The sequence below is a fragment of the Rana temporaria genome, chromosome 3 (assembly GCF_905171775.1).
Source record: "Rana temporaria chromosome 3, aRanTem1.1, whole genome shotgun sequence".
In the NCBI taxonomy this organism is placed as follows: domain Eukaryota; kingdom Metazoa; phylum Chordata; class Amphibia; order Anura; family Ranidae; genus Rana; species Rana temporaria.
Window position 1 is genome coordinate 444,171,966 of NC_053491.1, and position 72,089 is coordinate 444,244,054.

The 72,089-nt window shown below is 47.4% G+C and overlaps 1 protein-coding gene across 1 annotated transcript; it reads right to left on the reverse strand.

Annotated features, from left to right (window-relative positions):
* Positions 1-27,591: 27,591 nt before the first annotated feature.
* LOC120930551 (TLC domain-containing protein 4-like) lies at positions 27,592-59,573 on the reverse strand. Its single transcript, XM_040341727.1, has 5 exons — positions 59,470-59,573; positions 51,892-51,962; positions 38,310-38,640; positions 31,739-31,831; positions 27,592-28,222 (listed from the first exon to the last, which is right to left on the reverse strand). Exons 3-5 carry the CDS (start codon positions 38,462-38,464, stop codon positions 27,868-27,870), a joined length of 603 nt encoding a protein of 200 aa, XP_040197661.1. The 5' UTR covers positions 38,465-38,640; positions 51,892-51,962; positions 59,470-59,573; the 3' UTR covers positions 27,592-27,867.
* Between the last annotated feature and the right edge of the window lie 12,516 nt (positions 59,574-72,089).

A 72,089-nucleotide genomic window follows, 5' to 3' on the forward strand; every position in this document is an offset into this window, starting at 1 on the left:
GGCCTGGAGTGTGCTGCCGTTGTGTATCCTGTGCTAATCCGAGGAACCAGAGCAGGAGAAATCTGCACTCAAGCTGCTGTGTGCAGGCCAGAGGAAAAAGAGTGGGCTGAGCTGCCAAGAGCCCACGCGATGGAGGTGAGCTGCACATAGGGATGTAGGGAGGGGGGGAGGTGCTGAAGGCTGCTGCTGATTGCACAAGGCTCTGTGCTGGCAACCTGCCCACATGCTCCTGTGCCGTGGTGCATGCAGGGAACTGCAAGAGAGAGAGCCTGGAGGCTACTGCTGTGCTGAGAACCAAGCTGCAAGGAACTTCAGTGGCAGAGAAATCTAGGTCAGAGCCACAAGGAGAGGATCACCAAGGAGTGCAAGCTTGGGACAGAGGCCTTTGACCTGACTTCACCCAGAAGCCGTGGTCTACACTTCATCTTGATCAGCACTGCAGGCTATAGCCTGCAACGCTGATCAGAGTATTCTCATAGTAGGGTAGGTCTCCTTGCTGTCGGAATTAAATGACACACTTGAATGTGTGGATGGAGGAATTGGGACAATTTTCTTTGTTCAGCCCGCTGGTTGAATAAACAAAACTGACTCATCTCTGGCTAGCTTAAGACGTTTCAGTCAAACACCACTGCATTGCACAATTCTCTCGGAGCCATGTCAGATGGGAAATTAAGCCTTTTTTTTTTTTAACCAATTTCTTGAGAAACAAATCATTATTTTCTGTGGAATTGCTAATTTTATAGGAATCTGTTGCACACTAGTTTGGCAATTGAGTTTATGCAGCCTTTGATGTCAGTGACAAGCTTACTAGCGGCGATCACCCTTCATTCCTCTCTATAGCTACAGATCACTGAAGAAGGCCAATTTGTTCAGGGATTTCCAGCGTAATGATGTAGAACTAGTTTGACCCGTAGAACAAATTGCTCCTAAGCGACAACTCACCAACAACTATAGTGATTAACCACTTAAGCCCGGGACCATTTGGCTGGCCAAAGACCAGGCCACTTTTTGCAATTCGGCACTGCGTCGCTTTAACTGACAATTGCGTGGTCGTGCGACGTGGCTCCCAAACAAAATTAACGTCCTTTTTTCCCCACAAATAGAGCTTTCTTTTGGTGGTATTTGATCACCTCTGTGGTTTTTATTTTTTGCGCTATATATAAAAATAGAGCGACAATTTTGAAAAAAAAACAATACTTTTAAATTTTTGCTATAATAAATATCCCTCCTCTGACATCATCCCCAGGCTCCAGCACCATTGTGTTCCCTAAACACTCACAGCACAAGTTGGCTGTTATCTTGTGGACTTTCCTGGAAGCTTTATCATCAGACTGGGACTGCCCTGACACTGGAACATCTTCTGGACACACTTAGCCTTCAATTTTTCTGGTGTTGGGTCCTTTGAAGATTGCTTTTTCCTCTGTCTTCACCTGCAGACTTCTTACATTGGATTATCACCGTTTCCATCACTTCTATTGGAGGGGGCTAATAACCCCTAGTCTTTCTTTTGTGGACTATACATTTATACTTTGAGGACTTGCACTGTATGCACTGCAATACTAATAATTTAAATTGACTTATCAATATTACAGGTCAACCTATTTATCACTTGTGGTATAGAGTTTATATTATACCAGTGGACATTTGTTTTATTTTTGTGCACTGAGTCACTACTTATTTTGCACATTTACTTATGTTTTAGTTTTATATTTGTTTACTACTTTATATTTATGTATAGGGTATTTTTTTGTTCAGCGCTGCACTGTTTTTCTCACAATAAATATCCCCTAAAAATATATAAATCCGTGATAGTAAAAGACGATTCACGCTTTCCTGTCCGTGATGAATGTGCTTACTCCATTATGAACGGTAGTTTTACCAGAACGAGTGCTCCCGTCTCATAACTTGCTTCTGAGTATGCGCGGGTTTTTATTTGGTAAAAAAATCGCAATAGGCGTTTATTGGGCCAGATTCTCAAAAACGCGCCTATCTATAGGCGGGCGTAGCGTATCTCAGATACACTACGCCGCCATAACTTAGTGAGGCAGGTCCCGTATTCTCAAAGAACTTGCGGCCAAAGTTACGGCGGCGTAGTGTAACTGTGCCGGCGTAAGCCCACGTAATTCAAAGTAGGCTAGTGTGGGCGTGTTTTATGTTAATGTATCGTGACCCGATGTGATTGACGTTTTTAACGAACGGTGCATGCGCCGTCCGTGAACGTATCCCAGTGCGCATGCTCAAAATTACGCCGCAGTCAATGCTTTCGGCCTGAACGTAAATTACGTCCATTACGTCCATTTACGGAAGACTTACGCAAACAACGTAAAACACGACGCTGTTTGTACGTTTCCGACGTCCATACCTAACATGACTTACCCCTGCTTTATGAGGGGTAACTTTATGCAGGCGTATGTCTAACGTAAACAATGTATGTTGCTACGCCGGGCGCACGTACGTTCGTGAATCGGCGTATCTAGCTCATTAGCATATTCAACACGTAAATCTACGGAAGCGCCACCTAGCGGCCAGCGTAAATATGCAACTAAGATACGACGACGTAAGAGACTTACGCCGCTCGTATCTTAGCCGAATTTATGCGTAACTGTTTCTAAGAATCAGCCGCATAGATACGACGGCTCTCATTCGGACTTACGACGGGGTACATGGCGCTACGCCGTCGTAAGTCCTTTGAGAATCTGGGCCATTGAGTGTACAATAAGCGTCTACAAAATGCCATTTTTATTATTATTATTTTTTTTTACTAGTAATGGTGGCGATCTGCGATTTTTTTTATCCTGACTGCAACTTTATGGCGGACACATAAGACACTTTTGACACTATTTTGGGACCATTGCCATTTTTACAGTGAACAGTGCTATAAATATGCACTTATTACTGTAAAAATTACACTGGAAGTGAAGGGGTTAACCAGGAGGGGGTGCTGAAGGGGTTAAGTGTGTCCTAGGGAGTGCTTCTAACTGTAGGGGGGGTGGGCTGTGTGTGACACAACACTGATCACCGCTCCCGATTACAGGGAGCGGTGATCAGTGTCCTGTCACTAGGAAGAATGGGGAAATTCTTGTTTACATCAGCATTTGCCTGTTCTTCCTCTCTATAAAACAATTGCGGGTATCCCCGCGGACGGACTCACGGCAGACGCACGCGCGCCCACAATGCCGCTTTTAAAGGGCCAAGGTATATATATAAATACATTGATCTGCCCAGCCATGCCATTCTGCCGACGTGTATGGATGTGACACGGTCCTTAAGCTGTTAAATAGCTAGCTACACAATGCTGGTATAAGTGATTTGTACCCGCTGCCGCAAAAACGCCCATTTGATATGGCCCTTAACCACTTAAGACCCGGACCTTTAGGCAGCTAAAGGACCTGGCCAGTTTTTGTGATTCGGCACTGCGTCGCTTTTACTGACAATTGCGCGGTCGTGCAACGTGGCTCCCAAACAAAATTGACGTCCTTTTTTTCCCACAAATAGAGCTTTCTTTTGGTGGTATTTGATCACCTCTGCGGTTTTTATTTTTTGCGCTATAAACAAAAATAGAGCGACAATTTTGAAAAAAATGCAATATTTTTTACTTTTTGCTATAATAAATATCACCCAAAAATATATATATAAAAAAATGTTTTCCTCAGTTTAGGCCGATACGTATTCTTCTACATATTTTTGGTAAAAAAAATCACAATAAGCGTTTATCGATTGGTTTGCGCAAAATTTATAGCGTTTACAAAATAGGGTATAGTTTTATGGCATTTTTATAATTTTTTTTATTTTTTACTACTAATGGCGGCGATCAGCGATTTTTTTCATGACTGCGACATTATGGCGGACACATCGGACAATTTTGACACATTTTTGGGACCATTGTTATTTTCACAGCAAAAAATGCATTAAAAATGCATTGTTTACTGTAAAAATGACAATTGCAGTTTGGGAGTTAACCACAAGGGGGCGCTAAAGGGGTTAAGTGTGACCTCATCTGTGTTTCTAACTGTAGGGGGGTGTGGCTGTAGGTGTGACGTCATTGATTGTGTTTCCCTATAAAAGGGATCACACGTTCAATAACGGCGAAACAGTGAAGAACAGGGAAGCTGTGTTTACACACAGCTCTCCCCGTTCTTCAGCTCCGGGGACCGATCGCGGGACTCCAGCGGCGATCAGGTCCGCGAGTGCCGCGGCCACGGTCACGGAGCTTCGGACCGGGTCGCGTGTGCGCGACCCCCCCGGCTGGGCTTAAAGAGCCACGTACAGGTACGTGGATGTGCCCAGCCGAGCCATTCTGCCGCCGTATATCGGCGTGAAGGGGTCCTTAAGTGGTTAAAGTGGTTGTAAACCCTTAGGCCGGGTACTCACGACCAAACATGTATGGTGAAAGCGGTCCGTCGGACCGTTTCCACCATACATGTCTGCCAGAGGGCTTCTGTACGATGGTTGTACACACCATCGTACAGAAGTCCGCGCGTAAACAATACGCGGGGCGTGTCCGCGGTGTCGCCGCGTCGATGACGCGGTGTCGCCGCGACAATGACGCGGCGACGTGGGCGGCCCGCCTTTAAAATGCTTCCACGCATGCGTCGAAGTCATTCGACGCATGCGAGGGACGGCGGGCGCCTGGACATGTACGGTAGGTCTGTACTGACGACCGTACATGTCCGAGCGGGCAGAATTCCAGCGGACTGTTTTAAAACAAGTCCAGGAATATTTGTCTGCTGGGAAAAGGCCCGGCGGGCAAATGTTTGCTGGAATTCGGCCCGCTCGCGCCCACACACGACCAAACATGTCTGCTGAAACTGGCCTGCGGGCCAGTTTCAGCAGACATGTTTGCTCGTGAGTATGGGGCCTAACAATGCACTTTTTGCTACAGATAAGCCTATATAGGCTTACCTGTAGCTACCCCGGATATCTCCTAAACCTGCACGGTTTGGGAGATATCCCCTGTATCTGCATGTGCCAAGTTGTCGGCACATGAGCACTGAAGCCATGGCACGTATGTGCCGTTACTGGCGGCTCCCACGCGTATGCACGGAAGTGACGTCATTGCACCTCTGGCCAATCGCAGCGTTAGAGCCGCGATACCCAGAAGTAACTCCAGGAGCGATGTCGCCGGCCAGTGCTGTGTACGGGCACTGCAGCGGGGGCTTCGATCTGAGGTGAGTATTACATAATGAGCTAGTATGCTATGCATACTAGCTCATTATGCCTTTGTCTTGCATATCTTTTTTTTTCTTTTCCTATGTGGGTTTACAACCACTTTAAAGTGGAACTACACTGCATCTGAGCATTTTTCACGTCCTTGGAATCCATCTGCCCTTGGCTCAGGCATGCAAGCAGGAGGGTGTGCTTAGCTCCCCTCCTGACAACTTCTGAGATGTGTGACATCATTTGCCTAGGCCTGGAAAAAAGTAAGTAACTGAATAAATGTAAAAAACAAACAAAACAGTAAAACAAGTAAATATATTATACCTACTGTATCTATTTACTAATGCTAGCAGCATTGGGCCCCTTCCACACGGGGACGGATCAGTTGCAGCTGGTGACAGGTCCCTCTCTGTTCACTGAGGGGGAAGGGCTTGTCGAGCGCCGCTGGCTATGGAGAGATCGGACGAAAAGGGACAGGACGGATGGCAAAATATTGCCTTTAGCGGATCTAATCGGATGTCAGCGGACATGGTCACCGCTGACATCCGACGCTCCATAGAGTTGTATGGAGCGCCCGTTAACCACTTAAGGACCGCCTAACACCGATATACGTCGCAGAATGGCACGGCTGGGCACAATCACGTACCTGTACGTGATTGTATAATGCCCACTCGCGGGCGCGCACCCGCGACCCTGTCCGAAGCTCTGTGACCGCGGGACTCGCGGACCCGATTGCCGCTGGAGTCCCGCGATCGGTCCTCGGAGCTGAAGAACGGGGAGAGCCGTATGTAAACACAGCTTCCCCGCTCTTCACTGTGGCGCTGTCATTGATCGTGTGTTCCCTGATATAGGGAGACACAATCGATGACGTCAGACCTACAGCCACACCCCCCTACAGTTGTGAACACACATGAGGTCACACATAACCCAATCAGCGCCCCCTAGTGGTTAACTCTCAAACTGCAATTGTCATTTTCACAGTGAACAATGCATTTTAAATGCATTTTTTGCTGTGAAAATGACAATGGTCCCAAAAATGTGTCAAAATTGTCCGAAGTGTCCGCCATAATGTCGCAGTCACAAAAAAAATCGATGATCGCCGCTATTAGTAGTAAAAAAAAAAATTTATAAAAATGCAATAAAACTATCCCCTATTTTGTAAATGCTATAAATTTTGTGCAAACCAATCAATAAACGCCTATTGCGATTTTTTTTACCAAAAATAGGTAGAAGAATACGTATCGGCCTAAACTGATGAAAAAATTGTTTTTTTATATATTTTTGGGGGATATTTATTACAGCAACAAGTAAAAAATATTGCATGTTTTTCAAAATTGTCGCTCTATTTTTGTTTATAGCGCAAAAAATAAAAACCACAGAAGTAATCAAATACCACCAAAAGAAAGCTCTATTTGTGGGAAAAAAAGGACGCCAATTTTGTTTGCCACGTCGCACGACCGCGCAATTGTCAGTTAAAGCGACGCAGTGCCGAATCGCAAAAAGGGGCAAGCTGCATTTTGGTCCGGGTCTTAAGTGGTTAAGGTCTGCCGAAAAAATGCACTGCAGCTGGATGGCTCTGTGTGTATAAGGGGGCCAAGTGAACACCTTTCTCAGAGCCAATTACATTCTCATTTTCTATATTCTTATTTATATATTGGCCTTCTCTGTATACTTTCAAGTTGTGGGACATCATTTTTTAGTTAGCATAATGTATTTAGGTTGTCAGGTTTATTAGTAGGGGAGTGTGGGGGGTCCTCTGTTAAGGAAAGTAGAGTTTACTGTTGATGAGCACACATCTTGAGTCATTAGGGGAGAGGGTGAGAGAGAGAGAGAGAGAGAGAGAGGAGAGGGAGAGAGAGAAAGAGGAAAGGGAGAGAGAGAGAGAGAGAGAGAGAGAGGAGAGGGAGAAAGAGAGAGGAGAGGGAGAGAGAGAGGAGAGAGGGAGAGAGAGAGAGAGAGAGAGAGAGGAGAGGGAGAGAGAGAGAGGAGAGGGAGAGAGAGAAAGAGAGAGGAGATGGAGAGAGAAAGAAAGAGGAGAGGGAGAGAGAGAAAGAGAGAGGAGATGGAGAGAGAGAGAAAGAAAGAGGAGAGGGAGAGAGAGAAAGAGAGAGGAGATGGAGAGAGAGAAAGAGAGAGGAGAGGGAGAGAGAGAGAAAGAAAGAGGAGAGGGAGAGAGAGAAAGAGAGAGGAGATGGAGAGAGAGAGAAATAAAGAGGAGAGGGAGAGAGAGAGAGAGAGAGAGAGAGAGAGAGAGAGAGAGAGAGAGAGAGAGAGAGAGAGAAAGAAAGAGGAGAGGGAGAGAGAGAAAGAGAGAGGAGATGGAGAGAGAGAGAAAGAAAGAGGAGAGGGAGAGAGAGAAAGAGAGAGGAGATGGAGAGAGAGAAAGAGAGAGGAGAGGGAGAGAGAGAGAAAGAAAGAGGAGAGGGAGAGAGAGAAAGAGAAAGAGAGAGGAGATGGAGAGAGAGAGAAATAAAGAGGAGAGGGAGAGAGAGAAAGAGAGAGGAGATGGAGAGAGAGAAAGAGAGAGGAGAGGGAGAGAGAGGAGAGGGAGAGAGAGAAGAGAGAGGGAGAGAGAGGAGAGGGAGAGAGAGAAAGAGAGAGGAGAGGGAGAGAGAGAAAGAGAGAGGGAGAGAGAGGAGAGGGAGAGAGAGAAAGAGAGAGGGAGGGAGAGGAGAGGGAGAGAGAGAAAGAGAGGAGAGGGAGAGAGAGAGAAAGAAAGAGGAGAGGGAGAGAGAGAAAGAGAGAGGAGATGGAGAGAGAGAAAGAGAGAGGAGAGGGAGAGAGAGAAAGAGAGAGGGAGAGAGAGAGGAGAGGGAGAGAGAGAAGAGAGAGAGAGGAGAGGGAGAGAGAGAAAGAGAGAGGAGAGGGAGAGAGAGAAAGAGAGAGGGAGAGAGAGAAAGAGAGAGGGAGAGAGAGAACGAGAGAGGGAGAGAGAGGAGAGGGAGAGAGAGAAAGAGAGAGGAGAGGGAGAAAGAGGAGAGGAGAGGGAGAGAGAGAAAGAGAGAGGAGAGGGGGGAGAGAAAGAGAGAGGAGAGGGAGAGAGAGAGAAAGAGGAGAGGGAGAGAGAGAAAGAGAGAGGAGAGGGAGAGAGAGAGAGAAAGAGAGAGGAGAGGGAGAGAGAGAAAGAGAGAGGAGAGGGAGAGAGAGAAAGACAGAGGGAAAATAGAGGAGAGGGAGAGAGAGAAAGAGGAGAGGGAGAGAGAGGAGAGAGAGAAAGAGGAGAGGGAAAGAGAGAAGAGGGAGAGAGAAAAAGAGGAGAGGGAGAAAGAGAGAGGAGAGGGAGAGAGAGAAAGAGAAAGAGAGAGGAGAGGGAGAGAGAGAAAGAGAGAGGAGAGGGAGAGAGAGAAAGAGGAGAGGGAGAGAGAGAAAAAGAGAGGAGAGGGAGAGAGAGAAAGAGGAGAGGGAGAGAGAGAGAAAGAGAGAGGAGAGGGAGAGAGAGAAAGAGGAGAGGGAGAGAGAGAGAAAGAGAGAGAAAGAGAGAGGAGAGGGAGAGAGAGAAAGAGGAGAGGGAGAGAGAGAAAGAGAGAGGAGAGGGAGAGAGAGAGGAGAGGGAGCGAGAGAAAGAGGAGAGGGAGAGAGAGAAAGAGGAGAGGGAGAGAGAGAAAGAGAGAGGAGATGGAGAGAGAGAGAAAGAGGAGAGGGAGAGAGAGAAAGAGAAAGAGAGAGGAGAGGGAGAGAGAGAAAGAGAGAGGAGAGGGAGAGAGAGAAAGAGGAGAGGGAGAGAGAGAAAAAGAGAGGAGAGGGAGAGAGAGAAAGAGGAGAGGGAGAGAGAGAGAAAGAGAGAGGAGAGGGAGAGAGAGAAAGAGGAGAGGGAGAGAGAGAGAAAGAGAGAGAAAGAGAGAGGAGAGGGAGAGAGAGAAAGAGGAGAGGGAGAGAGAGAAAGAGGAGAGGGAGAGAGAGAAAGAGGAGAGGGAGAGAGAGAAAGAGGAGAGAGAGGAGAGGGAGAGAGAGAAAGAGAGAGGAGAGGGAGAGAGAGAGGAGAGGGAGCGAGAGAAAGAGGAGAGGGAGAGAGAGAAAGAGGAGAGGGAGAGAGAGAAAGAGAGAGGAGAGGGAGAGAGAGAGAGAAAGAGGAGAGGGAGAGAGAGAAAGAGAGAGGAGATGGAGAGAGAGAGAAAGAGGAGAGGGAGAGAGAGGAGAGGGAGAGAGAGAAAGAGAGAGGAGAGGGAGAGAGAGAAAGAGGAGAGGGAGAGAGAAAGAGAGAGGAGAGGGGGAGAGAAAGAGAGAGGAGAGGGAGAGAGAAAAGGAGAGAGGAGAGGGAGAGAGAGAGAGAGGAGAGGGAGAGAGAGGAGAGAGAGAGAGAGAGAGAGAGAGAGAGGAGAGGGAGAGAGAGAGAAAAAGGAGATGGAGAGAGAGAAAGAAAAACAAAGAAAGGGGTAAGAGAAAGATGGAAGAAGAGAGAGAAAGTCAGAGGCTACTCAGCATAGTCTCAGTGGTACATCTACAGCAAACACAATCATTTTCTCTTTGACAAAAAGTACAACAGTGACCTCTACAGACCAGTATGTGGAAAGACACCTTAAAAAAAAAAAAAGCCCCATAGTAAAACCGGCCAGTTACATTTTATTTCATAATATCTCTAATATCATGTACTTATTTATGTCGTATTGCATAGCATACAAAACATATGTGCATGTATAATTGAAATCTTGTGAGATTGTAAATACAGTGCATCCGGAAAGTATTCACAGCGCTTCACTTTTTCCACATTTTGTTATGTTACAGCCTTATTCCAAAATGGATTAAATTCATTATTTTCCTCAAAAATCTACAAACAATTCCCCATAATGACAATGTGAAATAAGTTGGTATGAAATCTTAAAAAAAAAAAAAAATGTAAATACATATACAGTAAAACCTTGGACTGCGAGCATAATTCGTTCCGGAAACATGCTTGTAATCCAAAGCACTTTTATATCAAAGCGAATTTCGCCATAAGAAATAATGGAAACTCAGATGATTCGTTCCACAACCATTTATTCATAAGTCCTTCAGTTTATAGTCCATATAAAAAGATTATAGCAATGTGATAGGTTGTGTAACCATAAAATGTCCATCCACAAATGGAAGCCTCCACAAGGGGATTAGAAGCAAAATCCAGCAGGAGCTACAGAGTATAAAAGAGAAGAGAGGCGCCTCTAAGTGTAACAATATGTTGCTAAATGTTGTACCTTCATTAAATGTAACCATATTGCTACACTTAGAGGCTCCTCTTTTCTTTTTTATACTCAGTTGTGACATGACACTACTTTTATATCAAGACATCGCTTGTATATCAAGGCAAAATGTATTAAAACATTTTGCTTGTCTTGCAAAACGCTCTCAAACCAAGTTACTCTCAAACCAAGGTTTTACAGTAGAAAACATTAATATTAAGCCTTTGCTCAATAGTTTGGTGAAGCACCTTTGGCACCAATTACAGCCTCAAGTCTTTTTGAGTATGATACTACAAGCTTGGCACACCTATTTTTGGGCAGTTTCTCCCGTTCTTCTTTGCAGGACCTCTGAAGCTCCATCAGGTTGGATGAGGAACGTCGATGCACAGCCATTTTAAGATCTCTCCAGAGATGTTCAATCGGGTTCAAGTCTGGACTCTGGCTGGACCAGTCAAGGACATTCATAGAGTTGTCCTGTAGCCACTCCTTTATTATGTTGGCTGTGTGCTTAGGGTCGTTGTCCTGTTGGAAGATGAACCTTTACCCCACTCGGAGGTCCAGAGCTCTCTGGAGTAGATTTTTATCAAGGATGTTTCTGTACATTGCTGCATTCATCTTTCCCTCAATCCTGGCTAGTCTCCCAGTTGCTAACCGCTGAAAAACATCCCCACAGAATGATGCTGCCACCATGGGCGTCCGCTCCATAGGGCCAGGGCCGGCGCAACCACCAGGCGGACCAAGCGGCCGCTTGGGGCGGGCAGGTCCGCAGCCTGGGATGGGGTGGAAAAATTACCTTTTTTTTTTTTTTTTTTTTATACTTTATTGTCCGGAGTTGCCGCCGCCCTCCGGCGCCCGGTGTCCCGCTCCGGTGTGCTAATGCGCCGCAGCGCCTGTCAGCTGCTGACTGGATGTGGCCCGGGCCGGGCGCAGCCAGTCCAGTTACTGCCTGGTGATGGATGACGCCGGGTCCCGGCCTGCTGATAGATCCCTCCCCCTGCTCCCACAGCGGCAGAGTTGTTCGGCGGCTCAGGGCTCTAAAGCCGAAGAGCTGGGCCGCCTCCTTCACAGTCACTGGTCGGGACTCGTGAGTGGGTGTGGCCAGCCAAGGGATGATCCCGCCTGTCACTGGGGGACGGAGAACGGAGTGGGCGGCCTCAGGGATGATCGCAGGTCTTTCTGGGCTGAGCAGCAGGTAAAAAAGAATGGTTCTAAAAATGCTGTTTTGTTTTTGATGAAGCCACTGGACTAGGAGAAATTGAGTTGAAAATTGCTCAGTCAGGACAGGGCTACAGGAAAACACAGATATCATCTTGATCTTTGTCAACTGTATGACTTATATCTTTAGATTTTACATAGAAGTAAAAAGTGCTATTAGCTGACAAAGATCAAGATGGTATCTACTGACTGAGCAAGTTTCAACTCAATTTCTCCTAGTCCTCCACCCTGCTGTCACCCAGTCCTCTGCCCTGCTGTCACCCAGTCCTCTGCCCTGCTGTCACCCAGTCCTCTGCCATGCTGTCACCCAGTCCTCTGCCATGCTGTCACCCAGTCCTCTGCCATGCTGTCACCCAGTCCTCTCCTCTGCCCTGCTGTCACCCAGTCCTCTGCCCTGCTGTCACCCACTCTTCCTCCTTGCTGTCACCCAGTCCTCTGCCCTGCTGTCACCCACTCCTCCGTCCTGCTGTCACCCAGTACTCAGCCATGCTGTCACCCAGTCCTCAGCCCTGCTGTCACCCAGTCCTCTGCCCTGCTGTCACCCAGTCCTCTCCTCTGCCCTGCTGTCACCCACTCCTCCGCCCTGCTGTCACCCAGTACTCAGCCATGCTGTCACCCAGTCCTCTGCCCTGCTGTCACCCAGTCCTCTCCTCCGCCCTGCTGTCACCCAGTACTCAGCCATGCTGTCACCCAGTACTCAGCCATGCTGTCACCCAGTCCTCTGCCCTGCTGTCACACAGTCCTCCGCCCTGCTGTCACACAGTCCTCTGCCATGCTGTCACCCAGTCCTCTGCCCTGCTGTCACCCAGTCCTCTGCCATGCTGTCACCCGTCCTCTCCTCTGCCCTGCTGTCACCCAGTCCTCTGCCCTGCTGTCACCCACTCTTCCTCCTTGCTGTCACCCAGTCCTCTGCCCTGCTGTCACCCACTCCTCCGTCCTGCTGTCACCCAGTACTCAGCCATGCTGTCACCCAGTCCTCAGCCCTGCTGTCACCCAGTCCTCAGCCCTGCTGTCACCCAGTCCTCTGCCCTGCTGTCACCCAGTCCTCTCCTCTGCCCTGCTGTCACCCAGTCCTCTGCCCTGCTGTCACCCACTCTTCCTCCTTGCTGTCACCCACTCCTCTGCCCTGCTGTCACCCACTCCTCCGTCCTGCTGTCACCCAGTCCTCAGCCCTGCTGTCACCCAGTCCTCAGCCCTGCTGTCACCCAGTCCTCTGCCCTGCTGTCACCCACTCCTCCGCCCTGCTGTCACCCAGTACTCAGCCATGCTGTCACCCAGTCCTCTGCCCTGCTGTCACCCAGTCCTCTCCTCCGCCCTGCTGTCACCCAGTACTCAGCCATGCTGTCACCCAGTACTCAGCCATGCTGTCACCCAGTCCTCTGCCCTGCTGTCACACAGTCCTCCGCCCTGCTGTCACACAGTCCTCCGCCCTGCTGTCACCCAGTCCTCTGCCCTGCTGTCAGCCAGTCCTCTCCTCTGCCCTGCTGTCACCCAGTCCTCTGCCCTGCTGTCACCCACTCTTCCTCCTTGCTGTCACCCACTCCTCTGCCCTGCTGTCACCCACTCCTCCGTCCTGCTGTCACCCAGTACTCAGCCATGCTGTCACCCAGTCCTCAGCCCTGCTGTCACCCAGTCCTCTGCCCTGCTGTCACCCAGTCCGCTCCTCTGCCCTGCTGTCACCCACTCCTCCGCCCTGCTGTCACCCAGTACTCAGCCATGCTGTCACCCAGTCCTCTGCCCTGCTGTCACCCAGTCCTCTCCTCCGCCCTGCTGTCACCCAGTACTCAGCCATGCTGTCACCCAGTACTCAGCCATGCTGTCACCCAGTCCTCTGCCCTGCTGTCACACAGTCCTCCGCCCTGCTGTCACACAGTCCTCTGCCATGCTGTCACCCAGTCCTCTGCCCTGCTGTCACCCAGTCCTCTGCCATGCTGTCACCCGTCCTCTCCTCTGCCCTGCTGTCACCCAGTCCTCTGCCCTGCTGTCACCCACTCCTCCTCCTTGCTGTCACCCAGTCCTCTGCCCTGCTGTCACCCACTCCTCCGTCCTGCTGTCACCCAGTACTCAGCCATGCTGTCACCCAGTCCTCAGCCCTGCTGTCACCCAGTCCTCAGCCCTGCTGTCACCCAGTCCTCTGCCCTGCTGTCACCCAGTCCTCTCCTCTGCCCTGCTGTCACCCAGTCCTCTGCCCTGCTGTCACCCACTCTTCCTCCTTGCTGTCACCCACTCCTCTGCCCTGCTGTCACCCACTCCTCCGTCCTGCTGTCACCCAGTCCTCAGCCCTGCTGTCACCCAGTCCTCAGCCCTGCTGTCACCCAGTCCTCAGCCCTGCTGTCACCCAGTCCTCTGCCCTGCTGTCACCCAGTCCTCTCCTCTGCCCTGCTGTCACCCACTCCTCCGCCCTGCTGTCACCCAGTACTCAGCCATGCTGTCACCCAGTCCTCAGCCCTGCTGTCACCCAGTCCTCTGCCCTGCTGTCACCCAGTCCTCTCCTCTGCCCTGCTGTCACCCACTCCTCCGCCCTGCTGTCACCCAGTACTCAGCCATGCTGTCACCCAGTACTCAGCCATGCTGTCACCCAGTCCTCTGCCCTGCTGTCACACAGTCCTCTGCCCTGCTGTCACACAGTCCTCTGCCATTCTGTCACACAGTCCTCTGCCATGCTGTCACACAGTCCTCCGCCATACTGTCACCCAGCCCTCTGCTGTCATCCTGTCCCCTGCTGTCGCCCAGTTCTCTCTCTTTTGTTGGCAACTATGCTCGCTGTTTACGGCAGTTCAATGAGGGTCAATAAACATCACAGGGGGGTATAGACAGGGCCGGTGCTAGACGTTTGCGCCCTTTCTATACCTTATAGAGATATAGAAATTATATTTTAACAGTATAGAAGTTTTTTTTTTTGGGGGGGGGGGGGGGGCGCAAGTAGCTGGTCTCGCCTAGGGCGCAAAAAAGTCTAGCACCGGCCCTGCATAGGGCAAGGGGGGGCAATTGACCCCCCCTGGAAAATCGAGAAGGTGTTGAAGAGTTTTGCGGCTGAGTGGTCCCGGGCTGGATGTCACACAGGCACAGCGAGCAGAGTGAAGCCACCCCCCCTCCAGTGTTTATGTGTACACAGGGGGAGGGAACCTGCTGTGCCTGTGCCGCGGTGATGGCTGATCTGAGGTACTAAATGGGATGGGGGGAGGGGGGTCCATCTGTGCTGAAGGGGGGTTTGTGCTGAATGGGGGGGTCCATCTGTGCTGAAGGGGGGGTCTGTACTGAAGGGGGGGTCTGTGCTGAAGGGGAGGTCCATCTGTGCTGAAGGGGGGTCTGTACACTCTCTAGGCTATATTTATATGGGCATGGAGTGAAGATGAATTATCTCAAGAGCTATTTCAAACTGCCAGCTGGCCGCGTTATCGGTAAAGCGCTGCTAAAAAGTGACGCTTTGCCATCGTTTTAGCTGCGCTATTCGGCCGCTAGTGGGGCACGTTTAATCCCCGCTAGCGTTTGAAGAAAGGGTTAAATGCGACTGTGTATCGCCGCTGCCAAAGCGCCCCTCCCTGAAAAAATTTCAGCGGACGCCCATGGCTGCCACCACCATGCTTGCCATTTAGACCAAAGTGTTCAACCTTTGCTCCATCAGACCGGAGAATTTTGTTTCCGAGAGCCTTTCAGGTGCCTGTCATGTGCCTATTACTGCGTGGCTTCTGTCTGGCCACTCTACCATAGAGACCTGATTGGTGGAGTGCTGCAGAGATGGTTGTTCTGGAAGGTTCTCCTCTCTCCACAGAGAAACGCTGGAGCTCTATCAGAGTGACCATCGGATTGTTGGTCCCCTCCCTGACTAAGGCCCCTCTCCCCCCGATCACTCAGTGTGGCCGATTGGCCCACTTTTTGAAGAGTCCTGGTGGTTCCAAACTTCCTCCATTCATGGATGATGGAGGCCACTGTGCTCATTGGGAACTTCAATCCTGCAGAAATTGTTCTGTACCCTTCCCCAGATCTGTCCCTCCATACAATCCTGTCTCGGAGGTCTACAGACAATTCCTTGGACTTCATGGCTTGGTTTGTGCTCTAACATGCACTGTTACCTGTGGGACCTTCTATAGACAGGTGTGTGCCTTTCCAAATCATGTCCAATCAACTGAATTTACCACAGGTGGACTCCAATCAAGTTGTAGAAACATCTCACAGATGATCAGTGGAAACGGGAGGCACCTGAGCTCAGTTTTGAGTGTCATGGCAAAGGCTGTGAATACTTATGTACGGTTTCACATCGTCATTATGGGGTATTGTTTGTAGAATTTTAAGGACAATAATGAATTTAATCCATTTTGGAATAAGGCTGTAACATAACAAAATGTAGAAAATGTAAAGCAATGTGAATACTTCCCCGATGCACTGTACATAGAGATACGTATATACTAGGGTTGTCCCGATACCACTTTTTTAAGACCGAGTACAAGTACCGATACTTTTTTTCAAGTACTCGCCGATACCGATTACCGATACTTTTTTTAATGTCATGTGACAGTGACGCATTGATGGCTGGCACTTATAGATGGCACTGACTGATGGGCACTAAAAGGTGGCACTGACTGATGGCTGGGCACCAATAGGTGGCACACACTGATGCCTGGCACTGACTGATGAGCACTGATAAGTGACACTGCACTGATAGATGGCATGCACTCATGGCTGGCACTGACTCATGGCTGGCAGTGGCACTGATGGATGGGCAATGACTGATGACCACTGACTGTTGAGCACTGACAGATGGCACTGACACAGATGTCTGGGCACTGACGGATAGACACTGATGTCTGGGCACTGACGGATGGACACTGATGGCTGGGCACTGACAGATGGCACTGATGTCTGGGTACTGACGGATGGACACTGACAGATGGCACCTGACGGCTAGGCACTGACAGATGGCACTGGTAGATGGCTGGGCACTGAAAGCTGGCACTGGCTGGGCACTGACGGATGGACATTGATGGCTGGGCACTGACAGATGGCACTGATGTCTGGGTACTGACGGATGGACACTGACAGATGGCACCTGACGGCTAGGCACTGACAGATGGCACTGGTAGATGGCTGGGCACTGAAAGCTGGCACTGACGGCTGGGCACTGACAGATGGCACCTGACAGCTGGGCACTGATATCTGACACTTAATTACATGAGAGGAAAAGGAAAACTAAAATATTTTACTATACTGCCTACGGCACCCATCTTGGTACACCCTGCAATCGACTGCATAAAAGCACAGCGGACATCTTGTTACACCCAGCTCAAACTAGCTGGGCTGGGTGTAACAAGATGTCTGCTGCTGGCTTAATGTGGCCGGGTTCAGGGTGTACCAATATGGGCGTCGGAAAAGTTCAAGGCAACACATAGCGTCACTGGACAATGATAGCGTGTTGTGCCCTCCACCCCTGCCAGCTTACTTGCACCAGGACTCTGCTCGGATCTTTGCTCCGACCACGATTCCGCCCACAGCTCCGCCCGCTGACTCCGCCCAGCTTACTTGCACCAGGACTCTGCCTGGATCTTTGCTCCGACCACGATTCTGCCCACAGCTCCGCCCGCTGAGCCCGACCGCGACTCCGCCCAGCTTACTTGCACCAGGACTCTGCTCGGATCTTTGCTCCGACCACCATTCCGCCCACAGCTCCGCCTGCTGACTCCACCTACGACTTCGCACCGCTGACTTCCTGTTTACACGATGCCTCGCTCCCTCTTATCCCATGTATCGGTGATGCATCGGGAGCATTTGCGCGAGTACAAGTACTCACGCAAATGCTCGGTATCGGTACCGATACTAGTATCAGTATCAGGACAACCCTAATATATACAGTATGTGTGTGTATATATATTATACGGGATTTATATAGCGACAACAGTTTACGCAGCGATTTACAACATAAGTATAAACAGTACAATTACACAATACAGTAGGAATCATAGCCCAGCTCCTTAGAGCTTACAATCTTATATAAAAGGGATCATTTTTGGGGGTGTTAATACTGTCCTGGCATTTTTATTTTAACGGAAAGTAAGGAAAACTGCTTTTTAGAAAGTTTCATTTTTTTTATACAGTAAAAAAAACAAAATGGTTAAAAAAAAATACCACCAAAAGAAAGATCAGTCTAAAAAAAAAAAAGAAGATAAACAGTGAAACTTTGGTTTAAGAGTAACGCAGTTAACGAGCGTTTTGAATAACGAGCAACTTTTTTTTTTTTTTTAAATCCTGACTCGGTTTGCGAGTGTTGTCTCGCAAAATGAGCAGAATTCAAGCTAATGATGTGTGCAGTACCGCATTTGGCCAGAAGTGCAGGGGGGGCGCGGTTGACACTTGGAACGGTTCCGAGCCGTTCGGAAACACTGTGGGCCAGATTCACAAAGGCGATACGACGGAGTATCTCAGATACTCCGTCGTATCTCTCAGAGTATCTATGCGACTGATTCATAGAATCAGTTACGCATAGATAGCCCTAAGATCCGACAGGTGTAATTGTTTTACACTGTCGGATCTTAGGATGCAGTACCGCGGCCACCGCTGGGGGGAGTTTGCGTCGTAAACCAGCGTCGGGTATGCAAATTAGGAGTTAAGGCTATCCGCGACGGATTTTCGCGTTCGCTACTTCGCCGCTAGTCTAGTTTCCCGTCGCAAAGTTAGTCGTCGTTTTTGGTGCCTTAACTTTACACAGCAATCGTATTGCTGTATAAAGTATGGCCGTCGTTCCCACGTCGAAATTTTAAAATTAACGTCGTTTGCGTAAGCCGTCCGGGAATACAGAATTACGCTACGCGCGTCGCCGTTCGAAAAAAAAATGACGTCACTGCGCGCAAAGCACAGGGGGAATTCCGAAACGGAGCATGCGCAGTAGGTCCGGCGTGGGAGCGCGCCTAATTTAAATGGCACACGCCCATTTAAATTACACGGGCTTACGCCGGAGGCCGCCGGCGTAGTTTTCATTGCAAGTGCTTTGTGAATCAGGCACTTGCGATGAAAACTTGCGGCGGTGTAACGTATCTACGATATGTTACGTCGCCGCGATTCTACGTGAATCTGGCCCTCTGTTCCCAAATGTTTCCAAACCTTTCCAAGATCAGCCGAGCTGTCCCTAAAGGTTCGAATTTCGAAAGAATTTTCTTTTGAAATTCCTATCAAAGAATTTTCGTACGAATTTCGCACCGTTAGTGGGCTGCAGCAACAGACGATTTTCGTGCGGCAAACAAATTTAAGAAATCCGACATGTTGGAATTTTTTTTTAAAAACAAACGATTTTCTGATCAATGATGGGAGAATCGTGCGAGAAATGTAACAGAAAAAAAAATGCGCATGTGCAAGAAAATAATATTCCCGGAGAAAAAAGAATATTCCCGGCAACATGAAAGTTTTGTCGGCCGAATTTCAAAAATCAATGGTGGCATCATCAAAAAAACGAACTTTCTGATTTCGAAAAAAATTATTTGTTCGAAATTCGACCATTTATGGTCTGCTTAAGTATTTCCGAGGCTCTCCGGCACCCCCTCCTCTGGCCACATGCTGTATTGCATGCCATAGAAGTCAATGCGGAACAAATTATGTTCGTTTCCATTGACTTAAATGGGGAAACTCGCTTTGATAAGCGAGCACTTTGGATTACAGGCATTCTCCTGGAACGGATTATGTTCGTAATCCAAGGTTCCGCTGTATATATTAATTTGGGGATATAGTTAGTTTAACTGAGTAATTGTCAGTTAAACTATCACAGCACTGAAATGGGAAACATAGTCTGGTGTGTATACATTTCTATTTACAATGAATACAATCACAGGTCTTGTGAGATTTTTATGTTCCCCAGATCTATCTGTCTGTAGTGCTCCAATTGAGTATCAGTCTGTATATACACCAACCTATTTTTCCATTTCAGTGTTGATAGTTTAACTGACAATTACTCAGTCAAGCAACTATATGCCCAAATAAATGTTATACAATTCTTTTTTTTTTTTTAATAGATCATTCTTTTGGTGGTATTTTTTAACCACTTTTTTTTTTTCTTACTATTAAAAAAAAAACTTTCAGAAAAGCGGTTTTCCTTACTTAACCACTTAAGGACCGCCTCCTGCACATTTACGTCGGCAGAATGGCACGGCTGGGCACAGGCACGTCCTCCAAGTGCCCAGCCGTGGGTCGCGGCAAGCGACCGCGACCCAGTCCGAAGCTCCGTGACCACGAGACCCGCGGACCCGATCGCCGCTGGAGTCCCGCGATCGTTCCCCGGAGCTGAAGAACGAGGAGAGCCGTGTGTAAACACAGCTTCCCCGTTCTTCACTGTGGCAGTGTCATTCATCGTGTGTTCCCTGATATAGGGAAGCACGATCAATGACGTCACATGTCCAGCCCCGCCCCCTACAGTTAGAAACACAGATGAGGTCACACTTAACCCCTTCAGCGCCCCCTAGTGGTTAACTCCCAAACTGCAATTGTCATTTTCACAGTAAACAATGCATTTTTATAGCATTTTTTGCTGTGAAAATGACAATTGTCCCAAAAATGTGTCAAAATTGTCCGATGTGTCCACCATAATGTCGCGGTCACGAAAAAAAATCGCTGATCGCCACCATTAGTAGTATAAAAAACAATTATTGATAAAAATGCAATAAAACTATCCCCTATTTTGTAAACACTATACATTTTGCGCAAACCAATCGATAAACGCTTATTGCAAAAAAAAATTTACCAAAAATATGTAGAAGAATACGTATCAGCCTAAACTGAGGAAAAAAAATGTTTTTTTTATATATTTTTTATATTATTTATATTTATATTTTATATTTAAATAATATAAAATAATATATTTATATTATTTATTATAGCAAAAAGGAAAAAAGATTGATTTTTTTTTTTCAAAATTGTCGCTCTATTTTTGTTTATAGCGCAAAAAATAAAAACCGCAGAGGTAATCAAATACCACCAAAAGAAAGCTCTATTTGTGGGAAAAAAAAGGACGCCAATTTTGTTTGGGAGCCACGTCGCACGACCGCGCAATTGTTAGTTAAAGCGACGCAGTGCCGAATCGCAAAAACTGGCCGGGTCCTTTACTTGCATTTTGGTCCGGGTCTTAAAAGTGGTTAAAATAACAGGTGATCTAAGGCCAACTTCACTCCAATAAATATCTGTTAAACCGGATTCCAGCAGCAAGAATCAGTGGATTTTGAGGCTGGGATGACTGGCGTATGCAAACAGCGGTGGACGCTCAGCCTGCACAAAATGTTGACATGCCGAAAGAGGCCCTCGCCATTCGCATTTATCCGCACACCCAGCGGTTTCCAGCAGTTTGGGATGAATGAATGACCCTGGACATAGATGCATCCAGGCTTGGACATCCGTCCATAACTGCAGATGACCACTGAGTGTGCAGACACATGCCAACAGTGATGCCAGCTTACACCAACGCAAGACATTGGGATCAATCTCTCTGTTTCTTATCCCTGCAAAGCAGGGATAAAAAGCAAAGAGATCTGTAGTAAAAAGCAGCATACATTGCACTTTGTTATGCACACATTTGTCCCCTTGATCGCCTTAGATCAACTGCCACTGTTGAAAACATGCCTATTTGCCGTGTTATTGGATTGGGTTGAGCATTGCAGGTGGAATGAACAAGCCCAGAACGTCCGTTTATTTGTGATGTTAGAAAATGAATGAGACCGTTTGGATGGTTTTAGATTTATTTTTAAAGTAGTTTGCACATATCACCAGAACACGGCAATAATAAGTAATAAAATATTAGGAGGGATTTCATAGAATCAGTATGTATTACATATAACTATTCACAGATCTGTTTTGCAATCTCGAAGGAGAACGCAGTCTAGGAATGTGAACTTTTCAGAAGTTCTATCTTCAAAAGGGAGAAAGGACTTTTGTGTAAATACCATTTTTAAAAGTGGCACTTGTTACCACTTGCTAGGTTTAACCACTCCAATACCAGGCGCTTACACTCCCTTCCTGCCCAAGCCAATTTTTAGCTTTCCGCGCTGTCGCTGTTTAAATGACAATTGCGCGGTCGTGCGACACTGTACCCAAACAGAATTTTTATCATTTTGTTCCCACAAATAGAGCCTTCTTTTGGTGGTATTTGATCACATCTGCGTTTTTTCTTTTGTTTCTGTTATAAAATGTTGTAAATACGTAAGTTTTCTCCTTCACTTCAAGGATGGGACACTGATATTCAGCACTGATGGGCATTGATAGGCGGCACTGATAGGCTACACATGAGTGGCACTGATAGGCATCACTGATGACACTGGCACACATTGGGGATGGGCACTGATTGGCATTTCCCTGGTGGTGTAGGGTGGCATACCTGGTGGTCCAGTGTAAAACTTTGAGGAGAAGATATGGACAGCCGCACACCAAAAAACCTTAAAAAGGTGGCCTTTAATGGTAAAGGGAAAAAAGGCACTACAAAACACAGCAAACAGTGTGGTATACAGCTGACGCGTTTCGCACTGGGGTTCAGGGCTTAGTCATAGCTAAGACTAAGCACTGAACTCCAGTGCGAAACGCGTCAACTATATACCACACTGCTTGCTGTGTTTTGTAGTGCCTTTTTTCCCTTTACCATTAAAGACCACCTTTTTAAGGTTTTCTGGCGTGCGGCTGTCCATATCTTCTCCTCAAAGTTTTGCTTTGTGCATTGCCGGAACCCATTTGGTTCTGAGAGGACACGGATTGCTTAGTACACTCACCTGGAGCGGCAGTTTTCCCCTTTCTGGTGGTCCAGTGTGATGGCCATCCCTGGTGGTCCTGCGCTGATAAACAATCAGCACCGACCCCCCCCCCCCCCGTCCGGAGAGCAGCCGATCTGCTTTCCTCTACTGACATCTGTCAGACGCGAGTAAGGAAAAGCCAATCAACGGCTCTTCCTGTTTACATCGTGATCAGCCATGATTGGACACAGCTGATAATGTGGTAAAGGGCCTCCGTCAGAGGCTCTTTACCAAGATTGGTGTAGCAGTGTGTCAGACTAACACAACGCACCACCGATGCGCGCCCCGACGGCTGTTATCCTACTGGACGTCATAAGACGCCCAGTCAAAATAACTGAACCACTTCACGGCCATCATTCTGCTATAGGCCGGGCAGGAAGTGGTTAAAAATATCCTACAGCCTCCACGACCCACAAGTAGTACTTTCTTTTTTTTTACTCCAAGACTGCTTGTTTTAGCTGCGCCTCTTGGGGTTAAAAGAGCCCGTGTTTCGGCACTTCCGAATCGCTTTTCAGGCACTTTGTAAGCGCTGCCTATTCATTTCAATTGGCAGGGTGTTTTGGGAGCACTAAATACAACGTTCCCAAACCGCCCGAAAGATGCGGCTTGCAGGACTTTACAAGTGTCAATGTCACCGCCCCAGTGTGAAAAGTCACACTGAAGTGAATGGGAGGCGGTTTTCAGGCACTTTACAGGTGCCATTTCTAGCTAACCAAATGTTCATCCTTGTGCCTATGCCATCTATTCATTTTGTTCCTCAGCAGAGCATCTCCGCATTCTGCAGCACACACCTACCCTAATCAAGAAAGCACTCTAGAAGACTGCTGGATGTTTAGCCTATGCCTGATCTATTGGTTAGTCTATTTACTCATCCCCTGAACAAAGGTCTGTGTGACTGGCTGTTCATGTCTTAAGCCACGTACACACGATCAGTCCATCCGATGAGAACGGTCTGATGGGCCGTTTTCATTGGTTAACCGATAAAGCTGACTGATGGTCCGTCGCGCCTATACACCATCGGTTAAAAAAAAAAACGATCGTGTCAGAACACGGTGACGTAAAACACATCGATGTGCTGGGGAAAAAAAAAGGAAGTTCAATGCTTCCAAGCATGCGTCGACTTGATTCTGAGCATGCGTGGATTTTTAACCGATGGTTGTGCCTACTAACGATCGGTTTTGACCTATCGGTTAGGAATCCATCGGTTAAATTTAAAACAAGTTGGCTTTTTTTTAACCGATGGTTAAATAACCTATGGGGCCCACACACGATTGGTTTTGACCGATGAAAACGGTCCATCAGACCGTTGTCCTCTGTTTAACCGATCGTGTGCACGAGGCCTTAGGTTAATTCTTTATTTGGTTGGACTGTTTTTGTACCCGTCTGCACCTATCCTGATTGTTGGCCTGTTAACCTCTATTGTCAGCCATTGCTCAGTTTACTGGTCTGGATCTTGGCCTCTGTTTAGGATTAGTATGCCTCCTTCTGTTCCAACTATCAACCTAACTCTGCCACTGTATCCTCTGGCATCTGTCCTGCCCATTTGCCTTTATCCCTAATGACACAGTGGGGTTGATTAACTAAAACTGGAGTGTGCAAAATATGGTGCAGCTGTGCATACTAACCAATACGCTTCCCATTTTATTGATTTTTTAATCAAGGTTTAACCACTTGAGCTCCAGAAGGTTTTACCCCTTTCATGACCAGGCCATTTTTTGCCATTTAGCATTGTGCTACTATAATTGGTAATTGCGCAGTCATGCAATGCTGTACCTATACAAAATGTATGTAATTTTTTTTTCAGAGCTTTATTTTGATGGTGTTTGATCGCCACTTGGTTTATTTTTTGTGATCCAAAAAAAAAAGAAAAAAAAAAAGCTTTTTGCTATAAAACATATAAAAAAATAAAATAAAAAAAGTTGCTTCACATATTTAGGCCAAAATGTATTCTGCTACATCTGACAAAAAAAATAAAAAATCACAATAAGGGCCCTTTCACACGGAGCGAATCTGTATTGATCCGCCCCGTGTGTGTCCATCTGCTCAGCGGGGATCATGCGTAAATCCCACACTGTGCAGAGACCGCCCTGTCTCTCCTCCGCTCTCCCCTATGGGGAATCGGATGAATACAGACCGTGTGTCCGTAATTATCCGATCCGTTCCGCCAGACGGAAGAAAAATAGGGTTTTCTTCCGTCTGAAAAAGCGGATCTTTAAGGATGTTAGCGGATGCATTATCCGCCAACGTCCACAATCCCATAGGGATGCATTACAAGTCCGTAAACGGACTTGTAAAAAACGGTCCGTTCGTCCGCCCGTGTGAAAGGGCCCTAAGTGTATATTGCTTGGTTTGCATGAAGGCTATAGCACCTACAAACAATCGGATATATACGTTGGAAGTTTTTTTTTATACATTTATATATATATATATATATATATATATATATATATATATAAATGTATTACATACACACACACACACACACATACACACATATATACATACACACACACACAGTAAAACCTTGGTTTTGGAGCGTTTTGCAAGACGAGCAACATTTTTTAATAAAATTAGACTTGATATACAGCGTCATGTCACAACCGAGTATAAAAGCGAAGAGAGGCGCCTCTAAATGTAGCAAAATGGTTACATTTAATGAAGATACAACATTTAGCAACATATTGCTACACTTAGGGGCGCCTCTCTCTTTTATACTCTGTAGCTCCTGCTGGATTTTGCTTCTAACCCCCTTGTGGATGAACATTTTATGGTTACACAACCTGTCACATTGCTATAATCTTTTTATATGGACTATAAACTGAAGGACTTATGAATAAATGGTTGTGGAACGCATCATCTGAGTTCCCATTATTTCTTATGGGGAAATTCGCTTTAATATACAAGTGCTTTGGATTACAAGGATGTTTCTGCAACTAATTATGGTCGCAATCCAAGGTTTTACTGTACTACTAAAAGCATGATCAGCGACTTATAACTGGACTGTGAACGTGCGGCAGGCAATCTAAACCCAACTGCCACTGACATCACCAGTGACATTACTACAGTGATCAGTGCCTTTACTATATAATGTCACTGTACCAATGGCTGTGAAGGGGTTAACATCTGAGGCGATCAAAGAGGACAAATGTGTGACTAACAAAGTGTAATGTATGCCGCTTTTTACTACAGATCTCTTTGCTTCTTATCCCTGCTTTGCAGAGATAGGAAACCGAGAGATCGCTCCCACTGTACAGAGCCCTATGTTGATTGTCAACACAGGGCTCTGGGCTGCGATTGGCTGATCAGCAGGTCCTGGCTATAAATCATTGGTCGGGGCCAGGGGTCAAGTCCTGGGGAAAAAAGTGTGAGAACTCCCACCCAAGATCCACTCCCCCACCAAAAAAAAAAATGATACGCTCATATGCATAATTACTAAACCGCATGTTTTTTTAAGCAAGTTCTTTCGAAATCCCACGATAACTCGTGACAGACCTCCGGAATGTCTCCTGGGAACAATGACAAAAGCTCCCAGGAGACATTGCGGCATCAAGGAAGTGACAGAATACCCGCACACTACCTGATGAATCCATATACAGGAAGCGGCCAGTAACATAAAGGATTACTAAGGTTCGCCTGCCCCTGACAGAGACTCGAGCTGGGCATCGCCGCTTAGTAAAGGATTGGCTCGGGCGGCTCGGCTGCTCTAGTCCTGCAAAGGGAACTGCGTTCCTGCTGTGAAAAAAGTGCAGGAACTCCGTTCCCACAGGACTAGAGCCCTGGTCGGGGCATGCCGACAGACTCTCACTCTACAATCACAGCGGGTGTCGGACTGTCCACAAGTGTATGAATGACACAAAGTTGAAGTTAGAAGCTGATTGGCAACCATGCACAGCTGTACCAGATGTTTGCATTCTCCAGTTTAAGTACATCAACCCCAATGAGTCTACCAAGCTCAATGACATAAGTGTACTATTTCAAAAAAAAAATGTAAGGGGGAAATATGCACTCTGTGTTTCACAGGCTGCCAAGAACAATGAGCCACATACTAATAAACTGAAAGAGTACCACTCCACGGGTAAGTGTTGTGGCTTTGCAAGCGCCAGATGCTTTAGAACAATGGTTCTCAACCTTTCTAGTGCCATGACCCCTTGATAAAATTTCCCAAGTTGTGGGGACCCCTAACAGTAAAATTATTTTCGTAGCGTGGGTTGTCGGCTCCCAAGGCAAGACCTTAACCCACGGACATTTAGTGCTCCCTGAGTCCCTTCCACTCATACACTATTGAAACCCCTTATGGTACATTTTAGGATGTACCACTCTTTCTCTTTGTTCTCTTTTCTTTCCCCTTTATCTCTCTCTATCCTACTTTCTTGTTTTTCCCCCCTATTTCTCTTTCTAGCCATCTTTCTTGTTTATTCATTTATTTTTTCTGTCCCTTCTTCTTTGTTCCTTCCGCTCTTTTCCTCTCCCTTCCATGTATTCTCTATTCTTATTCCTTCTCTTACTCCTTGGTGGGGGGGGGGGGGGTGAATGGGATGAGTAGCATTTCTGGTGGAGGGGGGGGGGGATCAGTGGCAGTGTGGGGGTAGTTCTGATCAGCCAACTTAGATGCTCTTGATCAAGGTCATCTGCGGATCTGAGAACTGATATTTAATGGCAACTATAATCACCGGTAGTGTTACTAACTGTGTCTCCGACTTTGTGGCGTCTCGTAGCAGTGACACCTATGCTGAAATCAGGAGATAGGGTCTCCTCCAGCCCCTCCCACTTCACATTCCTCACCAGTCAGATGACCTCTAGTCTTTGCCCCCCAGCCTTGCCATGAACTGAATGGGTGGTTGCGAAGAGGCTGAGTGGGTGGCCGCGTCCTCTAGAAACAGCCACCGGCTCCAGGCACAGCTCTGCTGGGCGGCAGCAAAAAGGTTGGGAGAGAGGTGTGGGCTTCAGGAACAGCCCAGGATTCGGTGACCCCTGGCAAATCTTCATTCGACCCCCGAGGGGGCCCCGAAAGGTGGGTGAGGCACTCATTTACCATTTAAAATGGAATTTATTCAAAGACCTTTCTTTATGTGGTTAGGCTTATCTGCATATTGCTTAGGGAGCAGTTCCTGAAGACTCCCTACTTAGTACTCGGAGTCCAGAAGTCTTCTACTAAAAAGGAGCAGAAATTTGGCACTTTGTAGTACTGATTTCATTTGGCAGTGTTAACGGATTACAAGATATGAAATGGTCATTGAGCTGTGATCAGTGGTCTTTCCTGGTGGAATTAGGGCTCCCATTTACCCCAATTTTTTTTAAAAGTTCCACATTTGACCCTGGAAGCTTAAAACCTACAGAAAGGTTTATTTATTTCTAGAATTTGTCTTCAGGCAGATTCAAGTAATTGACATTAGTACCACAATTTTGCATAGTGGTTAGTATAAAAAACACTGATTAAAATTGATCTCAAAAGGCATCTTGCTTATACATTCAAAAATCTAGGACTAAGAATGTGGCTTTTCCAAAATATCACAAGAAGTGGTTTCTTCCACAGGAAGGTTTAAAAATCTGGAATATCTCTTGCCAGGTGGGACATTACGGGAGTTCACATGTTCTCAATCTGCATGGTTCCTTTTAGGCTTGCCTCCAGGTTTGGCTTTTGTCACCACTCGGTAAAATCCAGCTGCGATCTTATACATCCAGTAGACATTGAGAATATCCAAAATGACACAGGAGACAATCCACGCCACCTGTGGGCCAGTGCCAAGCTTGATGTAACCTTCTGTGCCAAACGTGGCAAAGACTTGAGAGTAATAGCTTGGAATGACGGCAATTCGAACGATGAAAAAGACGACAGCCATTGCCAGGCCATTGATCAGGACAGGCCGGGAGGAACGTGGCAGCCCAACAGCATCGAAGAACCACCTATAGTGAAGGAAAGAGATACCTAAATCACCAAATGTGAATATACTGTACACCAGGTTTTAAAAATGCCTGGATCCTAGTAGATGACACATAAATGATCAGCTTTTTTTTTAAGCCTGCTAGTTTGTATCCAGTAAAAGTACATGTTTAACCACTTGACACCCGCCGTCAAATGCCGGCGGGCGGAATGCTCTATTGTTCCGACAGGACGTCATATGACGTCCTGTCATTTAAAGCCTCTAGAGCGCGCGCACATCTGTCGCATCACTGGGAACACAGTGCACGTGCCCGGCGGCCGCGATGGCCGCCGGGCACCCGCGATTGCCCGGTAACTCAGCAGGGACGTGGAGCTCTGTGTGTAAACACAGAGATCCACGTCCTGTCAGGGAGAGAGGAGACCGATCTGTGTCCCTTGTACATAGGGACACAGATCGGTCACCTCCCCCAGTCACCCCCCTCCCCCTACAGTTAGAACACACCCAGGATACACATTTAACCCCTTCCCCGCCCCCTAGTGGTTAACCCCTTCCCTGCCAGTCACATTTATACAGTAATCAATGCATATTTATAGCACTGTTCACTGTATAAATGTGAATGGTCCCAAAAATGTGTCAAAGGTGTCCGATGTGTCCGCTATAATATCGCAGTCCCGAAAAAAAAAACGCAGATCGCCGCCATTCCTACTAAAAAATAAATAAAAAATCAATCATTATGTCCCCTATTTTGTAGGTAATATAACTTTTGCGCAAACCAGGTTATTGCGATTTTCTTTTTTACCAAAAATACGTTTCGGCCTAAACTGAGGGAAAAAAAAATATTTTTTTAAAAAAATGGGATATTTATTATAGCAAAAAGTAAAAAAATTTTTTTTTTCAAAATTGACGCTTTTTTTTGTTTATAGCCCAAAAAATAAAAACCGCACAGGCGATCAAATACCACCAAAAGAAAGCTCTATTTGTGGGGAAAAAAGGACGTCAATTTTGTTTGGGAGCCACGTCGCACGACCGCGCAATTGTCAGTTAAAGCAATGCAGTGCCGGAAGCTAAAATCTCGTCTGGGCAGGAAGGGGGTGTATGTGCACAGTAGGCAAGTGGTTAAAAAAAAAAAAAGAAACTGATCATGTACTGAAATGTTGCAAACTCACCTCCCTCCTCCTATCCCACTGCTCCCAACCTGTGACACTTCCCCCTCATGTCCTGCTGACCCCCACCTGGCCTATTGCCCCTCTCCTGTATTGGGAGAAGGAGGACATGGGACGGAGGAGATGGGACTGGAGGAGTAATGGGTTGGAGGAGATAGGAGGAATGGGTTGGCGGAGGAGGACATGGGATGGAGGAGATGGGACTGGAGGAGGAGGAGGAATGGGATGGAGGAGGAATGGGATGGAGGAGATGGGACTGGAGGAGTAATGGGTTGGAGGAGGAATGGGATGGAGGAGATGGGACTGGAGGAGTAATGGGTTGGAGGAGGAATGGGATGGAGGAGATGGGACTGGAGGAGTAATGGGTTGGAGGAGGAGGACATGGGATGGAGGAGTAATGGGTTGGAGGAGGAGGAGGAATGGGATGGGATGGAGGAGATGGGACTGGAGGAGTAATGGGTTGGAGGAGGAGGAGGAATGGGATGGGATGGAGGAGATGGGACTGGAGGAGTAATGGGTTGGAGGAGGAGGAGGAGGAGGAGGAGGAGGAGGAGGAGGAGGAGGAGGAGGAGGAGGAGGAGGAATGGGATGGAGGAGATGAGACTGGAGGAGTAATGGGTTGGAGGAGGAATGGGATGGGATGAAGGAGGAATGGGATGGGATGAAGGAGATGAGACTGGAAGAGTAATGGGTTGGAGGAGGAATGGGATGGGATGAAGGAGATGGGACTGGAGGAGTAGGACATGGGATGGAGGAGATGGTACGGAGGAGGAGGACATGGGATAGAGGAGATGGTACGGAGGAGGAGGACATGGGACTGGAGGAGGAATGGGATGAAGGAGATGGGACTGGGGGAGTAATGGGTTGGAGGAGGAGGACATGGGATGGAGGATGTGGGGTGGAGGGGGAGGATGGGGGATGGAGGAGATGGCACTGGAGGGGGAAGAGGACATGGGATGGGAGAGTGGAGACTGGACAATGAGGACATTGAATGGGAGAAGATGGGACTGGAGGAAGAAGACTTGGGATGGAGGAGATGGGACTGCAGGAGGATGTGGGATGGAGGAGGAGATGGGACTGCAGGAGGATGTGGGATGGAGGAGGAGATGGGACTGCAGGAGGATGTGGGATGGAGGAGGAGATGGGACTGCAGGAGGATGTGGGATGGAGGAGGAGATGGGACTGCAGGAGGATGTGGGATGGAGGAGGAGATGGGACTGCAGGAGGATGTGGGATGGAGGAGGGGATGGGACTGCAGGAGGATGTGGGATGGAGGAGGAGATGGGACTGCAGGAGGATGTGGGATGGAGGAGGAGATGGGACTGCAGGAGGATGTGGGATGGAGGAGGAGATGGGACTGCAGGAGGATGTGGGATGGAGGAGGAGATGGGACTGCAGGAGGATGTGGGATGGAGGAGGAGATGGGACTGCAGGAGGATGTGGGATGGAGGAGGAGATGGGACTGCAGGAGGATGTGGGATGGAGGAGGAGATGGGACTGCAGGAGGATGTGGGATGGAGGAGGAGATGGGACTGCAGGAGGATGTGGGATGGAGGAGGAGATGGGACTGCAGGAGGATGTGGGATGGAGGAGGAGATGGGACTGCAGGAGGATGTGGGATGGAGGAGATGGGACAGCAGGAGGATGTGGGATGGAGGAGATGCGACTGCAGGAGGATGTGGGATGGAGGAGATGGCACTGCAGGAGGATGTGGGATGGAGGAGATGGGACTGCAGGAGGATGTGGGATGGAGGAGATGCGACTGCAGGAGGATGTGGGATGGAGGAGATTGGACTGCAGGAGGATGTGGGATGGAGGAAATGGCACTGGAGGGGGAAGAGGACATAATGATGGGGGAGTGGAGACTGGATGATGAGGACATTCCAAGCTCAAAAGGGGTGGAATGGTTAGGCAGCCTTTCTCAACCTTTTTATCACAGGGGAACCCTTGAAATAAACTTTCTGATCTCAGGGAACCTCTGCTAAAAAGTACGATATCTAAAGCTCATGACACATTAGTGTGATAGTCAGTGGGAAGAATGCTCCTTACATTTGTGGGAATTGGGAGGAAATTCCACCCTTTCCTTAAATGTTAATATCTGGATGCTACAACTTGAAATTTGCGCTGCAGGATGCATTGTCTTGTATAAGAGTACAAAGCAACCAATCAGATGGTCGGTTCGTTTTCCATGGGGCAGAAATCTGGATCCTAAAGGCCGCAGTTCTAACAATCAAAGCCCTGGTGTACAGAAACTGATGCGGGAAGAACTTCATATAGGTGATGGAAAAGAAAGAGTAAGGCAAGAAGATGAATGAATGGGCATAGATAGAAAAGAGATAAAGAAGAGGCAATATCACCTTTAACAATAAATTATGAGAAAGAATCAGAACTTAAATAAACAATATTGCAAACTGAATATTCACCATATGGGGTCCAGGTTCACGGCATCATCGTAAGCTAATATGTAGAGACAAAAAGATCCAACAATCAATGCATGCACTGTGGAGACAACCCTGAAAGACAGAAGACATTACTCCAACAATATACACCAAGCCGGTTACTGTAATAAGATATTAGAGGGGTAATAAGACACTCAGGAACTGGGTTACTGTAATTTGATATTATAGGGGTAATAAGACACTAAGGAGCTGGGTTACTGTAATAAGATATTACAGGGGTAATAAGACACTCAGGAGCCGGGTTACTGTAATAAGATATTACAGGGGTAAGAAGACACTCAGGAGCTGGGTTACTGTAATAAGATATTACAGGGGTAAGAAGACACTCAGGAGCCGGGTTACTGTAATAAGATATTACGGGGGTAATAAGACACTCAGGAGCCGGGTTACTGTATTAAAATGGTACAGGGGTAATACCGTGGAACTGGGTTACTGTAATATATATTTGAAGTAAGGACCATGAACTGGGTTACTACTGAGACACTCTAAAACTGACTTTTCTGTTGTGGAGGACCTGTTTTTTGGGTGGTACATAAATCTCTCATATGGGTGATAAAATATTTCCATCTGAGTTTCCCACCCCACGCTCTGCCATCTCTTTATTGGCCATTGAACTCTCAGCACTGAATTTTGGGATGGCTGGGGAGAAGCTGAAATAAAATTTCCAAATGCAACAAAAGGAAGGCTAGAACTCCGGTCCGCATTTTATTGCTGTCCCTAGCAGTTAAATTCAGACAGGGGGTCCATTTGGCATAATATATATATATATATATATATATATATATATATAAATAAATAAATAAATATAAATTTGTCGTGTTACAACCAAAAACAAATGTATTTTATTGGGATTTTATGTGATAGACCAACACAAAGTGGCACATAATTGTGAAGTGGAAGGAAAATTAAATGTTTTTCAACATTTTTTACAAATAAAATATCTAAAACGTGTGCCATGCTTTTGTATTCAGCCCCCCTGAGTCAATACTTTGTAGAACCTCCTTTCACTGAAATTTACAGCTGCAAGTCTTTTTGGGGATGTCTCTACCAGCTTTGCACATCTAGAGAGGGACATTTCTGCCCATTCTTCTTTGCAAAATAGCTCAAGCTCTTTCAGATTGGATGGAGAGCGTCTGTGAACAGCAATTTTCAAGTCTTGTAGGTTTAGGGTCGTTGTCCTGCTGGAAGGTGAACCTCCACCCCAGTCTCAAGTCTTTTGTAGTCTCTTAACAAGTTTTCATCTAAGATGGCCCTGTACTTGGCTCCATCCATCTTCCCATCAACTCTGACCAGCTTCCCTGTCCCCGCTGAACAAAACCATCCCCACAACATGATGCTGCCACCACCATGTTTCACGGTGGGGATGATGTGTTCAGGGTGATGTACAGTGTTAATTTTCTGCCACACATAGCGTTTTGCTTTTAGGCCAAAAAGTTTAATTTTGGTCTCACCTGACCAGAGCACCTTCGTCCACATTTTTGCCGTGTCCCCCACATGGCTTCTGCAAATGGGACTCCTTATGGCTTTCCTTCACCAATGTCTTTCTTCTTGCCACTTTTCCATAAAGGCCAGATTTGTGGAGAGGACAGATTCTCCCACCCGAACTGTGGATCTCTGCTTAAAAGGAGTTGTAAAGGAAAAATGTTTTTTCACCTTAATGCAATCTATGCATTAAGGTGAAAAAACATCGGATGCTGCCTGCCGCCCCCCCAAGCCCCCGTTATACTTACCTGACCCCTCGGTCCCGATATCCTCTTCGCCGCTCAGCCTGGCCGATGATTGGCTAGAGCGGATGGATTGAGAGCAGCGTAGCCATTGGCTGGCGCTGCTGTCAAACACATCCAGTGACGCGGCCCCCCTAGGGGTGGGGCCGAGTGATAAAGTGAGCGGCTATGGCCGCTCACTGTATCACGGGAGCGCGCCCGCAATTACTGACCACCATGCGAGCTATCGCATGACTGTGGTGACTAATTGCGGGGAGGACCAGAGACAGCCGCCGAGGGACCCCAGAAGACATCGATCGGGGGCACTCTGTGCAAAACGAACTGCACAGTGGAGGCAAGTATAACATGTTTGTCATTTAAAAAAAAAAAAAAATCTTTTAGTGACCCTTTAATGTTCTCCTTGCCCGGCCTGTCAGTTAGGTGGACGGCCATGTCTTGGTAGGTTTGCAGTTGTGCCATACTCTTTCCATTTTCTGATGATGGATTGAACAGAGCTCTGTGAGATGTTCAAAGCTTTAATTTTTTTTATAACCCATCACTGCTTTAAACTTCTCCACAACTTTAACCCTGACCTGTCTGGTGTGTTCCTTGGCCTTCATGATACTAAGGTTCTCTAAGGCCCGTTTCACACTGGGGCAGTGTGTGCGGTTGCGCTATAGCACTGCTATTTTTAGTGGCACTATACCGTCGGAATTGCCAAAGAATTGCGGCAGTATTCGGCCGCTAGCGGTGCGGTATTAACCCCTGCTAGCATCCGAAAAAGGGTTAATACCGCCCGCAATGCGCCTCTGCAGAGGCGCATTGCCGGTGGTATTACCACGGTGTCCCATTGTATACACACACCGCACCTCTCACCGCTAAAAACGCCTGAAATACGCCTCAGTGTGAAAAGGGACCTTACAAATCCATGAGGGCTTCACAGAACAGCTGTATGTATATTGAAATTAAATTTCCACTCAGGTGAACTCCATTTACTAATTAGGCGACTGCTGAAGGCAATTGGATCCACTAGATTTTAGACTGGCCATACAAATATAGATCATCTGCAGATTTTCTATGGCCAGATGGAAAAAGTGGAACAGATTCCTCCATCTATGCTGAACTGTATGGATGGAAGAATCTCCAACTGGCCCAAGCTTCCATATCTTGGTAGTCGGCCCCGCTGACTCTCACAATACCTGAACATTCTGATTGGGTGCAGGCATTGTTTAGGATGGGAGCCAGCGGGGCCGACTAGCAAGATACTGAAGCTTGACCCAGTGGGAGATTCCTCCATCCACACAGTTTAGCGTACATGGAGAAATCTGTTGCACTTTTTCCACCTAACCATAGAAAATCTGCAGATCATCTATAGGTGTATGGAAATCTTTAGTTAGGGGTATCAGAATAAGGCCCCTTTCACACTGGGGCGTTTTTTGAGCGTTATTCGAGCGAAGCCTCATCTGCAATCCCAATGTACTGGTAAAGCGCCGCATAGACCCTAACATTTTGGGGCATTTTTACAGTGCCTCAGTGTGAAAGGGTAAGGCGTTTTTACAGCGCTTTCAATGGAGAGGGGCGTTTTTGGAGCATTTTTTTTCGGTGCCCAAAAGCTGCTCCAAAGATGCTGCTTGCAGGACTCAGTGTGAAAGGGTCCATTGAGATGCATGGAGAGCGTTTTATTAGCGTTTTAATAGCGCCATTTTTAACGCTAAAACCCTGTAAAAATGCTTCAGTGTGAAAGGGGTCTAAAGGGGGCCCAATACAAAATCGCATGGCACACTTTTCAGTTATTTGTAAAAAAAGTTGAAAAACCTTTTAGCATTTTCCTTCCACTTCACAATTATGTGCCACTTTGTGTTGGTCTATCACAGTGGTCTCCAAACTGTGGCCCGGGGGCCAGATGTGGCCCTTTGCTTGCTTTTAACTGGCCCTTGGGGTGAGATTTTATTCACTGACAACAATGAAGGGCACAATTCCTCCCAGTGACACCAACAATGGGGCACAGTATCTCCCAATGACACCAACAATTGTGTCCAATGACACCAACCATGGGGCACAATCCCTACCAATGACACCAACAATGGGGTCCAATAACACCAATGATGGGGCACAATTTTTTTCAATGACACCCACAATAGGGCCCAATGATGGCGCACAATTCCTCCCAATGGTACAAAAAAAAACCCGCCCAAGGACATCAATGATGGCGCACAATTCCTCCCCATGGCACCAACAATGGGCCCAATGACATCAATGATGGCGCACAATTTCTCCCCATGGCACCAACAAAAGGGCCCAATGACACCAATGATGGTGCACAATTCCTCCCAATGGCACCAACAATGGGCCCAATGACACCAATGATGGCGCACAATTTCTCCCCATGGCACCAACAAAAGGGCCCAATGACACCAATGATGGAGCACAATTCCTCCCCATGGCACCAACAAAGGGGCCCAATGACACCAATGATGGCGCCCAATTCCTCACCATGGCACCATCAAAAGGGCCCAATGACACCAATGATTGCACACAATTCCTCCCAATGGCACCAATGATGTGGGTTTGCTTACTCCCACTAATGCTGGGACATTTTGTACTCAGGATGGCCACAGTCCGGCCCCCCTAAAGTCTGAAGGACATTTAATCAGCCCTTTGTTTAGGAAGTTTGGAGACCCCTGGTCTATCACATAAAATACCAATAAAATGCATTTATGTTTTTGGTTGTAACATGAGAAAATGTGGAAAATTTCAATGGGTATGAATACGTTTTCAATGCACTGGGGGTTATTTACAAAAGGGAAATCCACTTTGCACTACAAGTACAAATTGCACTTGAAATTGCACTGAAAGTGCACTTGGAAGTGCAGTCGCTGTAGATCCGAGGGGGAAATGCAAGGAAAATAAAAAACAGCATTTTAGCTTGCACATGTTCGGATGATAAAATCAGCAGAGCTTCCCTCTCATTTCAGATCTACCCCCTCAGATTACAGCGACTGCACTTCCAAGTGCACTTTCAGTGCAATCGCACTTTGCACTTGCAGTGCAAAGCGGATTTGCCTTTTGTAAATAACCCCCATTAGGGTTGTCCCGATACCGATACTAGTATCGGCACCGATACCAAGCATTTGCCCAAGTACTTGTACTCGGGCAAATGCTCCCGATGCTTCCCCGATACTTGTACTGTCAGCGGTGATCAGTGCATGGGGAAGTTACAAGTTCCTCTTCTCTCTCCCCCCGCGTGCGGCTTTCAGCTGCTTTAAAAATCAGCGGTGATCGGTGCTTGTAACACCCCCACACACGATCACCGCTGACTGTCCCGTGTCCGCCGTATTTCTCTCTCCCTCCGTGTCCCCCGCGTTTCTCTCTCCCTCGGTGTATTCCGCCATGTATTCCGCCGTGTATCCCGCCGTTTTTCTCTCTCCCTCCTTGCTCCTCCTCCACCCCCTGGAACTGTCAGGATGGAGAGCGGGGTAGGAGCCGGTAAATCCATCTCCTTACTGCTCCGAAATGGACAGAGTCAGTGATCACTGACTCTCTCCATTCACATAACTGAAACATCGTAACCTGTGTTTACAATGTTTCAGTTTATGAATGAAGAGAAGACGCTGTCTTCTCTGCATTCAGAGACTGCTGAGAAAGGAACTGGGGAATCGGTGTCCCTAGTCCCTTTCTCTGTCTCAAAGGGGAGATGTCAGAGGTCTGTTAAGACCCCTGATATCTCACCAAAGCCCCCCAACAGGGCTGAAAAAAAAAAAATATTATTGTAGAAAATAATAAAAAAATAAAAAGAAAAAAACACACTGGCCCGGATTCAGATAGGAGAGCGGATCTTTAGATTGGCTTAACTTATGTCATTTACGTTACGCCGCTGCAAGTTTTTCAGGCAAGTGCTTTATTCAGAAAGCACTTGCCTGTAAAGTTGAGGCGGCGTAGCGTAAATCACCTGGCGGAATTCAAATTCGGCGGGTAGGGGGCGTGTATCATTTAAATCAAGCGCGTCCCCACGCCGAACGAACTGCGCATGCGCCGGCCGCGACTGAATCCCAGTGCGCATGCTCCAAATCACGTCGCTAATTGTCAATGAAAGCGACGTGAGCGTAACTTACGCCCAGCCCAATTGCGAATCGACTTACGCAAACTACGTAAAAATTAGAAAACTCGGTGCGGCAACGACGGCCATACTTCACATAGGATACGCCGCACATACCCCTCATATAGCAGGGGTAACTTTACAACGGCAAAAGCTAAACGCAAACAACGTAAAAAAAAAAAAAGCGTAAAAAACGTAAAAAACGTAAATACTAATTTGCATATTCCTCGCGTAAACAAACGGAAGCGCCACCTAGCGGCCAGCGTGAAATTGCAGCCTAAGATACGACGGTGTAAGACACTTACACCTGACGGATCTTAGGGATATTTATGCGTAACTTGATTCTATGAATCAGTCGCACAGATACGACGGCCGGACTCAGATACGACGGCGTATCAGGAGATACGCCGTCGTATCTCTTTTCTGAATCCGGCCCCAGGACACGGTCCACACACCCCCCCCCCCCCTTAAAAAAAAAAGACAGCATTATAAATAAAATTAAAAAAATTCAAAACAAAATGTTAAAGATAAAAAATAAAAAAACTACTGACACATGTGCCGCGGTCACATGAGATTAAAAAAAAAGTATCGGTATTCGGTATCGGCGAATTCTTGAAAAAAAAAAAGTATCGGTACTTGTACTCGGTCTTAAAAAAGTGGTATCGGGACAACCCTAACCCCCATAGTATATGAAAGTTCGATTAGATGCACGCTTTATTCCAATGACTTTTACCTGGAGTCCCATTCACACTGTTTTGCCCTGGTGAGCTGGTTGTAGGTGCTGCAGCATCTGGAGGAGAAAGTGGGGCTTATGACAGAAAACAGCAGCTGGAAAAACAGAAAGCTTCCAGTCACCACGCAGTAACTGAGCAACACACTGTCCACCATTGTTACTTTGCTGGTCACAAGCACTGCAGGCGACACATGAGGAACAGTAGAATCCTCTTCAGTCAGAGCTGGGGGGGGAGGGGCGCTCTGTAGAATTCACCCTTCACCTCGACAAGCCCGGATCTTCTATAATCCTAGGATGTGTCCAGTATGCAGTCTTCCATGAAGAGCACCATCTACAAAGAGGAAACTAAAACAAATCAATGGCATTTCAGAGGCAACGTGTGATTTTTGTTTTTACATGCAGTTAGAGACTTTATACTCTCCCAACATAAAATTTGTCTGTATAGAATACATTGACTAGAAGTTTTTTTTTTTTTTTTTTTTTTTTTTTTATTGAAATGACAAACACAAAATATTAGAAAACAAGCGATCATAGATATCATTTGTTGGAGACAAATCAGTTGCAAAAAAACTGTAAAATCAAACTGAACGTTGGCCAAATTCATGTTGCTTAACCACTTCAATACCAGGCACTTTCCCCCCCTTCTTGCCCAGGACAGTTATGAGCTTTCAGAGCTGTCGCACTTTGAATGACAATTACGCGGTCGTGCTACACTGTACCCAAACTACATTTTTACCATTTTGTTCCCACAAATAGAGCTTTCGTTTGGTGGTAGGTTATCACCTATGCGTTTTTATTTTTTGCTAAACTAAAAAAGACCGAAATTTTTAGAAGAAAAAAAAAAAGTTTGTCTTAGTTTGTTATAAAATGTTGCTTTCTACTTCACCGACGGGCACTGATAAGGTGGCACCAATATGTAGACTTGATGGGCACCGATAAGCGGCACTGATATGCAGCAGTGATGGGCACCGATAGGTGGCACTGATGAGCACTGACAGGGCACTGATGGGCAGCACTGATTGCCCAGCATTAACACCTGCCCACTGTGATGGACACTGATTAGCACTCTGGTTGGCACTGATTTGCACGGTGATGGACACAGATTGGCACTTTATTGGGCACTGAGAGGGAGTTATGATGGGGCACAGACTGGCAGCTGATGGGTACAACTGATGGGGGCTGTGCTAATAAACAATGTGCCGATCATAAGCACAGACACCCCCCCCCCCCCCCCGACAGGGAGAGACGCTAATCGGCCCGCCCTGTCAGCGCGAACCGAGGAATGCCGTTTACCAGCACTTCCTGGTTCACCAGTGCGATTGATCACGTGGTAAGAAGCCTCTGTCAGAGGCTTCTTACCACAATCGGAGATGCAGTGCATCAGACTGACGCTCTGCACGCCCCCACGGGCACGCGCCGGCATGTTATCCTGCTGGACGTCCAGTCAGGATAACAGAACCACTTCCCGGCCATCATTCTGCATACGGCGGGCGGGAAGTGGTTAAAGCGGTAGTAAACCGCTGTTTTTTTTCTTTCCTGGAACCTGCAAGGCAAAGCTATAATGTGCTAGCATGCATTTTATAAGGGGAGCATTCTCCCCTGTGACCACCAATGCAAGGGGCATTCTTCTCACTGGCCACCAATGCAAGGGGCATTCTTCTCACTGGCCACCAATGCAAGGGGCATTCTTCTCACTGGCCACCAATGCAAGGGGCATTCTTCTCACTGGCCACCAATGCAAGGGGCATTCTTCTCACTGGCCACCAATGCAAGGGGCATTCTTCTCACTGGCCACCAATGCAAGGGACATTCTTCTCACTGGCCACCAATGCAAGGGGCATTCTTCTCACTGGCCACCAATGCAAGGGGCATTCTTCTCACTGGCCACCAATGCAAGGGGCATTCTTCTCACTGGCCACCAATGCAAGGGGCATTCTTCTCACTGGCCACCAATGCAAGGGGCATTCTTCTCACTGGCCACCAATGCAAGGGGCATTCTTCTCACTGGCCACCAATGCAAGGGGCATTCTTCTCACTGGCCACCAATGCAAGGGGCATTCTTCTCACTGGCCACCAATGTAAGGGAGCATTCTTCTCACTGGCCACCAATGTATAGGGTCTTCCTGCTGAAAGGTGATCCTCCACCCCAGTCTCAAGTCTTTTGCAGACTCCAACAGGTTTTCTTCTAAGATTGCCCTGTATTTGGATTCATTCATCTTCCCATCAATTCTGATCAGCTTCCCTGTCCCTGCTGAAGAAAAGCATCCCCACAACATGATGCTGCCACCACCATGTTTCACAGTGGGGATGGTGTGTTCAGGGTGATGTGCAGTATTCTGCTAAACATAGCGTTTGCTTTTAGGCCAAAACGTTCTATTTTGGTCTCATCTGACCAGACACCTTCTTCCACATGTTTGCTGTGTTCCCCACGTCTTCTCGAAAACGAGACTTCTTATGGCTTTCTTTCCACAATGGCTTTCTTCTTGCCACTCTTCCATAAAGGCCAGATTTGTGGAGAGAATAACTAATAGTTGTCCTGTGGACAGATTCTTCCACCCGAGTTATGGATCTCTGCAGCTCCTCCAGAGTTACCATGAGCCTCTTGGCTGCTTCTCTGATTAAAGCAGAGGTCCGCCTTAAAAAAATATATATATTATATATAAATATTAAAAGCCAGCAGCTACAAATACTGCAGCTGCGGACTTTTAATAAATTAAAGCTTACCTGTCCAGGGTGCCCGCAATGTCGGCAGCCGAAGCTGAGCAATCGCTCGCCTCTCGGCTCCCCCAGCCGCCATCCTCTGTGAGGGAATCAGGACATTAAGCTTTGCGGCTTCACTTCCCGGTTCCCTAATGCGCATGCGTGAGTCGTGCAGAGCGTCCCAACTGGTCCCCACTATCTTCTGGGACCTGTGTGTTTTCCAGAAGACAGCCGAGGGGACGTGAAGGCGTGACTCCCGTGGGAGTCTATGCCGGGAAGTGGGTGCAAATACCTGTATTATATTGCAACCCCCTCCCCCTGAAAGGTGCCAAATGTGACACCGGAGGGGGGGGGAGGGTTACGAAAAAGTGGAGGTTCCATTTTTGTGTGAACCGCCACTTTAATGCTCTCCTTGCCTGACCTATCAGTTTAGGTGGACGGCCATTTCTTGGTAGGTTTGCAGTTGTGCCATACTCTTTCCATTTTCAGATGATGGATTGAACAGAGCTCTGTGAGATGTTCAAAGCTTGGGGTTTTTTTTTTTAACCCAACCCCGCTTTAAACTTTTACGCAACTTTATCCCTGACCTGTCTGGGGCGTTCCTTGGCCTTTACGATGCCGTTTGTTCACCAAGGTTCTATAAAACAAACCTCTGGGGGCTTCACAGAACAGCTGTATTTACACAGAGATCAAACTGGTTCCATTAGATTTTAGTTAGGGGTATCGGAGTAAAAGGGGGCTGTAACGGTCACCACCGTTTACGACCTTCCATCCCATCCAAGACAGCTTATTGACACTCCAACCAACAGGACCCGATCCATCCCATTTTCCACAATAAGACGAGACACAGCTCTGTGCTTTCTGGTTTCAAAATGAAGACAACTTTAATGGTTCACTCTCAGCTTTTATACAGTTTTCAAGGCACAGGAACAATTAAACTCTCCACCCACACCCTGGGGGGCTTCAATACACATTCAGATGGCTAATTGCTAAACATTCTAGACATCTCGGCGCCGGGCTATAATTATCCTGACCTAATCACTGCACATTCCTTCATTAACAGAACTCAAACAAAACACCATCACACAATGATCTCTTCTCAATCCACATCCCTAGACAGACGTTCTGTCTCCGCATACAGCTTGGCAAGTTCCATTACACATCTTATATCAATAAAATTCACACAAAGCAGCATCACACAATGAGAGGTCTTTCAGAAGCAGACTCAATTAGCATGTCACTAGCCAGGGCTAATCATAGAAATGAGTCACTATTGACTGGTTGGGTCACAATTAACCAACAACTTGCAATATCTCAAGATCCTGCATTATGAACTATCAGTGATGTCCCCTGTCCTGTAATTTAGGATATAATTTCTCAGTCACCCTATGGCCCTATCGGACATAAGGTGACCCTAGACATAAGACTCCTTGGTGATGCCGGTACAGGAGTACCCCTCATCCTTACAAAGTCTCTGTTTGTCCCGGGTCATTACGTTACAGGGGCTGAATGCAAATGCACGCCACACTTTTCAGATATTTGTAAACCATTTATAATTTTCCTTCCACTTCACAATTACGTGCCACTTTGTCTTGGTCCGTCACATAAAATCCATTTACGTTTTTGGTTGCAACATGACAAAATTTTGAAAATTTCAAAGTACGCTCCATAATATGAATCTGTCTGATGCTTCACAAGGGATCAGACAAGTATTTAATCCAAGGTTCCCAGATTTTATCAAATATGTCTTGTTTGTCAATAAAGATCGCAGAGAGGCGCTCGTTTACCATGATCCACGACAGCTTGAGTTTCACCAAGTCGAACGGGATCGTGGGTGGCCTTCAGGACCTAGCTGTTTAGATCCTAGCTGCCGTGAAGATAAATGCCATGAGTTTCCTTGCATGTCTTGGTGTCTCGTCAGCTGGACATCCCAGTAGTGCTCGCCGTGGTGATTTAATTAGAAGCAACTTACTTTTGGACAGGAATACAAAAAAAACATCAACAAGGAAGACCTGTGTGCGTTACCAACACCCCTATATAGGAAAGAAAGGAATCCCCCAGGGATAGTAATAAAAGTGTATTTATACAATAAATACAAAAATGTAAATATTAAAATCAAAGTTCATAGGTAGGTGTCCGACTTGTCCACAGGGGTTCATTCAGGCCCTACGCGTTTCAAGACCTTGTCCCTTCATCAGGGGCCACGCCGTCACCATATGTATGAACTCATGACAGAGCCGGCAAACATCAAAGCGGTGGCACACAAGGCCCTTTGAAATAGAAAATAGGAGCACCCAGTAAGGCAGGAAACCTCCCTCTCTTCCAAGCAAGCCCAAAGTTGTCACAAAAGATTGCAAAGTGTATAAATCGCCCCTCTAAAAAAAGGGTGTAATCCTATCACCGCCGTCGGCAGACTGGTGATACCAGCATATGCAGCAGGCACCAGTAGAAAGCATATCTAGGTGCTCACTTCTGACACCCCTGGCGGCAATCCAGCATTACACCCTTTTTTTAGAGGGGCGATTTATATGCTTTTCAATCTTTTGTGACAACTTTGGGCTTGCTTGGATGAGAGGGAGATTTCCTGCCCTACTGGGTGCCCCTATTTTCTATTTCAAGGGGCCTCGTGTGCCACCGCGTTGAGGTTTGCCGACTCTGTCATTAATTCAGACATATGGTGATGGTGTGACCCCACATGGACACTGGCCCCTGATGAAGAGACAAGGTCTTGAAACGCGTAGGGCCTGAATGAACCCCTGTGGACAAGTCAGACACCTACCTATGAACTTTGATTTTAATATTTATATTTTTGTATTTATTGTATAAATAAACTTTTATTACTATCATTACGCTCTTTGGGCTAGATTCACATAGCCCGCCCTAACTTTGCGGCAGCGTAGTGTATCGTCTTTACACTACGCCGCAAGTTAGCGAGGCAAGTACATGATTCACATAGTACTTGCCTGCTAAGTTACGGCGGCGAATTCAAAATAGGCTGAGGGGGCGTGTTTAATGTTAATTTTGTTTGACCTGACGTGATTGACGTTTTTTTGGAACGGCGCATGAGTCGTCCGCCTACATATCCCAGTGTGCATTGCGGCAACATACGCCGCACGGGCCTATTGGTTTCGACGTGGACGTAAATAACGTAAATCCCTATTCACGGACGACTTACGCAAACAACGTAAAATTTTCTAATTTCGACGCGGGAACGGCGGCCATACTTAACATTACTATTCCAGCTATTTGATGGAATATCTTTAGGCCTGATAATGCGTTACGTAAACGGCGTATCTGTACTGCGTCGGCCGGGCGTACGTTCGTGAATAGGCGTATCTAGTGATTTACATATTCTACGCCGACCGCAATGGAAGCGCCACCTAGCGGCCAGCCTAAATATTGCACCCTAAGATAGGACGGCGCAAGCCGTCGTATCTTAGATAGGTTTAAGTGGATCTCTGTTTGAGAATACACTTAAACTTAGGTCGGCGCAGATTCCGAGTTAGGTCGCCATATCTACTGATACTCTATGTGAATCCCCCCCCCCCCCTGGGGGATTCTTTTCTTTCCTACTTTTGGACAAGACCACCATGTGTGCAGTACTGTGCCTTCCATGTCATAACCTCGAAAGCAAAAGGAGGCCCCTGGGACGTACGCAGCAACTCTCACCGGTACCATCTCATCAGAACTTTACAGCTAGCTTCAATCAATGAGGTCTTTATGTACGATTTCAAAGCACACTGTATCATTTTAAACCACTCATCTACTTCAAACGTTTCCCCCAGTTCTTGTTCCTATTTTTTCATATAGAACAACTTTTCTGACTTGCAAGTCAGCATGTTATAAATATTTGAGATATGACCAGTATGTTTATTGAAGGACCTGCACAAATACTCCATTGAAGTAGGGGTGGTGAGATCCGACGCATGCTGCAGAGACGTCAGGAAATGTACGATCCCAACATAATGAAAGATTTCCAAATTTGGAAGTTGGGGTTTGTTTCGATAAAATACCTCACAGAAGTCAGCAATACGTATTAATCCCTTGTTTGTCCACCAGGCAAAGGTTTGGGGATTGAGACCTGGGGTGAAGTCCGGATTACAGACCAGGGAAGCTATAGGAGTGTGTGGGCATTTAAAGACATAGGGCTTCGGTAATTATCCCATAGATTCAAAACGTAAAATGTAATTTTATTAGCATTTTATGTGATAGACCAGGGATATGCAATTAGCGGACCTCAACCACAAGCCTGACACCCAGAGGCAAAGAGCATGAAGGGACTTGTAGTTTTGCAACAGCTGGGGGTCCACTAACTGCCCATCCCTGTTATAGGCCAACACAAAGTGGCACATACCGTATTTATCGGCATATATCGCGCAGGGCAAAATCGTGGGTGCGCGATATAGGCTGATACCCGCTTCCCGCGCTCAGTTTGAAGCCTCCACCAACATATACCGAGCGCAGTACACTCGGGTACATTCGGCTCGGCTTCGCTCGTGGTCACGCTCTGTGATGTTTATGCATGAGAAGTCGAGCGTGGCCGAACGTGCCCAAGTGTACTGCGCTCGATATATGTCGCCGGAGGCTTCAAACTGAGCGCGGGAAGCGGGGATTCGACTCGGAGACATCGCGGGAGAAGCCGGGAGGACACCACCGAGGCCGCGGACGGACGCCGGACCGGACAAGGACGCCGGGCAAGACACCAAAACTAAGTATTAAAATCTTTTTTTACAGGAAAAACGGGTCTACATTAGGGTTGCGCACTATACGCCGAAGCGCGCAATACCCAGATAAGGTGAAAGGAAAATGATAAATGGTTTTAATTTTTTTTTTTACAAATAAATATGTGAAAAGTGTGATGTACATTTGTATTCAGCCCCTCTGAGTCAATACTTTGTAGAACCCCCTTTCAATGCAATTACAGCTGCAAGGCTGGGGATGTCTCTACCAGCTTTGCACATCTAGAGAGGGACATTTTTGCCCATTCTTCTTTGAAAAATATCTCAAGCTCTATCAGATAGAATGGAGAGCTTCTGTGATCAGCAATTTTCAAGTCTTGCCACAGATTCTCAATTGGATTTAGGTCTGGACTTTGACTGGGCCATTCTAACACATGAATATGCTTTGATCTAAACCATTCCATTGTAGCTCTGGCTGTATGTTTAGGGTTGTTGTCCTGCTGAAAGGTGACCCTCCACCCCAGTCTCAAGTCTTTTGCATACACACAGGCTTTTGCCTGGCCAAATCACATCGGAATTCTATCGGAAAAATATAGAACATGTTTTATATCTAAAGTCCGATGGAATTCATCTAAATTTCCGATGAAACAACTCAGACGGGGCTACATACGATCGGAAAATCCGATGGAAAAAGTCCATCAGACTTTTTCCATCGGAAATCCCGATCGTGTGTATGGGGCATAACAGGTTTTCTTCTAAGATTGCCCTGTATTTGGTTCCATCCATCTTCCATTCAACTCTGTCCCTGCTGAAGAAAAGCATCCCCACAGTAATGCAAGGCTTTCTCCCTGGTGTGGAGTGTCGTGCTCGCCCCCTCCCTTGGACTACAGGAGAGTCAAGATGCTCTCTACGTTGCAGATAGAGAAAGGAGCTGTGTGTTAGTGGGCGTCCTGACTCTCCTGTAGTCCAAGGGAGGGGGCGAGCACGACACTCCACACCAGGGAGAAAGCCTTGCATTACTGTGTGGAGTTACAAACAGAAGAACAGGAAGTGAGGATTTCTCGAAAGAAATAAGGACATTTAAAAGCAAAATCGAAGGATGAGGTACCGTATTTATCGGCGTATACCGCGCACTTTTTTGCCCTGAAAATCAGGGCAAAATCGTGGGTGCGCGGTATACGCCGATACCCGCGCCGAGTTTTGAATACTGCGCCGACATATACTGAGAGCAGTACACTCGGGTATCGTCGGGCAGTCTCGGCTCCTTCCGCGCTCACGTCCTGGACGTACAGGACGTCAGCGCGGGTAGCCGAGCATTGCCGACAATACACGAGTGTACTGCGCTCTGTATATGTCAGCGCAGTATTCAAACTCGGCGCGGGAAACGAGCGGGGAGGACGCCGCAGAAAGACGCCGGACCCGCCGAAGAGGACACCCGATCCGCCGAAGAGGACACCCGACCCGCCGAAGAGGACACCCGACCCGCCGAAGAGGACACCCGACCCGCCGAAGACGGACGGTTCATACTGGAGTTGGGGTTCATACTGGAGTCCCTAGTGCAGCAGGTCAGAAGTGCCAGCACTGTGCTGCCCTTGCTTATAGGCCCTTCTCAAGGGACACTTTCAAAAACAATATGAAGAACTGGAGGGAAAGCTTTATGAAGTCTATTTTGGGTAGAAAACCACCTATGCTGTAACTTGGCACCTCTTTGAGGTTTAGAAAGTTCCACCAATATTTTATTCCAATTTGTGTGTGAAGCTGGGGGACCAGAGCCTCCTACCATTTGGTATCAAAGTTAGGCAAGTCCTGTTGTGCATATGGGAATAAAAGGTTGAGATGAGCGATTTTGCTCTACGCATTGTGTTGCGGATAGTATAAAAAGGGTTTTGGGGAGGAATCTGGCAGTTTTTCAGGGTTAGGAGAAACAACGTGTTTGAGCTGGTGATATCTAAACAGCTCCCGCCGGGGTGCCCCTCCAGTATTCTGTAGGAAGGATAAAGAGATCAATCTCTCCCCCCTGCCAAAGGCCTTTAATGCAACCACTCTTTTGTATACGCCACCAATGAAATGCTGAATCTTGGTATGCCATTGAGAATTCTGAATGGATGAAAATGGGCTGTAGAATAGAGTGCCCATTCACTAGATTATATGTATGCCGGAGGGATGGAGAGAAGCACATTATTTATTCGCACCTGCAGATATGCGTCCGAACGGTTGAGAGCCCCACAGCAGCAGCTGCATCATTAGAAAGGAATTTAATGGAGACACATTCCAAGAACCAAAGTTAGCCAAGTTGAGCTGCAAAATAAGAAAGTTTGTGTGTATTTGTAATGAGAATGGGAGCTGCCTTAGTTTTAGTATCCGTTGTGGGAAAGCGTATTCTGGAGTATCAAAATAGGTTGGAGTGTAGGACTTGGGAAGTACGATTACAGCACCTTCCTTATGTACATTGGGCATTAAAGACTTTTACGTGAAACTAAAGGCAATGTTATTCACCCCCCCCCCCCCCTATTTTGGAGGATTATGACCCCTGTCATTTGTTTGCCATCTGTGTTCCATACCATAGGGGAGATTTCCCTTTACTTCCTGTCCCATAGCCAAAACAGGAAGCGAGAGGAGATTCTCAAGGTCTAGTTCTGCGAGTTTCTGATCTTTGGATGTGGATCACCATAATGCTAAAGAGGGACTGAGAGAGACGAGAGGGAGGCAAGGTGCCAGTGCCACCATGGCGAAACTCTTGGCAATCTGGGGGAAGATATTTTTATTAACTTTGGTGTGAAGTTGCGATATTGCATCCTTTTTTCCATTCAGATCCACCTCCTGAGATCAGTAGCCCGAGATCTAAAATCAACATCAACCGCCCGAGATCTGGAGATCAGCAGCCCGAGATCTAAAATCAACATCAACCGCCCGAGATCTGGAGATCAGCAGCCCGAGATCTGGAGATCAGCAGCCCGAGATCTAAAATCAACATCAACCGCCCGAGATCTGGAGATCAGCAGCCCGAGATCTGGAGATCAGCAGCCCGAGATCTAAAATCAACATCAACCGCCCGAGATCTGGAGATCAACCGCCCGAGATCTGGAGATCAACAGCCCGAGATCTGGAGATCAACAGCCCGAGATCTGGAGATCAACAGCCCGAGATCTGGAGATCAACAGCCCGAGATCTGGAGATCAACAGCCCGAGATCTGGAGATCAACAGCCCGAGATCTGGAGATCAACAGCCCCGAGATCTGGAGATCAACAGCCCCGAGATCTGGAGATCAACATCGACCTCCTGAAATCTGACCAATAATGCCCATGTGAATGGGGGGCCTAAAGGCAGATTTGATAGGAACTGCCAGTTGGTGTGTTGTACTCTAAAGCCTCGTACACACGATCAGATTTTCCGACGGGAATTGTGCGATGACAGGCTGCGGAAATTCCGACCGTTTGTACGCTCCATCGTACAATTGTTGTCAGATTTTCTGTGGACAAAATGTAGGATAGCAAGCTTTAAAAATATCCATGGACAATTGTCCGTTCTCAGATTTTCCCGAGCGTGTGTACAAAAATCTGTCAGGCCGCGTACACATGGTCGGTTCAAACCAATGGGAAACCGACTGAAGGACCGTTTCATCGGTCCAAAACCGATCGTGTGTAGGCCCTCTCGGTCCGTTATTCTTTGGCCGAAAAATGTAAAACTTGCTTTAAAATTCCACCTGATGGACGCCTAAACCGATCGGTCAAAACACATAGGTTAGTATGTTAGTACCGGTCAAAAGGCCAGGGCATGCCTCAAAATCAAGTTGATGCATGCTTGGAAAGCATTGAACTTCATTTTTTCAGCACGTCGTGTGTTTTACGTCACCGCGTTCTGACACGATCATTTTTTTTAACTGATGGTGTGTACGCACATCAGACCATCAGTCTACTTCATCGGTGAACCGATGAGAACGGTCCTTCGGACCGTTCTCTTCGGATGGACTGAATCGTGTGTTTAAAGGCCTCAGACAAAAGTCTGAAGTACAACACCACGCATGCTCAGAAGCAATGGTCACCAAACACATAGCAGAAGGTGTCAAAGGGTGGCGCTAAAGAGCTGAAAAACTACATAGTACCCATAACTACGTTCATGTTTGTTGGCCGACAATTGTGTGCAGTTTGTATGCAAGCAAGTTTTTGGCGAACGTCTCTGCATACACACACCGCGCATGAACTGAACTAATATATATATATATAATAGATGTAAAAGCGCTGCACAAATTGACGGCGCTATACAAGTATCTAAAATAAATAATAATAAATTATGGTTCCCACTTTTTATGTCTCTCGACAGATGAAAGATGAACAACAAGGCGTCAGTTTGAAAAGATGCAAAAAATTTCCTGTATTTGATGTGGCAAAATTATTTCTTCTCGCAAAACTGAACGCAGCGCACATCTTTCCTGATGCATCTGTGCGCCAAAAAGGGGATGATGCAGTCTTCCCTGAAGGTCAAAGGAGGGAGCTTCATGATGTAAAGTGCCCTCATTAATATTTGTCCTATTTACACACTGAATAAACACCGCCAGAGAAAATCATTACTTATTTAATATTAACCAATTATCTTATTACCTATAAATCTATCATTCTTGTAATATCGTATTACAGTAACCCAGCTCCTGAGTGTCTTATTACCCCTGTAATATCTTATACAGTAACCCAGCTCCCGAGTGTCTTATTACCCCTGTAATATCTTATTACAGTAAACCCGGCTCCTGAGTGTCTTATTACCCCTGTAATATCTTATTACAGTAACCCGGCTCCTGAGTGTCTTATTACCCCTGTAATATCTTATTACTGTAACCCAGCTCCTGAGTGTCTTATTACCCTGTAATGTCATATTACAGTAACCCGGCTCCTGAGTGTCTTATTACCCCTGTAATGTCTTATTACAGTAACCGGCTCCTGAGTGTCTTATTACCCCTGTAATATCTTATTACAGTAACCCAGCTCCCGAGTGTCTTATTACCCCTGTAATATCTTATTACAGTAACCGGCTCCTGAGTGTCTTATTACCCCTGTAATGTCTTATTACAGTAACCGGCTCCTGAGTGTCTTATTACCCTGTAATATCTTATTACAGTAACCCAGCTCCCGAGTGTCTTATTACCCCTGTAATATCTTATTACAGTAACCCGGCTCCTGAGTGTCTTATTACCCCTGTAATATCTTATTACAGTAACCCGGCTCCTGAGTGTCTTATTACCCCTGTAATATCTTATTACTGTAACCCAGCTCCTGAGTGTCTTATTACCCCTGTAATGTCATATTACAGTAACCCGGCTCCTGAGTGTCTTATTACCCCTGTAATGTCTTATTACAGTAACCGGCTCCTGAGTGTCTTATTACCCCTGTAATATCTTATTACAGTAACCCAACTCCTGAGTGTCTTATTACCCCTGTAATATCTTATTACAGTAACCCGGCTCCTGAGTGTCTTATTACCCCTGTAATGTCTTATTACAGTAACCGGCTCCTGAGTGTCTTATTACCCCTGTAATATCTTATTACAGTAACCCAACTCCTGAGTGTCTTATTACCCCTGTAATATCTATTACCGTAACCCGGGCTCCCGAGTGTCTTCTTACCCCTGTAATATCTTATTACAGTAACCCAGCTCCTGAGTGTCTTATTACCCCTGTAATATCTTATTACAGTAACCCAACTCCTGAGTGTCTTATTATCCCTGTAATGTCATATTACAGTAACCCGGCTCCTGAGTGTCTTATTACCCCTGTAATATCTTATTACAGTAACCCGGCTCCTGAGTGTCTTATTACCCCTGTAATGTCATATTACAGCAGGGTTTCTCAATTCCAGTCCTCAGGCCCCCCCAACAGTCAGGTTTTCAGGATTTCCATATTTTGCACAGGTGATTTGATCAGTTTCACTGCCTTGGTAATCACCACAGCCTTTTCATCTGAGGGAAATCCTGAAAACCTGACCTGTTGGGGGGGCCTGAGGACTGGAATTGAGAAACACTGTATTACAGTAACCCAGCTCCTGAGTGTCTTATTACCCCTGTAAGGTCATATTACAGTAACCCGGCTCCTGAGTGTCTTATTACCCCTGTAATATCTTATTACAATAACCCGGCTCCTGAGTGTCTTATTTCCCCTGTAATATCTTACAAACCCAAAAAATACAAATAAAAAATACAATAGTTTGCAGCTTACCTGTCGCAGCAAATGCAGATACTACTTGTTGTTCTCACCAGCAATGCAGTGTCCTTGGCACTTCCTGTGAGCTGAAAAGACAGCAAAAACAATGTTATCTTAATTGTGTAAACTGCTAATCCCATCAGCCCCTGTGTATCGAGATGAACAAAAGGCAGACATATTTGAAGTCCAGCCAGTGTGACAACCATGGGTGCCCCCATAGATACAATGGATGTAGGCAGGAAGGGACAGGAAGTGCGTTATTGGCAGGATCACCAGGTTAAGATAAAAAGGAAAGGAAAAAGTTATTCATCTACCACATCTAAACTGGCTCTGATAGGCACTTCCCGAGTACAGCCCTGAGGCTGTAGTCGGCTTCCTGAATGCTTATCCTCGGGACTTACCGTCTGTGCATTCCTTGGATAAGACTGACGGGCGTCTCAGCCAATCAGGTAATCAGATTCTGGTAATCGGTAACCTGATTGGCTGAAGCGTCATCGAGGACTGGACGAGGGACATCGAGGGACGGTAGAAGCACGGCTGTACCAAGAAAGGCAAGTGCCGGGGGGGGGGGGATTTTACAGGTCACAGTGGCAGCATTTTGCGGGGCACAGTGGCGACAATTAATGGCAAAGTGGCTGTGTTTGATGGCATGGCACAGTAAGGCTGCAATTTTATTTTTATTTTTTCGTTTGCGCCCCCCCAAAAAAATTTGAGCACCAGCCGCCACTGACCGTAGGTGGCCGATCCCCTATACTAGGCACAACTACTCCAGTGGTCCCCACTAGCTTTGGGGTCCCATACCGAGAGGCTGCCCTGCTGCTTAGTAAACACAGCATGTTATTAATGAATGCAAGGCATTCTCTGATGGTAGAGGTAGAGATCATGACAACCCTGCCTCTCCACCTCATCCAATCAGAGAATGCTTTGCTTTTATAGCAAAAAAAAAAGTGTTCTTTGAATGGTTCCCATTTTGAGCAAGCGACCTCCTGTGTTCACAATGCAGAAGGGCAGTTTATCTCTGTAGTAGCGGTGTCTACTACAGCGATTTGCAGGGGAGATCTCACATACTTACTTAAGTCGGCCTCAAATCTTAGGGACCGGCCGAGATTCGAACCCTGTATGGGCAGGCTAATTGTACCCAAGCTGATCGATCGTTCTACTTGGATAAAGCCTTTTGGACTTCTCATGCGATTATTGCAAGTGGCTACAGTGGCTATCAATAATCACGGTCTTCTCCCAGTAGGGGCAGCTCCCCCTGCCCCCCGCCGGGAGAACACAATAGGCTCAGCGGGAAGAATCCCCCCCCTCCCCCAATCAACACTGACTGTAATTGCATGAAAGATAATCGCTCCGTCTATGGCCGGCTTTACAGTCCAAACCGGATCAATACAAAAATCCCCACGCCTGGAATTCTACTTTCACCCAACACGACTTCTGCCAGCCAATTGTAAGCAAGTATTCAGCAGAATGTGCGTCTAGAGCCCTGCAGCCCATGTGGCCCCTTGATACTTTTTGCGTGGCCCTTGGATCCCAGATGTCTGTAGTGAGAGAGGAAGCATTGATTTCTAATAGCAGGGATCTCTAATTTATATAGAGCCAACAGTTTGCACAGCACTTTACATTATAAAAGGAGACCATACGAGGGGGTCAGGAGAGCTTACAATCTAATGACCTCACAAACAGATCCCCACTCCTTCACATGTCTTTGTAGCATTTCTCCAGTCTCCAAGCAAACATGTAGCATGTCCGTAGTCTCCATGGGAGACAGAAAGTACTTCAGGGTCAGACTGGTCCATTGGAGGACAAGAGGAGCTTTCAGAAGACTCTGATCCTCCTCCTGACCCTCCTCCTGACCCTGCAATCTATAGGCTACTAGTAAAATACCTCCTGCATACCAAACACTTTGTTACAAATGAAATCCCCCGGAGGGCCCGACCCCCACAGTCTATAAGACATGTCATCATTTAACTACTTCCGATCGCGGAAATCTATACACTGTGATATGATATTCCCGACGCTACAATTTATACCGTGTAAAAAGGAAAATAAATACATCTGCAATTTAATTGTTGTGTTACAAATACCACCAGCGGAAAGAGGGGCGCTCCTCCGCTGACCGCCGGCGGAAAGAAGACGCTCCTCCGCTGACCACCGGCGGAAAGAAGACGCTCCTCCGCTGACCGCCGGCGGAAAGAAGACGCTCCTCCGCTGACCGCCGGCGGAAAGAAGACGCTCCTCCGCTGACCGCCGGCGGAAAGAAGACGCTCCTCCGCTGACCCCCGGCGGAAAGGGGGACGCTCCTCCGCTGACCCCGGCGGAGAAGGGGGACGCGCCACCGCTGACCCCGGCGGAAAGGGGGACGCGCCACCGCTGACCCCCGGCGGAAAGGGGGACGCGCCACCCGCTGACCCCCCGGCGGAAAGGGGGACGCGCCACCGCTGACCCCCCGGCGGAAAGGGGGACCGCCACCGTCGCTCCCCCCGGAAAGGGGGACGCTCCTCCAAAGACCGCCGGCGGAAAGGGGGACGCTCCTCCAAAGACCGCCGGCGGAAAGGGGGACGCTCCTCCAAAGACCGCCGGCGGAAAGGGGGACGCTCCTCCAAAGACCGCCGGCGGAAAGGGGGACGCTCCTCCAAAGTATCTTACAAAAACTCAACAGGAACTCTTACATTCTCTGGAAATGTTTTCTGCAACTAAGGGCCTGGCCTTCAAATTAAACAATTGCCCTGCAGAAAATTTTAGGATGGTGCCCAAATAGCTGCATAAAAAAAAAAAAAATCACCAATGACAGGGCGCTATCCCTCCATTCACTCCAATGACAGGGCGCTATGCCTCCACTCACTCCAATGACAGGGCGCTATCCTTCCACTCACGCCAATGACAGGGCGCTATGCCTCCACTGACACCAAAGACAGGGCGCTATGCCTCCACTGACACGGCGCTATCCCTCCACTGACACCAATGACAGGGCGCTATCCCTCCACTGACACGGCGCTATCCCTCCACTGACACGGCGCTATCCCTCCACTGACACGGCGCTATCCCTCCACTGACACGGCGCTATCCCTCCACTGACACGGCGCTATCCCTCCACTGACACGGCGCTATCCCTCCACTGACACCAATGACAGGGCGCTATCCCTCCAATGACACCAATGACAGGGCGCTATCCCTCCAATGACACCAATGACAGGGCGCTATCCCTCCACTCACACCAATGACAGGGCGCTATCCCTCCACTCACGCCAATGACAGGGCGCTATCCCTCCACTCACGCCAATGACAGGGCGCTATCCCTCCACTCACGCCAATGACAGGGCGCTATCCCTCCACTCACGCCAATGACAGGGCGCTATCCCTCCACTCACGCCAATGACAGGGCGCTATCCCTCCACTCACGCCAATGACAGGGCGCTATCCCTCCACTCACGCCAATGACAGGGCGCTATCCCTCCACTCACGCCAATGACAGGGCGCTATCCCTCCACTCACGCCAATGACAGGGCGCTATCCCTCCACTCACGCCAATGACAGGGCGCTATCCCTCCACTCACGCCAATGACAGGGCGCTATCCCTCCACTCACGCCAATGACAGGGCGCTATGCCTCCACTCACGCCAATGACAGGGCGCTATCCCTCCACTCACGCCAATGACAGGGCGCTATGCCTTTACTCACGCCAATGACAGGGCGCTATCCCTCCACTCACGCCAATGACAGGGCGCTATACCTCCACTCACACCAATGACAGGGCGCTATACCTCCACTCACACCAATGACAGGGCGCTATCCCTCCACTCACACCAATGACAGGGCGCTATCCCTCCACTCACACCAATGACGGGGCGCTATCCCTCCAATGACAGGGCGCTATCCCTCCAATGACACCAATGACGGGGCGCTATCCCTCCACTGACAGGGCGCTATCCCTCCACTCACACCAATGACAGGGCGCTATCCTATCCTCCAATGACAGGGCGCTATCCCTCCACTCACACCAATGACAGGGCGCTATCCCTCCACTCACGCCAATGACAGGGCGCTATCCCTCCACTCACACCAATGACAGGGCGCTATCCCTCCACTCACACCAATGACAGGGCGCTATCCCTCCACTCACACCAATGACAGGGCGCTATCCCTCCACTCACACCAATGACAGGGCGCTATCCCTCCACTCACACCAATGACAGGGCGCTATCCCTCCACTCACACCAATGACAGGGCGCTATCCTTCCACTGACACCAATGACAGGGCGCTATCCCTCCACTCACACCAATGACAGGGCGCTATCCCTCCACTCACACCAATGAGAGGGCGCCATGCCTCCACTGACACCAATGACAGGGCGCTATCCCTCAACTGACACCAATGACAGGGCGCTATGCCTCCAATCACGCCAATGACAGGGCGCTTTCCCTCAACTCACACCAATGACAGGGCGCTTTCCCTCCACTCACCCCAATGACAGAGCGCTATCCCTCCACTCACCCCAATGACAGGGCGCTATCCCTCCACTCACACCAATGACAGGGCACTATGCCTCCACTGACACCAATGACAGGGCGCTATGCCTCCACTCACGCCAATGACAGAGCGCTATGCCTTTACTCACGCCAATGACAGGGCGCTATGCCTCCACTCACGCCAATGACAGGGCGCTATGCCTCCACTGACACCAATGACAGGGCGCTATGCCTCCACTCACACCAATGACAGGGCGCTATGCCTCCACTCACTCCAATGACAGGGCGCTATCCCTCCACTGACACCAATGACAGGGCGCTATCCCTCCACTGACACCAATGACAGGGCGCAATCCCTCCACTGACACCAATGACAGGGCGCAATCCCTCCACTCACACCAATGACAGGGCGCTATCCCTCCACTCACGCCAATGACAGGGCGCTTTCCCTCCACTGACACCAATGACAGGGCGCTATCCCTCCACTCACACCAATGACAGGGCGCTATCCCTCCACTCACACCCTCCACTCACACCAATGACAGGGCGCTATTTTTCTCCAATGACGAGGCGCTATCCCTCCAATGACGGGGCTCTATTCCTCCAATGACGGGGCTCTATTCCTCCAATGACGGGGCTCTATTCCTCCAATGACGGGGCTCTATTCTTCCAATGACACCAATGATGGGGCATTCTTCTCACAGACGCCATTCTATATTCCACGTGCCACAGTTCAGCCCCCCTATGGTCTAAAGCACAAATAAACTGGCCCCCTATTTTGAAAGTGTGGACACCCCCGGCATAGAGAATCACAGAGACACAGTGATGATGTCACAAGTTCGAAAATAAGGTATGAAATGCGAATATAATGTCAAAATGTCATTAGCATGTTCATGGCGGGGAAAGAAGGAGGAACCAAGGAAGGCAAAATATTACAATAGTTCATAATACACATCACTTTATCAAATCTAAATGTCATCCAATCAGAGGTTACATCTACTATGGAGTGTATTGTCATCGTCCAATCAGAGGTTACATCTACTATGGAGTGTATTGTCATCCAATCAGAGGTTACATCTACTATGGAGTGTATTGTCATCCAATCAGAGGTGACATCTCCTATGGTGACTTGGTATGCTGCAGGCTGGCCGGTAATGCTGGGACTTGTGGTTCTGCAGAGGGGGAGGAGGTGATAGGATTGGCCGGTGTTCAGGAATGCTCGGAGCCTCCATATAAATATGCAGATTAATCACACGGATGGGAAGAAGAATCATCTATATTATTACATTGTATCCCCAATACATCTGCCCTGTGTCAGTCCCCTGTGATGACTTCCATGCCCTGTCATCCAGCAGTGTGTAGGTAGTTGGGAACAGTAGGCAGCAGGGGGTGCGTAGGTAGGTGGGCGCAGTGGGCAGCAGTGTGTAGGTAGGTGGGTGCAGTGGGAAGCAGGAGGTAGGTGGGCACAGTGGGCAGCAGTGTGTAGATAGGTGGGTGCAGTGGGCAGCAGGAGGTAGGTGGGCACAGTGGGCAGCAGTGTGTAGATAGGTGGGTGCAGTGGGCAGCAGGAGGTAAGTGGGTGCAGTGGGCAGCAGGAGGTAGGTGGGTGCAGTGGTCAGCAGGAGGTAGGCGGGTGGGTGTAGTGGGCAGCAGGGGGTAGGTAAGTGGGTGCAGTGGGCAGTAGTGTGTAGGTAGGCAAGTGCAGTGATCAGCAGTGTGTAGGTAGGTGAGTGAAGTTGGCAGCAGTGTATAGGAAGGTAGGTGAGTGCGGTGCCCAGCAGTGGGTAGGTGTGTGTGGCGTGTAGGTAGTTGAGTGTGGTGCCCAGCAGTGGGTAGGTGAGTGTGGTGTGTAGGTAGGTGAGTGCGGGGCCCAGCAGTGGGTAGGTGAGTGTGGTGTGTAGGTAGGTGAGTGCGGGGCCCAGCAGTGGGTAGATGAGTGTGGTGTGTAGGTAGGCGAGTGCGGTGCCCAGCAGTGGGTAGGTGAGTGCGGTGTGTAGGTAGGTGAGTGCGGTGCCCAGCAGTGGGTAGGCGAGTGCGGTGTGTAGGTGAGTGCGGTGCCCAGCAGTGGGTAGGTGAGTGTGGCGTGTAGGTAGCTGAGTGCGGTGCCCAGCAGTGGGTAGGTGTGTGCGGCGTGTAGGTAGCTGAGTGCGGTGCCCAGCAGTGGGTAGGTGTGTAGGTGAGTGTGGCGTGTAGGTAGCAGAGTGCGGTGCCCAGCAGTAGGTAGCTGAGTGCGGCGTGTAGGTAGGTGAGTGCGGTGCCCAGCAGTGGGTAGGTGAGTGTGGCGTGTAGGTGAGTGCGGTGCCCAGCAGTGGGTAGGTGAGTGTGGCATGTAGGTGAGTGCGGTGCCCAGCAGTGGGTAGGTGACTGTGGTGTGTAGGTAGCTGAGTGCAGTGCCCAGCAGTGGGTAGGTGTGTGCGGCGTGTAGGTAGGTGAGTGCGGTGCCCAGCAGTGGGTAGGTGAGTGCTGTGCCCAGCAGTGGGTAGGTGAGTGTGGTGCCCAGCAGTGGGTAGGTGAGTGCGGTGCCCAGCAGTGGGTAGGTGAGTGTGGCGTGTAGGTAGGTGAGTGCGGTGCCCAGCAGTGGGTAGGTGAGTGCTGTGCCCAGCAGTGGGTAGGTGAGTGCTGTGCCCAGCAGTGGGTAGGTGAGTGCTGTGCCCAGCAGTGGGTAGGTGAGTGCGGTGCCCAGCAGTGGGTAGGTGAGTGCGGTGCCCAGCAGTGGGTAGGTGAGTGCGGTGCCCAGCAGTGGGTAGGTGAGTGTAGTGTGTAGGTAGCTGAGTGCAGTGCCCAGCAGTGGGTAGGTGAGTGCGGTGCCCAGCAGTGGGTAGGTGTGTGCGGCGTGTAGGTAGGTGAGTGCTGTGCCCAGCAGTAGTTGGTGAGTGCTGTGCCCAGCAGTGGGTAGGTGAGTGCTGTGCCCAGCAGTGGGTAGGTGAGTGCTGTGCCCAGCAGTGGGTAGGTGAGTGCTGTGCCCAGCAGTGGGTAGGTGAGTGCGGTGCCCAGCAGTGGGTAGGTGAGTGCGGTGCCCAGCAGTGGGTAGGCGAGTGTGGTGTGTAAGTAGGTGAGTGCGGTGGGTAGGTGAGTGCGGTGCCCAGCAGTGGGTAGGTGAGTGCGGTGTGGCGTGCTGGCTCTTACCCCGGGCACAGCTGGGATCCTCCAGGCTGGTCGCTGCCCCCGCCCTCCCTCTCTCTCTCTCTCTCTCCCGCACAGGGACAGTCGCTGCAGCTGCTCTCCCCGCTCCACCAAACACGTCAACAACCAGCAGCGAGCATTCGCCGCGCTCCGCCCTCTCCCCGCCCCTCAGCGTGGGAAAAGCCTGCTGATCCATTCACCTGGGACACGCCCAGTTCCAACCGGACACGCCCACCCCGCCTGTCGTCTGAGCGTTGCCTAATACTTAACCCCTTCACTCCCTCCTGGGATATCTGGACGGAGCTGACCACACACACACACTATACAATCCCATTCAGATTGATCACAACTTTGTAATATGAGGACTCAATGTATGTCCAATCAGGCAGACTACTACACTGCATCGTTACTGGTAGATCTACAATCCGGATTGTGCAATCAGATTGTATGGTGAGCCTAAAGAAAGTGCACAATTTATTTTATATTTATTGAAATATTGTTTGTAGGACACAGTAGGACTCCGAAAGATTCCCCCCCCCCCTCATGACCAGGCCATTTTTTGAGATACGACACTGCTTTATTTTAACTGACAATTGCGCGGTCGTGCGACGTTGTACATAAATACAGTTTTTGTCATTTTTTTCCCCACAAACAGAGCTTTTTTTTGGTGGTATTTATTCACCTCTGCAATTTTTTTTTTTTTTTTTACACTGTAAATACAAAATTTGTATTTAGTTACAATTTTGAAAAAAAAAAAATATATCTTTTTTACTATTTATACTCTGCTATAATACATATCCAATAAAAAAAATATTAAAAATCAAATTTCATAAATTTAGGCCAATATGTATTTTGCTACATATTTTTGGTAAAAAAAAATCCCAATAAGTCTATATTTATTGGCATTTATTATTATTTTGTTTTACTAGTAATAGCAGCGACCAGCGACCTTTTAGGCTAGGTTCACATCACGATTTTTACATCCGATAATCGGACCGTTAAATCGGATTGAATCGTATATGACAAAATCGTATGTAATCGTATGTCAAAATGTATTTTTTAAATCGGATTCATAAATCGCACAGCTAAATTTTCCATCCGATTTTCACTAAAAAATCGGATCCTGATTTTAAATAATGTCTGGCAATGGCCATAAAGTTTTGGCTATTTGAATGTTTTTTTTTTGTTTTGTACAATAAAGCTTGTTTCAATGAACAAAAGGGTTGTGGTTTAGAGCGTGGAGAAAGAGAGACGAGCTTCCAGTGTCTAGTGCGCATGCGTAATAAAAAATCGGGTACGATTTATCGGATAAAAACGCACAGTCATCCGATTTATTACGATTTAGATTGACCACAATATAAAAAAAATCGGACACGATTTTAATACGATTTCAAATCAGGACCAAAAATCGTGGTCAAACACGATTTTTGATGCGATTTTAAATCGTATCAAATCTGATGCGGATCAAATCGGATGCACTTGGGGACCTACATTAATGAATGGAAGTGAATGGATACGTTTTGCCATACAGATTTGTACGATTTCAAACCTAAGAATCGTGAGAACAAGTAGGATGATAAAATCGTGGTGTGAATGCACCCTTAGCGGGACTGCGATATTGTTGCAGACAAACTGGACACCTAAGTGACATTTTTTGGGGGGACCAGTGACACTAATACAGTGATCAGTGCTAAAAATATGCACTGTCACTGTACTAATGACATGTCTGGGAAGGGGTTAACATCAGGGGCGATCAAAGGCTTAACTGCCAGTATTTTAGTGTCGTGTGGGGGAGGTGCTTTTACCAGGGGAAGGCTTTCTGCTTTGAGGGAACACAGGATCCCTTCCTTCTGTACTGACAGAACAGCGATCTGCCTTGTTCACATAAGCAGCCTGCTGTTCTGGATGTGTACAGAACGATCAGCGGGTGCCGGCGGAAATCGAGTCTGCGGGACCCACTGATTGGCTCCCGCTGTTGTGTAGATTCACAATGGGAGCAAAAGCGCTGGCGCACACCCTGGTCCGCTACCAGGAAGTGCCGGATCACGTATATATATATATATATATATATATATATATATATATATATATATATATATATATATATATATATATATATATATATATATATATATATATATATATATGTGTGTGATACTGTGCAGCACAGCTGCCAGTGTTAATTTAATCTACTAAAGTGACTAAAACATTTTAGACGACTAAATGAATACTATTTTAGTCGACTAAAATATGACTACCTCCATACCTCCCAATTTTTTGAGATGGGAATGAGGGACACCTATCAGCAAAAGTATGCAGGCATAGGACACACCCCTTACCACGCCCCCTTAAAGGAGAATTGTACAAAAAAATAAGATCGGTTGAAGCCACAAGTGCTTTTTATACCACTACTATTTCTTTATATTGGCTTTTGGAATTTACAAATGCAGCAATTTAGAATTTGGATGAAAGGTTTAGCTCTGGGAAACAATTTTTGATAGATACAAAGTGCATTTTATATACATCTATATGGATCAGACCAAAATGAGGGACGAATGAGGAGAATGAGGGACAGAGGGACATTGCTCCAAATCAGGGACAGTCCCTCCAAATCAGGGACAGTTGGGAGGGATGCTAATACAACTAATACAACTCCTTTAAAGCAACATTAAACCTTCAGGTTGTTTTCTCCTTTAAAATAACAAACGTGTTATACTTACCTGCTCTGTGTAATGGTATTGCACAGAGCAGCCCCCCGAACCGCCTCTTCTGGGGTCCCTTGGCGGGGACCCTGGCTCCTCTTTCAATGGGGGCACTCGTGCGGGCTCGATCCCGAGCCGCCCTATCTGCGTCTATTGACACAAACAGGGCAGCTCGGCCCTGCCCCCTGCTCGCTCATCAAAGTATTTGATTGACAGCAGGGAGGTGGGACAGAGCCGGTAAAGCCAAGGCTCTTGTGCACATGGCTGAATCGGGATTGGGCTTAGGCAAGTATAGGGAAGGGAGGCTGGGGAAACGCATGCAGCAAAGAAGGTTTTTTACCTTCAGCTCTCGTTTATATTGGAGCAAGTTGTCAATCGCATGACAAGTAGGGTTGCCACCTGTCCAGGAATCACCCGGACAGTTCGGGTTTGGGATCTTGTGTCCGGGTTTCAGTCTGCCTGAAACCCGGACACATTATTTAGACTGGGCTGTGGCTCCCCAAGTAACTGAGGTAGTCACACAAAAATCTGTTGCCATTCGGGAGATGCGGGCCGCTGTCTGGGGGCAGGTTTGGCATCACTGAGGGGGAGCCATGATGTCAGCAAGAGCAGTTTGGCCACACCCACTGTTTGCCGCAGCACGCTGCATTACCATTGTCCTTGAGGCACCCAAAGGTGCCCCAGGTCTTTTATAATCCTATTGTGTATACTACGAAAAAAATGTGCCCTGTGCCGCTAAAGTGTTCGGGTTTGGCTTGAAGAAAAGGTGGCAACTCTAATGACAAGTCGCACCCTATTGTGCCACATTGATTTGAAAAAGTAGTTCTTGAACTACTTTTGGCGATTTCAGCTGCAACTTGCCTAGACATCTATGCATGAAGCCGCACCGATGTCTTCAAAGTCGACTGACATGCGGCTTTGAAATTGTGCGATTTCGGATTAAGTCGCACAAATTCAAAGCTGCATTCAATGTGAACAAGAGCTAATGTAGACATGTGCACTGCCCAAAGAAATTTGTCTGAGGCCGCGTACACACGGTCGGACAAAACCGATGAGAATGGACTGAGGTTCAGTTTCATCGGTCCAAACCGACCGTGTGTATAGCCCATCGGTCTGTTGTCCTTCGGTCCAAAATTTTAAAACTTGCTTCAAAATTGAACCAATGGACCGCTGACCGATCGGTCCAAACCGATGGTTAGTACAGAAAAGCATCGATTCGCATGCTCAGAATCAAGTCGACGCATGCTTGGAAGCATTGAACTTCGTTTTTTTCAGCACGTCGTGTGTTTAACGTCACCGCGTTCTGACCCGATCGGATTTTGGAACGATGGTGTGTGCGCACATCAGACCATCAGGCCACTTCAGCGGTGAACCGATGGAAATAGCCCGTCGGACCATTCTCATCGGTTTGGAACGACCGTGTGTACGCGGCCTTAGTTTTCATTTCATCTGTTGTTTGTTTCTTTTTCACCTTTCGGGTCATTCGTTATGATCGAAATTAGTAATTTTGACCATTCCTAAATTCTTAAATTTCGTAAATGCGTAAATTCGAAATTTCATTAATTTGAAAATTCATAAATTCTAGAATTCTAAAATTCAGAAATTGTAAAAATCCCAAAATTCTAAAAATCCGAAAATAAGAAAGAAAATTCAAAGGAACCAAGGGCCAGATTCACGTAGAATCGCGGCGGCGTAACGTATCGCAAGTTTTCATCGCAAGTGCCTGATTCACAAAGCACTTGCGATGAAAACTACGCCCGCGGCCTCCGGCGCAAGGCGGGCCAATTCAAATGGGCGTGTGCCATTTAAAATTAGGCGCGCTCCCGCGCCGGACCTACTGCGCATGCTCCGTTTCCTAACTCCCGCCGTGCTTTGCGCGCCGTGACGTAATTTTTTCGAACGGCAACGCGCGTGGCGTACTTCCGTATTCCGGGACGTGTTACGCAAACGACGTTAAATTTTAAATTTCGACGCGGGAACGACGGCCATACTTTAGACAGCAATACGTTTGCTGACTAAAGTTAGGGCACCTAAAACGACGACTAACTTTGCGACGGGAAACTAGACTAGCGGCGACGTAGCGAACGCGGAAATCCTAATTTGCATACCTGGCACTGGTTTACGACGCAAACTCCCCCCAGCGGCGGCCGCGGTACTGCATCCTAAGATCCGACAGTGTAAAACTATTACACCTGTCGGATCTTAGGGATATCTATGCGTAACTGATTCTATGAATTAGTCGCATAGCTAGAAACAGAGATACGACGGCGTATCAGGAGATACGCCGTCGTATCCCTTTTGTGAATCTGGCCCCAAAATCCCAAAATTCAAAATAATCACTAACTAATAATTACTAACTATTAAATTATAGGTATTGGAATTTCCTCTCAAATTTGGCTGTTAGTCAACGTAACGAATACGAATTTATCCCAAGTTACGAATTATCCAAAATAACGAATGCCGTATCTAAGCGAATGGAACGGAATGAATTAGTAATAAAAATAATAATAATAAAACGTTTTTATTAATATTGTTTTTTTATTATTATTAATTTGTTATGTTCTATCGGTTTAGATACGGCATTCGTTATTTTGGATAATTCATAACTTTGGTTCATTTCGTATTTGTTACGTTGACTAACAGCCAAATTTGAAAGGAAATTCCAATACCTATAATTTAATAGTTAGTAATAGTTAGTAATAGTTAAAGTGGGGTTCTGGGCATAATTTTATTTTTATTTTCGCAAGCTAAAATTAATCACATTAACTACCGTATTTATCGGGGTATTGCGCGCACCCGCGTATAGCGCGCACCCCCAACCTAGAAGGGAAATTTTAGAAAAAGAAAATACTTACAGTTTGAATGCCTCTCGTTGGTGTCTTGCCCGGCGTCCATCGGCAGCCTTGTCCGGTTCGGCGTCCGTCTGCGGCCTCAGTGGTGTCCTCCCGCGCTGTCTCTCAGTCGAATCCCCGCTTCCCACGCTGAGTTTGAACTGCACCGCCAACATATACCGAGCGCAGTACACTCGGGCACGTTCGGCCACGCTCGGCTTCTCACGCATAAAGGCTAGGAGGCATCACAGAGCGTGACCGCAAGCGAAGCCGAGCCTGGCCGAATGTACCCGAGTGTACTGCGCTCGGTATATGTCGGCTGCGCAGTTCAAACTCAGCGTGGGAAGCGGGTATCGGCGTATATCGCGCACCCACGATTTTGCCCTGATTTTAAGGGCAAAAAAGTGTGCGGTATACGCCGATAAATACGGTAGTCCCTTAAACATATTAATAGCTTCCCAATCGTTCCAGAAATCATTGCAACCACTTGCCTTATATCCTCCAGCTCATGTTGTGGCCGTATCCATCATATGTGTGTGGCATGTGAAGCCCAGTTCCTTTTACTTCCTGGTGTCATCATTTCCCAGGAGGCAATGGGTTCTTAGGACAGGAAGTTGAACCACCTAGGACCAGGAACTAGGCAGATTACGAAATCTGCCTGGGAGCAAGCCAAATAGAAGTGATTTAAAAAAAAAATGTTTTTAATTTTTTAATTTTTTTTAAATTAAAGGCAAGCTGTTAATAGAAAGTTCATTTTTAGGGTGGAACTCCGCTTTAAGTTATTAGTTAGTTATTATTTAATATTTTCATATTTTTGAATTTTCATATTTTCGTTCTTTTGAATTTTCGTTCTTATTTTCTGTATTTTTGAATTTCCGATTCTCGAATTTAGAATTTCCGAATGTTCGAAAAATTTGAATTTACAAGTTTACACATTTTTGAATATGTGAAATATTCAAAGAAATTTGTTAAACAGGATTTCCGATTTAACTAATTTGTTGAAAATTCAATAATCACTTCCAGCCCAGGACGTCATATGACATCCTTGAATTTCAGTGGTAATATCTAAATGATGGGTGCAGCTACAGGCATCATCCAGATATAGGCCTAGATTCACGTAGGGCGGCGTAACTATGTGCGGGCGTAGCGTATCTTATTTACGCTACGCCGCTGCAACTTAGGCCTGGTACACACGATAGGATTGATCCGCGGATACGGTCCGCCGGACCGTATCCGCGGATAAATCCTCTGCGGATTTTAATCCGATGGAGTGTACACACCATCGGATCGAAATCCGCGCCAAATTCCCATCACGGTGACGTGTCGCGCCGTCGCCGCGATGATGACGCGGCGACGTGCGCGACGCTGTCATATAAGGATATCCACGCATGCGTCGAATCATTACGACACATGCGAGGGATGGGTTCGGACGGATCGATCCGGTGAGTCTGTACAGACCACCAGATCGATCCGCTGGAGCCGATTCCAGCGGATAGATTTGTAAGCATGTCTACAAATTTTTATCTGCTGGAATTCGGAAATATCCGCGGATAAATATCCGATGGAACGTACACACCAGGGGATCTATCCGCTGAAACCGATCCGCTGAGATTTTTCAGCGGATGGATCCTCTCGTGTGTATGGGGCCTCAGAGAGGCAAGTGCTGTATTCACAAAGCACTTGCGTCCTAAGTTACGGCGGCGTAGCGTAAATGGGCCGGCGTAAGCGCACGTATTTCAAAGTAGGCAGGTCGTGGGCGTGTTGTATTTAAATTAAGCGTGCGCATGCTCAGTATCACGTTGAATTTTCAAAGTAAATTACGCCCGCTCAATGCTTAGTCGACGTGAACGTAACCTACGCCAAGCCCTATTCACGGACGACTTATGCAAACGACGTAAAATACAACGCTGTTCGGACGTTTCCGACGTCCATACCTAACATGACTTATCCCTGCTTTATGAGGGGTAACTTTACACCGGTCAGACGCCTTACGTAAACGACGTATCTTGATGAATCGGCGTATCTTGCTCATTTGCATATTCGATGCGGAAATCAACGGAAGCGACACCTAGCGGCCAGCGTAAATATGCACCCCAAGATACGACGGCGTAAGAGACTTACGCCGCTCGTATCTTGCCCAAATCTATTCGTAACTGATTCTATGAATCAGGCGCATAGATACGACGGCTCGGATTTGGACTTACGACGGCGTACGTGGAGATACGCCGTCGTAAGTCCGTTGTGAATCCGAGCCATAATCTTTTAGAGCCGGCGATTCTGTGCACCGTAAGAATGATCATGGTGGCAGTTCCGCCACTTGATCATCCTTACAGGCGACAGGATGGGACACCCCCCTCCCGCCGCCCTCCTGTGTTTCTCTTCGGGCTCTCCCGTGCCATTGGGGACCCGGAAAAAGAATCCGCCGCCGGATGTTGATCATAGAGATTTTTCCGGTCTCTATGATCATCGGAGGCCCGGGCGCGACATTATGGCGTCATGTCGAGGCCGCGATTGTAAACAAAGACATGATTGCAGCTGGAAAGCATGGGATTGTTCATTTTTTTGATCTTATGCTTTCCAGCCTAGAGGAGAGATGTGGGGGTCTTATAGACCCCATATCTCTCCATAAAGAGGACCTGTCACGCATCATTATAATGTAAACATGCCTTGTAATAGGAATAAAAAAATAAAGTAAAATAAACAATAACAATTTTATTTTATTTTTTAACGGGCCCTGTCCCTGTGTGTTTGCGCACAGAAGCAAACGCACACTTAAGTCCCCCCACATATGTAAACGCCGTTCAAACCACACATGTGAGGTATCGCCGCGTGCGTTAGAGCGAAAGCAACAATTCTAGCACTAGACCTCCTCTGGAACTCTAAACTGGTAACCTGTAAAAAAACAAAATTCAAGCGTCGCGTATGGAGATTTTTAAGTATCGAAGTTTGGCTCCATTCCACTAGTGTGCGCAATTTTAAAGCGTGACATGTTGGGTATCTATTTACTCAGCGTAACATCATCATTCACGTTATACAAAAAATTGGTCTAACTTTACTGTTTAATTATTTTTTAATTTGTGAAAAACTTGTTTGAAAAATTTTGCGTGAATACCATGCAACATAAAAAGTTGCAACAACCGCCATTTTATTCCCTAGAGCACAGGTGTCAAACACAAGGCCCGCGGGCCGAATCCAGCCCTCCAGGCCATTTCATGCGGCCCTCACACCTCTCCTGCAGCTGCAGGAGAGCTCCAGCCCTCCTCTGGTCCTACTCCAGACACTTACTTTCTGCTTTTTAAGCAATGCATCCAGCTTCTTCCCAGCAGCAGCATAAGGAAAGGGGGGTGCGCACAGCTCCCGGTCCTGTCAGGGGGAGAAATGCCTGATTGTCTGTTCACACAATGTCATTTGTCATTTCCCCAAGTCAGTCCACCCCCCCCCCTTCAGTTAGAACACACCCAGGGAACATACTTAACCCCTTCCTCGCCCCCTAGTGTTAACCCCTTCCCTGCCAGTGGCATTTTTATAGATCGCTACTGATTGCTATAAAAATGCCAATGGTCCCAAAAATGTGTCAGAAGTGTCCCAAGTGTCCGCCATAATGTCGCAGTACCGATAAAAATAGCTGATCGCCGCCATTACTATTAAAAAAAAAATATTAATAAAAATGCCATAAAACTATCCCCTATTTTGTAAACGCTATAACTTTTGCGCAAACCAATCAATAAACGCTTATTAGGATTTTTTTTACGGAAAATATGTAGAAGAATACGTATCGGCCTAAACTGAGGAAAAAAATATTTTTTTTATATAATTTTGGGGGATATTTATTATAGCAAAAAGTAAAAAATATTATTTTTTTTCAAAATTGTCGCTCTATTTTTGTTTATAGCGCAAAAACTAAAAACCGCAGAGGTGATCAAATACCACCAAAAGAACGCTCTATTTGTGGGGAAAAAAAGATGCCAATTTTGTTTGGAAACCACGTCGCACGACCGCGCAATTGTCAGTTAAAGCAACGCAGTGCCGAATCGCAAAAAGTGGCCTAGTCTTTGACCAGCAATATGGTCCGGGGCTGAAGTGGTTAAAGGCTACCTAAAGGGCCATTGGGAGGCGGTACAGCTTCTGTATCATGTGACCGCCGTGATTGGCTCCTAGAGCGGTCACATGACCAAAAGCCCATCCCAATGGCTCCCAAACAGAAAACTTGACTGAGAGTGATTGGTGACAGCCCAGTTAGCGTTCTGGGAGCGTTCAGCGAGCGCACTGTCAGCACACAATGTCATACTGCTGCGGACATATATATGTCACAGTGCTGCTCATATGTGTCCACAGTGGCATGATGTTGTGTGCAGGATGGTTACATACTGTATGGGGTCCTCTTTGCCTCTCCTCTGGTATGAGCAGTGCCACTCTCTGCATTATTACATTGTCACTGTAGGTGGCACCAGTGACACCTTCCCAGGGGGCGGGTCCCTGACACCCTGTACTTACAGGATGTCCTCAGTCTATAATGCAGGACATTATACCGCTTGGAAGACTGAGGACATCTAGTGGTGGAAAAAGGGTAAAAGGAGCTGAGTATTGAAGCCAGAGCAGTCTTTTTTATTATTCATTTTGTAAGCTGCGGAAGTACCTTTAGCCTAGATTCACACTATTGCATGTGCGGGAGTATGTGTAAATCACACGCATTCCCGCACCTGCAGCCAAAACACGCTGCTCTTAATATTTCAGGAGGTGTGATTACTGTGGCCCGGATTCAGATACAATGGTGTATCTATCGGCGGGCGTAACGTATCTTGGATACGTTACGCCGCCGTAACTTAGGGCGCAAGTTACGTATTCATAAAGAACTTGCGCCCTAAGTTACGGCGGCGTAGCGTATGTGGTCCGGCGTAAGCCCACCCAATTCAAATGTGGATGATGTGGGCGTGTTTTATGTAAATTAATTGTGACCCCACGTACTTGAAGTTTTTTACGAACGGCGCATTCTCGAAATTACGCCGCAAATCATTAATGCTTTAGACGTGAACGTAACTTGCGTACAGCCCTATTCGCGAACGACTTACGCAAATGACGTAATCAACGGAAAATTTGACGCTGGCCCGACGTCTATACTTAACATAGGATACCCCTCATATAGCAGGGGTAACTTTATGCCGGAAAATGCCTAACGTAAACGACGTAAAAAAATGCACCAGGCGGACGTACGTTTCTGAATCGGCGTATCTACCTAATTTGCATATTACACGCGTAAATCTATGGAAGCGCCACCTAGCAGCCAGCGTAAATATGCAGCCTAAGATACGACGGTGTAAGACACTTACGCCGGTCGGATCTTAGGGAAATCTATGCGTAACTGATTCTATGAATCAGGCGCATAGATACGACCGGCACAACTCAGAGATACGACGGCGTATCTCCGGTAAATGCTATCTGAATCCGGGCCTGTGTGTCTAAAACCCCTCAACACCAATCAGTTTCGTTTTACAAACCATCACTGCCCTGTATTGGCTCTGTACATCACAGAGCAGGAAACAGCATGCAAAAACGAAACTAAAACTGTAGGTACATTATATGATTGATTTTTATCTATTTTTAATCATTTTTAAAAGGAATCAGTTAACTATTATGTCTCTATACCCTGTAAACAATCATTTCAGCAAAAAAAAAGTTTTCCTTTACAACTCCTTTAAGCTTCCAGAAAGCTGTGGATCGTAATTTACACTCTGCAGAGCTTGATAAAAGCTGATTGGAGGGAAGGGACACACCCTCCTTCATCCAATATCAGAGCTGAGGCTGCCAATCGCAGTCTGTGTGCTGGAGATCCATCCCCTGTCACCTTTTTTCTTTTGGTGTCAGGAAAACTTGTCAGAAGTGATTCGTGCTGATAACAGAGAAATTACACTTATGTACTCTAGATTGAGACAAGTACACACTAAAGAACGATATGCTTTGTTCATATTTCATGTCTGAGGTTTACAACCCCTTTATCACCTTCCCGCCCACTGCGCCCAGCCTATAGCGGATTAATGGCTAGCTGTCAATCCACTATGGACTGGACAGGGCTTTACCCTTCAGACCTGGACCTTATTTGACAGCCTTCAGAATTGGTCCCATGTCGGAGCGTTTGTCGGACCAGTGTGAACCCGGCCTATGGCATAGGCTCTTTACCATGTGATCAGCTGTGTCCAATCACAGTGGCCCGGATTCAGAGAGCAATTGCGCCTGCGTAACCATAGTTACGCAGCGCAATTGCTTGCTTGCGCCGGCGTTACGAATGCTCCTGATTCAGGAACATCGTAACGCCGACTGCAGCCTAAAATCTGCGTGGCATAAGGCTCTTATGCCACGCAGATTTTAGGCTGCATTCTAGCGATGACCGATGACTGTGCTCAGTGTATAGTATGCAAATTGCATACTAACACCGATTCACAATGTTGCGCGAGCCCTGCGTACGCAAGTTACGTCGTTTCCGTACGGCGTGTTTAGCGTAAGGCTGCCCCTTCTAATAGTAGGGGCAGCCAATGCTAAAGTATACCCGCCGTTCCCGCGTCGCGAAATTTGAATTTCACGTCGTTTGCGTAAGTGATTCGTGAATGGCGCTGGACGCCATTCACGTTCACTTTGAAGCAAATGACGTCCTTGCGACGTCATTTGCCGCAATGCACGTCGGGAAAGTTTCCCGACGGCGCATGCGCTTTACGATCGGCGCGGGAACGCGCCTAATTTAAATGATTCCCGCCCCCTTCCGGGATCATTTAAATTGCGCGCGCTTACGCCGGGCAATTTTGCCGGCACGCCCTCGCAATTTACGGAGCTACTGCTCCGTGAATCGAGGGCAGCGGCGCAAATTTGCGGGGGCGCAGGGCAAAATCGTTGCCCTGTGCCTCCGTAATTAATGCGCAAATCTTACTGAATCTGGGCCAGTGTAAATAGGAAATTCCAGTTATTGCCATTTCTCCTCTCACGCTGACAGCACCTAAGGAGAGGAGAGCCGATAAGCGGCTTTATTCAATGTGGACATCTGCACTGATGCCTGTCAGTGATCAACAGTGATGCCCACCAGTCCCCACCAGTGATGCCAAAA

Bases quoted from the DNA above. Each gene is read 5' to 3' on its own strand.
- LOC120930551 (XM_040341727.1), bottom strand. From the start codon at position 38,464: ATGGTGGACAGTGTGTTGCTCAGTTACTGCGTGGTGACTGGAAGCTTT. The intron at 31,832-38,309 runs GTAAAAGTCATT...TCTGTCTTTCAG, and splicing joins CAGTGTGAATGGGACTCCAG to GGTTGTCTCCACAGTGCATG. The intron at 28,223-31,738 runs AATATTCAGTTT...CCTGGTGTACAG, and splicing joins AACCTGGACCCCATATGGTG to TATATTCACATTTGGTGATT.